Source organism: Salvia splendens, chromosome 3 (genome assembly GCF_004379255.2).
Source record: "Salvia splendens isolate huo1 chromosome 3, SspV2, whole genome shotgun sequence".
NCBI lineage: Eukaryota > Viridiplantae > Streptophyta > Magnoliopsida > Lamiales > Lamiaceae > Salvia > Salvia splendens.
Genome location: NC_056034.1, coordinates 37,009,606 through 37,080,915, shown reverse-complemented (window position 1 = coordinate 37,080,915; position 71,310 = coordinate 37,009,606). Strand labels below are relative to the sequence as shown.

The following is a 71,310-nucleotide window of genomic DNA, read 5'->3' as shown; positions in this document are numbered from 1 at the left end:
TCGACTGTATGCACTGGCAGTGGAAGAATTGTCCGACGGCGTGGAGAGGCCAGTTCACAAGTGGATACAAGGGCAGCCACCCGACGATGGTCCTCGAAGCCGTCGCTGACCATCGGCTATGGATCTGGCATGCTTACTTCGGCGTAGCCGGGTCGAACAACGACATTAACGTCCTCAACTCGTCCACCCTCTTCACCGATCAATGTAATGGCAACGGCCCGGCCATCGAGTTCACTGCCAACAGACGCCAATACCATATGGGGTACTACTTGGCCGATGGCATCTATCCACGGTGGCCTGTTTTTGTGAAGACGGTTAGCTGCCCAATTGGTGAGAAGAGGATTTTATTTGCGCAAAAGCAGGAGTCGGCGAGGAAGGATGTCGAGCGGACATTCGGCGTGCTCCAATCACGGTGGGCAATTGTGAAAGGGCCGGCTCGTTTCTGGTTCAAGGATGTCATCGCCGATGTCATATATGCGTGCATAATCATGCACAACATGATAGTCGAGAATGAAGGCGGAAGCATCACCGATTGGAATGAAGATGATCGTGCATCTAGTTTGGCCGGCGCGTCGACCGAGCCACCCGATAGAGGGTTACCGTTAGGCTTCAACGAGGTTCTATCTAGACAGGCCTCAATGCGCAACCAACAGGATCATGCGCAGCTCATGAACGACATGATCGAAGAAGTGTGGGCTCGCAACCGCCGTTGTTGAGTTCGCGTTTTTTTAATTCGCATTGTAATGTATTAATTTTTATTCAATGAAATGAAGTTTTTGAAATTCGTATTTTAATGTATTAATTTTGTTAAATTCGTATGAGTTTTGTAATAAATATTAAAAAAATGATGATGTGGCGCGCCATAGGGCGCGCCTTAGGGCGCGTCTTAGGGCGCCCCACTGCAGGTGAGGAGGTAGGAGGATAAAACTGCTGACGTGGCGCGCCATAGGGCGCGCCTTAGGGCGCGCCTTAGGGCGCCCCATTGCTAATGCCCTAATAAATTTGTGTAGTTGTCCCAAAATTGTACAAGTACTTTTTCTCTAATAATTTCAATACTTTTGTCTACATTTGTGGTACCGGAAATTAGGTTTGGAGAATGGAATTGACACGTATTATCACGTGTCATTCGTGCTAAAATTAATCGATGGTGACATAATAAATAATGCCGTGACAGTCGTGTTGTTTGGTGACACGTGGCATGACATAAACCAGAAGCGTCACAAAACAACGGTGCACCGCTCCGCACAGAAAAAACTCCTTAAACTTACCAAAACCGTTCGGAGCCCAATAGCCTTCCCGGCGCCAATATTCTTCACATTGTCGTCAAAAAACAGCTGCAGTGAAGAAACAAAATCAAACCTCCAAAATCAAGAGAAAATAAAAAAAAATCAATCGCACAGAACGGCGTCGTACCGTGCGGCGGGGATCGACGTCCGCGGCGTCGACGCCGATCCTCATCGCTTCCATCGACGGCTTCAACACCACGGGATGTTCCATCGACGCTGGTCCCCACAGAGCAGGGTTCATCGTTTCGAAGCATATGATTTTCTCGAAGCAGTCGCTGATTCCGAGCCGATCCAGCGCTTTCATCGCGTGAATTCTGTCGGAATTCGTGAAAATCTGCGGTACGCTTTCGCCTCAGTAAAAAAATACTATTTATATTTTAAAATTATTTCAAGATTTAATCTTACGATTTTGCGCTGTTTGATCGATTGCAGAATGCTATGCAACTTAGCGTCCGGTTTGATCAAATCGTAGGGCAATCTTCCGTGCACGAAACTGTCACGATATGACCAAATAAAGTTATAATTAGAAAAATTTAAAAAAAAATCACACAAATTTTAATCAAGATGAAACAGTTGGTTTCTGTTACCTGTGATAATCGTCCGGGTGAATGTCATACCCTAAATCCTGCCAAAAGAAACAACACAATTTGAAAATTGAAGATAATTCGTAAAATATTAGGAAAAATAATTAATAAAATAATCACCCGGAGGCCAGCTAAGGAGCTTCCGTAAGTTCTGAAGAGCTCTCTGTTCATATCCTGAGCTTCTGATTCAGAAATTCCGAATTTCTCGGCAAGAAAATCTGCAATAAAATCAACCAAAATTCATTTTGTTTAAACTATTCCTTAATTATCGAGATGGATTGCATTTGTGTAAAAGAAATGGTGATTGTAATCGACCTTCAACGTTTCGTTTAAGAGCTTTGCCAATTCCAGTCTTGGATGAATACAGGGTGTCATCCAAATCTGTTCATAAAAAATTAAAATAAAACTAAGAATCTGATCAACCTCATCATTTTTCATAAATTGATATTTTTATGATTTATCAATTATCAATTGCCATTAATCAAAATTGGAGGGAGAGAGAGAGCTAACAAATGTACCAAAAATTAGAGTCTGAAAAGGGGAAGAAATGGCGCAAGAATCCATTTGGGAAATGGAGAATCACGGTTTAGGAGAAGGGATTTCGATGTCGATTTTGTTGAGGATTGGGGCAGAGGACTCTGAGAAATGAAGGGAAGAAGCATATATATAGGGAGAGGATGGATGAAGAATTAGAGCATCCGCAACGGTGGCCGTCCCGGCAAACGTCCGACCGGCGTGCCGGAAGTCCGCACGGGACGTCCGCCATTAGGCAGCAGGAAGGCAGACGCGGACGTGCGTTGCGGACACCTGAGTTCGGCAGCATTCCGAGAACGTTCGCCATTGCGGTACCACGACGGACGTCCCGATTTTTAATTTTAATTTTTAAAAAAAATCTATATATACGGCTCGTTGAAATTCATTTCATTCTCACCACTTGTTTTAACGAGATTCTCTCTCTACTTTCATTTCTTTTGAAGATAAATGGAGCACCACGATAGTGATTCCCCCGCCACGAGCGAGTCACAAACGCCGACTTTTCCCATTAGAGTTGGGGGAAATGCTAGCGGAAGTACACCGATATCCGGGATGATGCCCGGAATGGCGCCTATGATACCCCAACCCCAAATGGTGGGGATGATGCCCGGGTACTACAATATGTGCCCCTTGGTGTGGGATGATGCCCCAAATGCCCCAAAAAATGCCCGGGATGAGTGCCGCGATGACGGGGATGATGCCCCAAATGCCCAGGATGATGATGCCAGGGATGATGCAGGGCATGCCTGCCGCTGCGGGGGGAGCAGGCAGGGGGTCCCCCAATCACCTGGGGACAATGTCTATCGCCCCTACATGGATTTATTGTCTAGTGATTCCCCCCAGAGTACTCCTCTGGAAACTCAGTTCACCGGCATTGAGACTTTCTCTTTTGAGGAGTTGGGGGTATCTCCGGTCAGGGAGTCTCCCACTGAGGGAAGGGGAAGGGCAAGGGCAAGGGCACTACCTCGTCCTCGCGTGCGGGGAACGAAAGTTGGGCCGTGGCCGGGGAGGAAGGGGATGAAGCCGGCGGGAGAAAGAGGACCATCTGGAGCATAGGGGAGTGCGTCGCGCTGGCGAAGGTCTGGATCAGTGTAGTCGAGGATCCCTACGTCGGGGCTAACCAGCATATCGACAGAATGTGGTGGCGCATTAGCCAAAGCTACCTCCAATTCAAACGGCCAGGTGGGAAGCCTCGCGATGGAGAGCAATGCCGGAAACAGTGGGAGCGGTTGAGGAGGCAACTCAGCTGATTTTCCGGCATCTACCAAAACAACCTCCGCACGATAACCAGCGGCATGTCCGCCGATGATGTGAAGCTCCTGTCTCACCAGCAGTTCCCCGATAGTGAATTGGGTTTCGGGGAATTCAAATATTAGGAGGTTTATCTTGTGGTGCAGACTTCCGCCAAGTTTAGTTTGGGTGTGGCTGGACGAAGATCAACCCCTCCGGGGAGTAGAGTTCCCCGACCCCTCAAACATCTTTCCGCCGCCGTCGCCCGGTTGGGCAAAAGACCGCGATGCGGATGGCTAGGGAAAGCGCCAGCGGGTCCCCCGAGGTCTAATCGGCAGCTCCTTCCCAGATCGATCCCGAGCTCCCCTCACTCGCCCGCATACAGCAGCATGAGACCCTGATACATACCATGGGAGAAGTGGTATGCATCGACTGGCCCCTTATACAAGTTGATGCTGAAGGATGTCATCGACAGTATGCGGCGCGATTTAGGGATGCCATCCCTGGCCGTGAGTGACGCCGGGACCGGCCACGGGCACGACGGGACTGGCGGCAGGGACGACGAGGAGTGAGACGAGGGCCGCATTTGTCGAAGCTTGAGGTTGTTTTTTTAACTATGTATTTTTTTAATAATTATGTATGTTTTTTTAAATAAAGTGGTTGCATTTTCTCCGTATTCGTGTCGAAATTTTAATTCCATAAATTATTTAAATTGGTGAATTTGTGAATTTTTATTATTGTGGATGTCCGTCGGGATGTCCTTGGGATGTCCTTATGACGTGGCAGGAGGTGTTTTTGGTAAATCTTTCCCACTATGGATGCTCTTACAACGATGAAATGCGAGTTTGAATTGACATCTGAGTCAGCTGGGGCCCACACGTCGATCATCATCCAATAATATTCAGATATTTATAATATTTGTTGATAACATTGGATTGTGACGCGTTTGTCAATAAAATTAAGTCGCACTGACCGTTCTCCATTTCTTTTATACTCGGTAGTGTGAGTCATGCAGTAAATATTGCTCCCTAAGTTTACGTTTAAGTGTATTGTTTTTTATTGTTTTTATAATGAACTTCTTGTTTTTACATTTTTTTTTAATAGTAATATCTCTTTCATCCTAAAAGAATATGTACTTTGAGTTCAATACAAATTTTAATGTAAAATTAGTAAAGTAAAAAAGAGTTAAAGAGAAAAAGTGATTAATTATTAGAGAATGAGTCTTAACTCATTAAAGAGAAAAAGTTTTTAAAATTAGAAAATTCATATTTTTGTGGAACACACTAGAAATAAAAAGGTGCATAGTTTGTGGGACGGTGGGAGTATAAATATAGGACCCGCACGTCACTGACTTTTTATAACACACTAGCCGTTGATATGATGGGGCCCGCCCGTGCATTAAACGCCACGTGAAACTCCCAACTAGCCCACTTCACACTATTCCCTGTGATGGTTATCTTGTTGCTGTTCCCATTGCAAGAAACAGGGCTAAGCCTCTGCCTTTGGAAATCAGTGCCTTCAGCTTTAGGCAAAGGTCTCTTGGTCTATCTGAATAGCTCAAAACTCTGTTTTCCTCAACATCCACTAGAAGAGTTATGCCTTGAATTGGCCTAGCCCAAATATTTGATGTCCCATTTCTGTAAAAGCATGTGACCTTAACAACTCTTCTTTTTGCAGCCTCTCCAAACCAGCCTACTGTAAGGGGCAGGCATGTCACCTCCGATAAGTCAAGCCCTCGTCTCAAGATCAAATTTTGAAACGAGGGATGCTTCAAAGATAGCCTGATAGCCTTGAAAAACTCATCAAATGTGAATGGAGGGCAGCCATATCCTTTGTAGACTTGGTCGGAGACAATTGAGCCCGTGATCAAGTCTACGATAAGCTCACGTGTTTCACCACCCACACGAACCACTGCCTTAGCTCTACGAGGGAGGAAGGGTGTGCGGTGCCTGTTTGAAGACAGCCATTTTAGGACATGATGCTTCTCTGGCTCATCTACATCAACATAGTGGAAGGTTATGTTAGGAGATGAGGCAGAATGGGATATTTGGATGATGAGCTTAACCGTGTGGATTTCTTGAGGAGTGAGAGGGTCTAAAGGGTGGCATAGAGATGGAGATATGAAGAGAAAGAATGCAGAAACAAGTGAGAGAGGGAGTATCATGGCATCAAGAATTAGATGTGAATTTGTTTGGTTCAAGATTCATTCACTGTTGACATTTATGGTTTTCAAGAATGGGAATTTTCTGCTTGTAACTTGAGTGATTGATCCGAGATTTTAGTCTTGGTTTATCCCATGTTACTAGATGTCAGCTTTTCTTTGCTCCAAAGCAAAACATATCTGTAACAATTAATGAGGATTATTTAGCAAGTGTGTGACTTGCTTTGAGGTCTAAGTATACTTGATTTTTTGCTTTTCATGTGAGATATTGAGAACTACTTATTCATTACGTTTCATCTCTGGCTGCTGTAAACTTTTGAATAATCGTAGCAGCCACCAGCCCCTTTTGATATGAACAATCTACTTTCTTAAATTTGAAAAGTAGCTACACACAGTGGCACTGTGCACAGTAAGGTGAGATGAGAAGATTTTTTTATTATTATTACTTCTGTATATTTGTAAATTTTCGAAACACTCTCTTCAGCCCTTACCAAATGAATGTTAATATAGACTAGATTATAGAAAGTTGAGTGATAAAAAGGGATGAATTGATCTGAAAAAATTTGCAGACGAAATATGAAACAATGGCTGCCGTGGAGGTACTAGGGAAGAAGAAGAAGAAGACTCTTTTATAAAAGAGTGAAGTACAAAATTAGCCCTGTGTATAGTTAATCAAACATTATAGGTACTTATATTTCAAAAAATTGCACAGGACGTCTTTACGTATGTATGTGTATAATATCATCTGAAGTAATTTTTCACTATTTTTAGTCTTTTATGCCCTTCTCATCCTCAATTTATTTCCAAACTGAAATTTCCAAACTGCCAATCCAAGGGCATTAATGTCTTTCCATTATTTCACATATTCCTAGTATAAATTAGTTTTAAAAGAGTATGGGGAAAATAATTTTTATATATTATTAGTGTACTTTAATCTTTATTAGTATTTGTTAATAAAAATAATTAGAGAATAAAATATATTTAATTACTATTAAAACATCCGATGATAATATGTGTATTATAATCTCTAGTATTTATAATTTATTGGTATTATGTTTATAAAAAAATTAATATTTTAATAATTTATTTTAAAATATTCTTAAATTCAAATTTATTTATAGTAATGAAATGTAATGATGAAATATTGGAAAGACTGAAATGTCCTTAGTGGCATTTTAGAAAAAAAAAAGAGAGTGAGAAGGGCATGGAAGACCGTAAATAATGAAAAAATACTTCAAATGATATTATACTCATACGTAGAGGTATCTGGTGCATTTTTTGAAATATGGGTACCTCCAGCTTTCGATTAGCCATACATAAGGGCTAATTTTGTAGTTCACTTGTAATAAAAATATGGACTTTGAAAAATGTGTTGACTCTCACTTATTGCTTTTAAATAAAAATAAAAGTGCTACTACAAAATGTAAGGTGAAGTGTACTCAGTAGTTATCAATAAACAAATACTAATATCCATTAATGTAAATGAATTTACAATTCATTGCAACACCGTTTGAAATTATTATAAAATACATTTGTTTTTCTTTCTTTCTATAAAATCCACGCTGATTCGGTAATTCTTCATGGGGCTTTAGCATATAAGTTCAACTTTTTCTTTTCTTTTGTGTTTAGATTTATATTTTTATAATTTTTTGTTTTTACTTTACTATAATTAAATAACAATAAAAATACAAAGAAAAACACTCTATATATTGAATTTTTAGAAAATTTTATATTAAGTTTTTGTAAGAGTAAAAGTCAATCTTGGTCATAAAGATATGACTAAAATACGAATTTATTCCAAAATATGAAAAATAGATCCATAAAAGCAAGAATTTGGAATCTTATTTGATCCACATCTCAAAAGTAGATAGGCAAATTTGGACAAATACACTACTGAAGTGAGAAGTTTGAGCCAGCATGAATTTTCATTCCCATCTCTTGCTTCGTGTAGAGCGTAGGATTGTGCTCGAAAAAGTTGGATGGCCGGAGCTCGAACGACTCAGTCAGCGTTGGCATGATCGGAAAATCTTCCTGGCATGGCACGTGGTGGAAACCTAAAGTGTACCACAACACAATGTCCTTGTTCGCAATTTCCCTATCTCTGCATGATATTATATGGCCAAATAAAAAGAGTTAAAATTATTAGAAGTCCTAAACAATTTCATTTCAATTGATACTATTATATAGTATGGTAGTATATAATATATGTACGTACCTTTTGGTCCAAGTAGCCAAACTATCATCTCCATGGCTTCGATCAGTGCACAACCCTCCAGCCCATTTCTCAGTCTTGTTGTAAGGTGTAACCCACACATTATACTTACTGAACGCTCCTCGGATTTGGGCATAGTCGTCGTCTGATAAAAGGGTGCCGGTTACTGATCCTGGCACCAGCTTGTAGCCCACATTGTTGCCTATCTTAGTCTTTTTGTTTGGGTTCACCACAGACACCATTGTTGCTCCTGAACCAAGCCTGATTCTTGCATCAGATTCAGTTTTGGCTGCTTCGCTCTCGGCCCTCCAGTAGCTCCTCCTCAGAGATACGTCTCTGCTCACACGAGACGTCTCGAGGTTAGTCTTGATCAAGGAGTTTTCTTCACCATCAACGTCGAGATCAAGATTGAAGATCAAGAAATGGTCATGGTTCACCCCTATTGTGTTCTCTGCTAATATTGTGCCATATACTTCCTCATGTATCTGATCCTTGTGTGTGTAAACTGATCCCTTCACTTCAAGTAGGCCTGTCATCCCAACCTACTCACTCACACAAATGCAAATGCAAATCATCAATCTTGGATACTCTGTAATCAAAGAGGCAAGAATGAGATGACTAACTACTCACAGTGACTCTAATGACACCACTTTGCTTGAACTCCCAATCCACAATGTAGTCGTAGTTCCCGACAGCCGACACCATTCTAACAACGAGGCTGGACTCGGGCCTGACCTCCGTTATCTGCAAGCACGAAAGTCAATTGACAAGTCCAAAAATGAAGAGTGAGATGACAAATGACTTGCCGTTTTGCCAAGTATTCCAAGCTCGGTGTGGCGCCACATGACGTCTCCTGCGTGTTTCTCGAAAATGCAAAAGGCGTTAGGGGTTCGCGCAGGCGTGCCATCCCCTGAGGTGAAGTAGGCATCCATGAAGACCGCATTTTTGGGGCAGTCTTTCAAAGGCACAAGCGGCACTGCAGCGACTCCGAATCCAAGTTCACCCGAATCAAAGAAGGTTCGATAATACCACTCCTCAGTTAAATCCATGTATGGTATGAACACTTCAGACACAAATCCCCTGTACATCACTCTGCGCTGCTCATCCCTTTCATTATCGTAAATCGACGCCATTGATATTACCAGACCGGCTCTCATATCGAACGACACATGCATCTCCCAACCTCCCCATCTACACCATTTCAACAAACAACAATAATCCAAGATTGGTGCATCCTAAAACATGAAAAAAAAATTACCTCAAAACATGTCCATCAAAAGTGAAATGGCAAAGTGGTGCATCCTCCTCTTCATCATCAGCATCCGATGGAGTAGAGCCTGTGTAGTCCGTTCCCTGAGCTTTAGGGACGGGAAGCACAACGCGGTCGCGGAAGCCAATGATCTCCATCCGATCAAGATCAACGGCCACGGTGATGCCCTCAACAGGCCTCATGTACATATTAACCGTCCCATCCAAATAGTAACACATAACTCTCACCATTCTCCTACTCTTCTCCTCTCCAAACCACCCCACACTAAAGCTCATGCACACCAATTCCTCCATCTTCAGCCCTCTCTTCTCAATCGAAGCCACAAAAGGCGCATACGACACCGCGAGGTTGCTCGCAGCCACTTGCTCCTCTATGTTCAAGAGTGGGTAGCCGTTGCCTTGGTAGAGCCGGTCAGAAACCACCGAGCTCCGGGAAAGGTCAACGATGATTTCATGGGTGGCGCTGTTGATACGAGCAAGGACTAATGCGCGGCGGGGTGGGGCGGAATGCCAGCGTAGGATGTGAGACTTGTGCGGCTCGTCGAGGCCTACGTAGTGGAAGCTCACGTTGCCGTTGCAATGGCTCTTCACGATGGATCCAACTTCACTCAGCTCCAAGGGAGTTAGGGAGTTCAAAGGGTGATGGCTATCTTGGATTGAAAATGAAATGCTGATTAAGATCATGAAGAAGAAGAAGAAGAAGATAACATCTTTCAGTGATGGAGCCATTTTTTTGGCTCTGTTTCAGGGTATGGAGGTCCGGTGAAGATTTTCAAGTGAGGAATTTTGTAAAGTTGGAAAGTTTGTAAATAGTGATGCCTAATTGGTAATATAGTACACTGTCTATAGTTGGTGAAAAGAAAGCGACCTTATTATTATTTTGTTTATATTTTGGGAAACATGTGATGCGCCTGGTGAGCGAATATGTCTTACTCTTTCCGTCCCCCATTAATTGTCCATTTTTGTCATTTTCGTTCGTCCCCCACTGGCGAATCTACACCAGGACAAGGGGTAATATTGAAATAATACTATGTACTTCCCACATGTCATCAAATTCAAGTTCGTATCCCAATGGTAGAATGCTCAGCATAAGACTCTTATCTTTTCTTAAAGACACGGGTTCAAGACTCGTGGAGAGCATTTTAAATTTATTTTTTATGCTCCTTAAATACACCTTTTTTACCATTTCAAATTTTCAATATTATGTCCTCTTTAATGGTAACTTTTCTTGCGGTTATAATTTTATGTTCTCTTTAATACCACTATTCTTTATTTTACGAATCTATTACTTCTACATTTCAAAAGCATAATTCTTTCAACGTTTTCTTATAAAACATTTCATTTTCTACTAATATATTTAATTTTTTTTTCTATCTTTTATCTGATTTATCTTATAAAATATTTTAACTTTCTTAATTTATATAATTTCTATTGCATTCAATTTTTCTTGTAAAGTATCTTTTGTTTTTTATTTATTTATTTTTATCATATCTCAATAAATGTCTAAAGTATTTTAATTTTTCTTCTAGTGCATTTGGTATTTCTATCTTTTGTGTTCAAATGAATATATTTAAAATTTTTTTACAACAACTGAAAATTTTCTTAAATAATCAAAAAGATGATTTATCATTAAAAATAAAATATTGTGCAAAAATATATAAATTATCCTTAATATATAAATCTAATAACTTCCATTTTAGAAGATCGAAGTTATTCAAGTAGTAACACTAGAAAGTAGTAATTCATTTTTATATACTCCTATAAAAGTCATTTACTAGAAAGTAATTCATTTTTATATACAAAAGTCATTCAATTCAAGTAGTAACACTAGAAAGTAGTAATTCATTTTTATATACTCCTATAAAAGTCATTTACTAGAAAGTAATTCATTTTTATATACAAAAGTCATTCAAATAGCAGTACTAGAAAGTAATCCATTTGTTTTACAGTATACAATGAAGTTTCTTAACGAAAAATGATATCAAGTTAAAGAGAAGATAAAAGATCGATTTTAAAGCTCGAAGTCGGTATCATTATTTATCGTACCCCGAATTGAAAATCCTAGATCCGTCACTGCGTCCCTCATTAATTTTTCATTTTCACTTTACCATAAATGGTAAGTAGGTCTCACATTCCATTAATTTATTTCACTCACATTTTATTATAAAACCAATAAATAAAAGTTCTCTGCCGGAATCAAAGTGGACAATTAATGGGGGACGAGGGGAATACTATATTTATCATATCGTTCTTTGATATTTTATAATATGGAGTACATGATAAAACAAACTAATAAAGTGGTACGATAAAATTTCCATATTTTTCATCTCTCTTTTTTAAAATAAATTTATCATAAAAGAGAATAAACTTGCCAATTGTACATTGTAATTAGGGGTGGCAAATCGTGCGTGTCGGGTCGTTATCGTGTCGACACGATAACGACACGAACACGATAACAACAAACACGAACACGACCCGTTAAGAAAACCTCAAACACGAACACGAACACGACACGAAACCCTCAGACACGAACACGACACGAACACGACACGAACCCATTAACGACACGAACAAATTCGGGTCAACACGACACGATAACAACACGTACACGAGATGACACGATAACGACTCGATAACAACACGACCTGATAACGGTTAAACCTATTAAAAATGAAAATAATAAGAATTAATAATATTAAAATATTATTTGTTAACGGATAACACGAACACGACACGAACACGACACGAACACGTATTGTTAACGGATAACACGAACCCGACACGAACACGACACGAACACGACACGAAATTTTCGTGTCCTTAACGGGTCGACCCGATAAGGACACGAACCCAATAAGCTCTGACCCAAACCCATTATTTTCGTGCCGGTTCGTGTCGTGTTATCGTGTCGTGTCAAAAATTTAGTTGAATTCTAGTCTGTCTTGCAATTTTAAACAAAATTATGAAATTTGGATTTTTCTCAATTATCTCATTTGGATTTTTCTCAATTATCTCATGGTAGTATATTGTTCATATTTTTCAAATAAAATATCATTTCTTATAAATAAATAATATTGTTTAACTCATCGACACTAACATTAATATAGTACTCATAATTGGCAACATTTTTTATAAATAGGCAAAATTTGTGTTTCTAACGCCCACGCCCGATCTTGACATTATATAATTGATGAAATCAGGGCACATTTTTCAGTCCCTCAATGAATGATACTCTCTCCGTCTCATAGAAATATGTCATATTTCCTTTTTTATCCGTCCTATAAAAATAGTCCATATTCATTTATGACAATTTTTTCTTCTTCTCTTTTACTTTATTATTTATGGGCTCCACTATCCATTACATAATTCTAACTACTTTTTCTCTCTCTTACTTTACCAATTACGCATTAAATTATGTGACAATATCAAATGATCTATTTTTATGGGACGGAGGGAGTATGTGTTTCGAACCCAACAAGCTTATTAGCACCATTAAGAGCATCCACATCGGCGAGCAGGACGACGTCCGTCAGTCCGTGCCAGCGGCACGGAGACGCTGTCTGCCGCTGCGCTCGCGCCGCTGGCACGGCGCTGCTTAATGCATCGAGCACGTCCGTGCCAGCGAGCAGGCGACGTAGCGAGTTCTGATTGGCCAACGTCATATCCGTTGGAAAATAATTTTTTTTTTAAATTGAAAATAATACCAAAAAATAAAAAAAATATTTTCACAATCCCAAAAAAGTGACAGTTTTTTTGCCCATTTTTCTGTATTTTTTTTATTTTTTTTCTCAAAATCATCTATAAATACACATTCATCATCCATTTTTCACATCAAATCATCTCTCATTCATCCCTCATTCATATTTTTCATACAACTTATCTACACCTTCATCTCTCACTCAAAACCTCAAATGGATTTCACCTAGGCATGCACAAACCGGCCCGGCCCGCCGGTTAACCGGCGGTTCGGAACCGCCGGTTCATGAACCGGAACCGGGCCCGGAACCGGCGGGTTGAACCGGCAGAAGGGTCGGCGGGTCGAAAGGGCCGGTTCAGGTTCAGCAATATCTTGAACCGTGAACCGGCGGTTCAAAACCGGCGGTTCGGCGGTTCGAACCGCCGGTTTAAAGGGTCGCACAGTGTAAAGTAGGCTAGGGGTTCGTATCGTAGGGGTTCAGGTAGGGTTTAGGTAAACCGGCGGTTTTCGGTAGGAACCGGCGGTTTTTCGGGAAACCGGCGGTTTTTCGGGAAACCGGCGGTTTTTCGGGAAACCGCCGGTATTTCGGTCAGAAACCGCCGGTTTGGCAGCCGGTTTCCGCCGGTTCCGGTGACTTTTCAGAGGCTAGGTCGTAGGTGCAGTGTTTAGGCCTGCAAAACCGGTCATAAACCGCCGGTTTTCTGACGCAAACCGTGGACGAACCACCGATTTATGCTTGAACCGCCGGTTCCGGCGGTAAACCGGCGGTTCGGCCGATTTCAAATTTGATGATTGGGCCAAAGCTGACGTCCGAGAACAAGAAAATGATTGGGATGATCGTCAAGAGGGATCACAAGATGAATTCACCGGGGATGAAGCTTAGGCCAACCGTCAACCGCCGCCGGACAAGCCAAATAGGTAAGTAAGATAAGAGAACTACGTGGACTTTGATTCCCTAATGCAAATGAGCAATTGGGATACATAGGCACCTCAACTTAAATTTTAAATTTAAGTTGAGCTCAAGTCCTTTTTCTTTTATTTTTTTTTCCCATTAATTCCTACTTTAAAAATATGCAAATACAATTACATTGTATTTGTATATACTCTAGTCGATGAAGTATATTTCTCTATACGGCTAAATTAGGGAAACTTTTGACAATTCTACTATAATTGTTGATTGTTAGACGAAACTCAACATTTAAAGTTGAATTGCTAAAGGTGTCCTTAATTTAGTTATGTAGAAAGATCTTCTTCGCCGGTTAAGAGTATATATATAATACACTTATACGTTTAAGAACTTCAACGTCGTTCTTGTCATTTGTAATTAGTTGTTGACTAGTAGTCTCATTTGTATTTAAATTTTGTTTAAGACTTCAAGACCGGCATATGTTTTCGATTTGTAATTGTTGTAACTTGTAAACATGCAATTTCAATAAGATTGCAACTTTAGTCGTATTTTTTTTCAATTTTATTTCCTCACATTTCATACATAAACAATTGTAACTTGTAAACATGCAATTTCAATAAAATTGCAACTTTAGTCGTATTTTTTTCAATTTTATTTACTCACATTTCATACATAAACAACTTTGAAAGTGTAATGTAATTTGATAAAAAATTGAATAGTTGAAAAATGCAAAAAAAAAAAAAAAGTCGACGAACCGTCGAACCGGCCCGGAACCGGCGGTTTTGAACCGCCGCGTAAACCGCCGGTTTGTTGAACCTGAACCTGAACCGGAACCGCCGGGAGCTAGGCGGGCCGGTTCAGGTTCAAGCATTTCCTGAACCTTGAACCGCCGGTTCATGACCCTGAACCGGCGGTTCGTGACCCTTGTGCACACTTAATTTCACCCATCTCATTGCGGAAGGCGAGCGCGAAGAACAAGAATACTACGAACAACATCGTGCTGCTTACGAAGCGTATGTCGCAGTGAATACCCCTGCCTCTCCTCCTCAACCAACTAGATCAACTCGCAGCTACATTCTTCGTGACTGGGAGGGAGCCCACGAAAGGCTCGTTGTCGACTATTTTTCTGACCCGCCGTGGTTTCCGGAAGATTACTTTAGGCGCCGATTTCGCATGCCAAAGCGCTTGTTTATGCGTATTGTCAACACATTGTCCGCCCGTGTAGAATACTTCCAAACAGGTACAGATGCAGCCGGTCGGCAAAGTCTCTCGGTGTTGTAGAAGTGTACGTGTGCCATCCGACAACTCACTACTGGGCAAACGGCCGACCTCTTCAACTCGCCACAAAGGCGGCCCAACACTTATCCTTGAAGCGGTCGCCGACTACCGCCTATGGATTTGGCATGCATATTTCGGTGTTGCCGGATCCAACAACGACTTGAACGTGCTCTATTCTTCATCCCTCTTCAATGATGTGTTGAATGGTGTAGCACCGGCGATCGACTTCACCGTCAACGGAAATATATACCACATGGGTTACTATCTCGACGATGGTATCTTTCCAAGGTGGTCGACTTTCGTAAAGACGCTCAGCAACCCGTAAGACCCGAGACGGGTTCTTTTTGCGCAGCGTCAAGAGTCCGCGCGGAAAGACATCGAAAGAGCCTTTGGGGTCCTTCAAGCCCGATTCAACATTGTGAAGGCCCCGTCTCGGCTGTGGTACGTGAAAAATATCACCGACATCATGTATACGTGTATTATCTTACACAACATGATTATAGCCGACGAAGGACCGAGGGCGGCTAGCTTTTACGACGAGGATGAAGCCGGAAGCTCAAGCGTGAGGTCTCCTCCACACCGAGATGTGCATACGACGGTGGGTGAGAGGATCGAAACAAGGCACACAATGCGCGATACACGAACCCACGTTGAGCTACAAGAATACCTAATCAAACACATTTGGGTGAAATTCGGCCACGAGTAGTGGGTTTTTTAAATTTTAGGAGTTGAATTATGTAATTTTTATTGATTAGGAGTTTAATTATGTAATTTTTTATTTTTAGGATTTTAATTATGTAATTTTCTTTTTTAGGATTTTAATTATGTAATTTTCATTTTTAGGATTTTAATTATGTAATTTTTTTGTACTTTGTAATATTATTATCTATATTTTTAATAAATTTTAATTTTGTGGAAAAGTTTTTATTTAAATTGAATAATAGAATGGTGGGACCCTTGTGGTCGTCCTTGCGGAAGAGCACGTATGTGGGTGATGTGCTCTTGCCTAAGAGCATGTAGAAAAAGTGGGGCCGAGCCCACATCTGTGCTCGTTGGCAAGAGCACGGATGTAGATGCTCTAAATCATTGATGAATAGCATGTATATTATCACAATAAATATATAAATCACTATTATGGGATGTTGTTAATTCTTCTTTTTAATTCTTCTATTATGGTCTATTATGGCATGTATATCAAATAGTTTTAAATTTTCTTTTTTAATAATAATCAAACACTCCACACATACTTATAATATGTTTGGCAAAAAGATTTGTAAAATGTACTAGTAAATACGGAGTATAAGATTATCAAATAAATTCATGCTTCTAATATAAAAATATATTTGTATAAGTAATTCTTCTAATTTTGTAATTTGCGATTAACTTTCTACCGGAGTACCGATTTCAACTCAATTTCCTCTCTCTTTGAATCCATTATTCATGTGAAGAACGTTTAGCATCAATGATTCATCAGGTGATGATTACTTTTCTACATATAGTTGTACTCAACTCCATATACTAGTTGGTGAAAAAGAAAACGACCTTTGTTCAATTATTTTTTGGGAAACATCAAACACGTGATTTGGAGTACTATATATATATATCATTTATCATTTTTTAATATTTCATCTTACAAGTACGTGATAAAAAAGAGGGAACATCAGTTTTGGTCCACGAACTTTGCCAAAGTATCATTTTAGGTCCGTAAACTTTGAAAATATCATTTTAGGTCCGTGAACTTTGAGTTAGTATCATTTGAGGTACTTTTTACTATTTCCAAGTTTTTTTTGGACGAAAATACCCTCAATACCTTAAAGTGTATATATTTTTAATAAATTTATCATATACTCACAATTTTTTATAAATATCTTTACAATATATTTTTGACAAATTTTCTAAATATAATTTGACCTTAAATATTATCACTTAATTTTGTGACATGCAAGTAAAATTGCTTCTTCAATTTTATATTAATTTTTTAAAAATTGAATAAAGAACTTTTCTTTAATAATAAAAAATTGAATAAAGATCTTTTCTTGCATATCACAAAATTAAATGATAATATTGAAGGTCAAATTATATTTAGAAAATTTGTCAAAAATATATTGTAAAGATATTTTTAAAAGATCTTTATTCAATTTTTTATTATTAAAGAAAGTTCTTTATTTAATTTTAAAAAAAAATTAATATAAAAAATTGAAGAAGCAATTTTACTTGCATGTCACAAAATTAAGTGATAATATTTAAGGTCAAATTATATTTAGAAAATTTGTCAGAAATATATTGTAAAGATATTTATAAAAAATATGAATATATGACAAATTTATTAAAAATATATACACTTTAAGGTATTGAGGGTATTTTCGTCCAAAAAAACTTGAAAATAGTAAAAAGTACCTCAAATGATACTAACTCAAAGTTCACGGACCTAAAATGATACTTTGGCAAAGTTCGTGGACCAAAATGATGTTCACTCTAAAAAAATAACAAAGTATGTACAATAAATATTTCATCTCTCTTTTTTAAATAAATTAAATTAATTGAATATTTTTTATTAAATTATTTTATACTCATTTTAGGGTTGAATCAACTAACTACAAATATTTAACTTTTTTATATCATTACGAATACAATTCACAATTTTAATTTTTTATTAAGACTATATTGATTAGTTATTAATTTAATATAAATTATTAATAATAATAATATATAATATTATATGATTCATAATTTAAATAGTTATACTATAATTATTTATTAATTACTCCTCCTACCTTTAGTATTATAACAATAATATTATCATAATAATTAAATATAATTATAACTATAATTATAATTAAGTACATTTGAATGACAATAAAAATTAAATTAATTATTAATTTATAACATCAAAATAATAATATTAATATTGATTAATAATAATAGTATAAAGAGTGAGGAGAATGAGAGAAGATATTATAATATTTCCTCCGTCCGTGAATAGGAGTCCCGTTTTATCATTTTAGTCCGTCCGCGAATAGGAGTCCCGGTTCACTTTTACCCTAAATGGTAATAGAGTCCCACCTTCTACTAACTCATTCCACTCACATTTCATTTAAAACTAATGTATACAAGTGGGACTCCTCTTCCACTAACTTTTTTCCACCCACTTTTCTTAACATTTCTTAAAACCCGTGCCGCCAAGAAATGGGACTCCTAAGGGCATCTCCAGTGGCTTTCACCCAGCAATAGCTCAGCCACAAACTCCTCCTGCCATATCATCAGCACTAAAAATCCTCCTGTCGCATCATCAGGACAAGCAAGCTCAGCAATAGCCCAGCAATAGCCTAGCCACATCACCCCTAATTATATAAAACAAATAATTGACAATCACACAAAATACGGAATTAAATGTACGACACCGATACGAGAAAATTCAATAATATTATATAAATTAAAAAAATTACAATAAAAAAATACATTAATTTAAAAAAAATTTACATTAAAAAATACATTAATTTAAAAAAAATTACATTATTTAAAAAAAACACGACCTCCGCCGAACAAGTGGTGTGAATGAAAATGACGTGCAAATCGCGTATATATAGTGTTTTGAAAAAAAAAATTAAAAAAATAAATTCGCTCGCCGAACGCTCGCCGGTCCTGAGCCTGCAATGGCGGCGAGCGGACCGGCGAGCGCATCGGCCTGCGCTAGCCGATTTTTTTGCCGAAATGGCTCTCGTCTGTTCCAATGGTTCGGCAAGCGGACCGGCGAGCGCCGGAAATCGGCTAGCCGGCCCGCTAGCCACCATTGGAGATGCTCTAATGGCGGACGAGGGAGTATCACTTTTGGTACTAGTTTTGTGTATGCCCAAAATATCCTCTATGACACAAATGAGATAATATATTTGTTTAGAGGGCATTTTGGGGTGAAAATTGCATTAGGTATCAAAATTGTGATTTATAGGTACAAAAAACGATATAAAATAAAGATCATGCACCATTTATGTGCGAAAGTGAAAGATCAGGTATCATTATGTAGTTCACTCTGTTTTAAAAGATAAAGTGACCATCTTGATTGAGACAAACATAATGCAAAAGGTGATCATCTTAAATAAGAGGAAGGGAGTAGTTAATTTTTTGGGTTTTGGGATTGAATATTAGAAAATCACCATTTTTTAAAATATTGGACCTTCCTAAAAATACTAGTATTTGTAATTTTTTTTATTTTTCTTAAAGAAGACTAATAGTACAGTAATAGTTTTTCATTTATCAATTTTCCATGTGCTATGTGAGTTGAATCCCAAACTAACTCATACCGTCCCCAAAGAGTATGAATTATTTTCACTATTTCCTTTTACATCCGTTTCTGAAAAGTATGAACTTTCTAATTTTAAAAATTCAAACGACATATTACTCCTACACATCGTTTTATTTATAACTTATACCATTATCATTAACAACTTAAAACTTATGTTGAACCCATTGTTCATACTCTTTAGGGACGGAGGGAGTATTAATCGTAACAATTATAGTGCACTTTATGCTCCAAATACTAATTTGCAATTCGCATTTAGAGGGCTGATAATGAGGGTAAGATACTAGTGTATCTAAATGCGAGATGGGCCAAGCTCGGCTAGAAGGCCCAGAACCTTAAAACAGCCATTTTAATGGGATCGAAAACGGAATAAGTATATATATGAGCAAAATAATCAAATCGATCTACCTTACTCATCTAGAATGAAATTCTTAATCAATAAATATAGTAGTAGACCACAAGAATGGTGAGTGAGAATTGACAACACATATAGCATTACTTAATTAACAAGAATATCCATCAAACTCTAATTAACAAAATTGACACGTAATATTTTTACTAGTAGCATAGGTGGACCAACATCATTTAAATACGTAAGACATACTTCTACCACCTATGAGAGATGATCCCTTAAAATACATGAAGAACATAGATATGACATCATATTATGCTAAAAAAGTTAAGGAAATTAGTATTGTGTAGACAAATTATAAATGCCACATTATAAAATAGTATAAACCAACGAGTTATTAAAAAAATTCGACCGGGCTTCGTGGTTGCTTAGTAGGAGTAATATCAATTATTTTAAGAATTTCACACGTTTAAATTTATATAACTACAAAAGAGTTGTGTCGGTATATGTAAATTGATAAAAAAAAACAGCTGCAAAGTACTAAAAGAAATAAATTGAGACTTGTCCACAAGAAGTATAATATTACATATATTATAGAATAAATATTGGACTGAGAAAGAAGTGAAGGGCACATAAAATATAAAAATATAAAATGAAAAAGGCTCCTTCTAGGTAAATAGGGCTCTTCTATTACAAGGGAAATAAATACTATTATATTTGAAATAGACATTTTACCAAAGGAAATGTGGTTCGCATGATTGATTTGCAATTGCAAAGAATTATAGCAACGTTTCTAATAGAAAAAAGGGAAAGTAGTAAAGAACCTAAACATGACTCCTGTCTAAGCAAAAACACACTTGAAGTTTCTCTCTCTAAACTTGGTAGTATTTCTCTCTACAAACTTGTGTAAATTGTTGAATATGTCTTGAGCACTCACCCTCTCCTCTAAATGGGGTGGCTGCAATCCCTCCTCTCTCCCTTCAAGAAGCTGGGGATTCGTCTAAATGCTGCTAAGAAGAAGAGTAAGTATAGTAGATGATCATCATGCACTTACAATATTTCTTAAATTTCTATGCTTTTTTCATGTTCGGATTTTGGTTAGGTAGAGGGATGTACATTTTGTACGAGGATGTGAAATTGTGCCCTTACGAAGATGTCCATGTGCTTTGGTCCATATTGGTGGAGTCACATCGGCCACCGTTGCCACTGCCACTGCCACTGCCGCCGCCTCCCAAATGACGTACGCTTCCCCATTTAGCAAGAAAAGCTATGACACGACGGGAAGAAACCAAAGAGACATACATACATGTAAATACGAAAGAAACTTTCTTTTACATTTCGCTTTTCAGTCCTCCTTTTACGGTTTTTCAGGCTTATCCGTGGTAAAGTTAATACACAATGCTTATACATAATTTTAGTTTACATAGGGGTGTTCGGTTGGCAAGATTAAATCTCATGATTAAATATGTATCATGTTTGGTTCATAAAATTGAACTCTTCAACTTAATCCTAGATGGATAGTCTCATGATAATTAGTCATAGCCTCCCCCCTCCAACTAAAATAATCCCACAACTTAATCCTAGATAGATAGTCTCATGATATTAGTCATGACAACCGAACGCCACCATAGAGTTACATACCCACGAGTTTCCAGAATTATAAGATCTGTATTACTACTATGTAAAATTTTAAATTTTTACAAAAATATATATTCCCTCTGTCCGTCACAACTTAAGAGTCCTATTTCACTTTTACCATAAATAGTAAGTAGGCCTCACATTCCACCAGCTTATTTCACTCACATTTTATTATAAACGTAATGTATATAAGTGGGACTCATATTCCACTAGCTTATTCAATCCACCTTTCTGTACATTTTTTAAAACTCGTGCCCTAACTAATTAGGACTCTTAAGTTGGGATGGAGGGAGTATTACCTTATACAAGCCTAGTTTATTTTAATATATATAGTACTAGTATTTAATAAATATCAATACACAAGGTAAAATTTGTTTTTTGATAGAATGTTAACTGTAAAACAAGCTCTAGGTAGAGTCCACTTAAAGTTCTTGATCGATAATTGAGATTAATTTTTAACAAGATATATAAATATAATGTATTTTATGTAGTTTTACGTAAACAATAATGACTTTTCCATGATATGCTTTTTCTCACGCTAACAATAATATTATATGCATACAGTAATAATTTTTATACTATAATACTATAATTATTCTTAACTAGTTAAATGAAAGTTTGTGTAATAATTAATCAGTGATTGAGAAGTATGTAGTTCTTGGTAAATTAAAATGAGTTGTTGTTGCCACGTCAATTTCCGGCAGTTAATGTGGCAGTTATGATAGGTTCTTCACTACTTCCAAAGTTTAAAGATTGACTAAATGAATTGATAAACCTAAGTTTTTTGAGTAGTCATTATTATATTTAAATGATGAGAAATTTCGGATCGATGTTTGATTATGATGGCATAACCTATGATTTTGGTAACTAGGAGTACTCTATTACAAAAAGTACATGTTATATGTATTTCTATTTTTCCATTATTTTCAAATATAACTCATAATGTTGTACGTACTTACTAATTTTTTTTTTGTCATTTAACACAGATAGAGTATCACCTTTAGTAGGGTTGTCAAATCGGGTACCCGAGGATACCCGATCCGAAAATTTCGGGTACCCGATCCCGATTTTCTGAAAAAACGATACTCGATACCCAATTCGAAACTGAAATCGGATAGCCGAATACCCGACTCGGGTATCTAGCCACGAAAAATCAGGTATCCAGTCCCGAATTTTGAATTTTTTTTAATAGAAAATTAACTACACAATGTACTGCACTACTAATGATCATATTTGGAAATGCATAAAATGCATAAAGAACAAGGTACAGTATTACTCTCTCCGTCCACCATTTAAAGAGTCATTTTGACTCGGCACGAGTTTAAGAAATTATTTGACTTTGTGAAGAAAAGTAAATAGAGAAAGTGAGTGGAATTGGGACCCATTTAAATTATTTGTTTTATATTGGATTGTGAGTGTAAAAAGTTGGTGGGGTGTGGAATCTACATACTAATAATGGAATAAAGTAAATGGTACTATAAATCGTGGACAAACCAAAATGGTAAAATGGTTCTTTAAATCGTGAACGGGGGAGTACTAATCTACACATATACTCCCAAGTATTCCAAATAGGCAAAATGCACCATGGAGTACTGTATATACCTAAACATACACACCCTAACACATACAACATGTACACACCCTAACACATACAACATGTATACACCCTAACACATACAACATGTATATAATGTTGTATATACATATACATACAACACCCTAACACAACAAAAATACATTTAGTTTTTGGGTACCCTAAACCTAATTGAGACTTAGTCAAGAGTTAAAAGACATTTAATTATCTAAATTTTTAAAATCATAATAACTAAAAAATTTATAAAAATTTTTAAAAAAAATTAAATAAATCGGGTAATTCGGGTATATCCGATCGGGCATCGGGTAACCCGATATCCGATAATCCAAAAATCTCAATACCCGATCCCAATCTGAAACTCAAAAAATCGGGTATCGGATATCCAATTACCAAATTTTTTCGGGTTCGGATATTGGGTATCCAATACCCGACATCCATTTTGACAGCTCTAACCTTTAGTAAACATCCAGTTAATTGATTTAGCTTTTCGATGTTAAATTTTCTGTCGCAAGCCAAAACCAATTGAAATTATTGATGCACTTCTATTACTGCGTCCCATCTTAGTTAGTTCATTAACACGAAAATTAAAAAATTTGTGTTTAGTAGGTTAAATAAAGATAAAATAAAATAAAATAAAAAAGAGAATAAAGTAGAATAGATAAGAGAGAATAACGTAAGAATAATTTGAGACAATCCAAATACGACCAAACTAACTTTGGACAAATGGAGTATTAGAGCATCCACAACGGCGGCGAGCGGACCGGCTAGCCAATTCCCGGTGCTGGCCGGTCCGCTCGCCGAACCATTGCAGCCGGCCAGCGCCAAATCGGCGAGCGCACGCCGATTCCCGAGCGCTGGCCGATGCGCTCGCCGATCGGCTGGCCGCCATTGCAGGATCCCGATCGGCGAGCGATCGGCCAGTCGATTTTTTATTTAATTTTCGAAACACTATATATACGCGATTTGCACGTCATTTTCATTCGCACCACTTGTTTCATGCGCATCAGATGAGAGGAAGGCCTACTTTGCGGAACGGCAGGAGTTGGCGCGCAAGGACGTGGATCGCGCATTTGGTGTGCTCCAGTCTCGATGGGCGGCAATTAGGGGTCCAATGCGTTTGTGGCATGTCGACTGCATTGCTGATATAATGTACGCCTGTATTATCATGTACAACATGATTGTCGAAGATGAAGGTGTACAACTGACTAATTGGGCCAACGACGATAATGAAGCCGGTCCAAGCCACGGCGTGGCCGCCCCCAACATACGAAGTGGGGTACCTCACGATGAAGTCGGCAGCCTCCAAGCACATGCCGACATGCGCCAAGTGGAAGCTCATATTCAACTCCAAAAAGATTTAATTGAAGAGTTGTTGGCGCGGAGGACTGCACGACGTTAGTTTTTTTTAATTATGTAATTTTTTTTAATGTACCTTTTTTTATTTAAATAAAATTATTGCATTTTCCCGTATATGTGTCGTAAGTTGAATTTCGTATTTTGTGTGATTGTTATTTTTATAATTTTATTTATTATGGGTAGCCTATGGCTAGGCTATTGCTTGTCCGGTTGCTTGTTCTGATGATGTGGCATGAGGAGTTTTTAGTGCTGATGATGTAGCAGGAGGAGTTTGTGACTAGGCTATGGCTATGCTATTGCCATTGTGGATGCTCTTACAAGTGGATAGTGATATTCAGTATAGCTAAAGGTAATTACTAATATCATATCGCCAGAGACTAATAGTAAAAGTTAAAGTCTAAGTAATACAATGAAGTACTAGTATTTGCCAAACAATGCTAATAGTAAGGTAATTACCAAAACAAGACTTTCACAAGGAAAAGAATGAAGCTCAAACAGAGTATTACACACTGGTTAAAAAAACTGAGTCACAGGTGACAATGGAGAAAGAGCAGACAGAGCTTGTGTGTTTACGGAGTTGAAGATGCGACGAATTCAGGCACACGTGGGAGCCACTGTTCAAAGTAGATGTGGCTATCCGAGTCTGCTCGTGACAAAGCACCAAGAGGAGTGACACTTATCTGCAATAGAAGGCAAAAGTTAATCACTGAACTAGTTAAGATCTCTACACTCTGAGAATCATTCTGGACAAGGACATACATATCCATCTCGAAGTGCAAATAAGTCTAAGTCAGTGCACCCAACTTCCCCACGTGGTGATCCTGTTACCTATTGTAATAAACCAAACCAGGCCGTGTTAAAATCATATAAACACTACAAATGAAACGAATTCAAGCTGCCAAAAGATAATACTACCGTACTTCTCTCTCAAAAAAACGGTGCTCGTCTTTCAAATTCAAAGCCTCTGATTCAGAGTATGATGATGCATCCATATCCATAGTCATTGTTGATAACATTTTCCCTCCTTGAGTGTCACTACTGACTTGTCTCCACCCTGTTTTCAGATGTGTAGTTGCCTGCTTCGTCAGCCGGTAACCCTGCTCAAGGCCCAAGAAAGAATCCTATCATTCTTCTTTCAACTACTATAACCCAACTATCAACATATCTTAGCAATTTAGGGGGGAATCAATCAGTAAACAAAGCAGAAGAAGGCCTGAAACCTAGATCATATGATGTAAATATTTAATCTTAATTCAAGTAAGGATGATGATTTTTCCAAAGCAAATACTACAATATTACCTTATGGTTGACAACATTGGTTGGCACATCTATATTCAGAAAACAGTTGTGATGGTAAGTTTTATTTTTGATTTCAGCTAATATGGAACTGATCATGGGCAAGCAAACCTCAGCTGCTAATGCAAAATCATTGACATTACTAATCCCATGAGCCCTGCATGTTGGCAACAATACACGCTGACTCATTCAACTTCTTCTCAAAGCTAGAAAAAAAGGCTACTTAACAAAAACTAGTATTGGTAAATCTTTTGCATCCAAAAAGTCCATTTATATCAAAAAAATAATGTTATGTCATGGTTACCATTTATATGATATAGAAACAGCAGGTACACCATTGAGAAATGCTTCGCGAGCCCCTGCTACTGTCCCTGAATAAACTCTGCAGTTATCGATGGTATTAGTTACTAGTTCAATGATAAGAAATAAGAATATTGATGAGTCACGCTTAGATCCATCAAAAATTACTACAAGTTGCATATAGGCATCAAAACTGATTACTTTCAATATGTACATTGGAAATGGAAAAGTTGGCATTCCTACAATTTGAAATGGAAACAAATCCCAACAAAGATAAGTTGGAGCAATCCCTAAAGCAAAACACATTTATAGCATCCAGAACTAGAACTCAAATATAGGTGTGGTTTCACTAGTTATAGTTATCAACATGGATTATTCTAGATATTTAGATAGCTATATGTAAACCAAAAAACGTCATTTAAGTTAACATCACTGCCCTTTGAAATGAACTAGAAGAGTTATACAAGTATGGTTACTAACACATGATAACCGCAGTTGCTACCCATGTTAATGCCGCTGATCACCTGAAAAGAGAGATTGAAATGTTGTCATTTTCAGCAATTCTCCCTAGTTGAAAACTCATATCCCAAACATTTGGGGGGACAATTCTTCAGTTCTAATAAAAACGCATGCCACTAGGTAGACATATACTGCAGCAGGCTATATACTAGAGCTAGTAAATTCAAATGCAAGGAAATTGAAAGATTTCATGCATACTCACAAAGAGAAATACAAAGTTTATCTATGTACAGAAATCAGGAGCCAAATTTGAAAAACCTAAAGGAAAATGGAGAGGAAATGCTTCTTTCTAAATCGTGCATCACTATTTCAGCTAAAGCAATATTTTCTTTACCAGATCAGGCATTGAGGGAAAAAGAGCTTTAGAAATACCCAACGACGTACAGTCAGCAGGAGTTCCTGCAACACGTCACCAACAACATAACTTAGGAAAAATTCAACATATGACATTTAGACTAAGTTTAGGATATTGAATCATATTGAGTGACTTGAAAATACTTATCCTATTTTCAAGTTTATTCCGGTGATGTTTACACAAGTTCAGTAATGAAGTGTATCATTCATTGCACAAGTTACAGACATTAGCAGAATCTAGTATGCAACGCTAATACAGATCAAAAGAAACCACGACATCATAACATTATTTCTTCACATGCTTTTCAAAATCAAAAGAAACGTTGAGGCGTGAATGGTAGACTGACCAGAAACTGCAAAAGCAACGGCACCACTGATGTCGTGAGGCTTGGCTGAAATAGGATTTTTCCATGTGATACAGTGACTAACAGCAGACTTTTCGCTGGAAACAAAAATTAATTCGTTGCATACATCTATTATACATAGCATTTCTCTAATGAAATTGTTCTTCAAAATCATCATACAAAAAACTCAAAACTAACCACTCAAATTTGGAGTGACAGAGTACTTAATCAATTACACATATACACAGCAAAATAACCAAAAGAGGATAATTCTAAAATTCGAGCACTCATTTGCGAGCGATTTTTGCTGCCAAAAATCAATTGCAATGACCTCACATACTCATATAAATGACAATCTCAACTAAAATTCAATGTTTAGTAGTAGTATTTTTTTAAAGGGCATCTCGAGCGCATTTGTTCCATATTGTGCATTTAAACTACAAAAAAAAAGCATGATACACTGACACACGCACCTATCAGGTGCGCAGACGAAGACTTGGAACAGATCGGAGGAAACGAGGGTACGAACAAGAGCTTGGAGGCCGGGGGCGTCGATTCCGTCGTCGTTGGTCACCAAAACCGTCGGAAGATCACCACTCATTTGCCGGTTGCTCTCCATCGCTTTTCTGCACTCTTTGTTTTTCCATTACTTTTATGGCGGGCGTTGAATTTTAACCATGGGATTATTGTTGTATAATACTCCATCATTGTCACATCCAAGATTACTCGCTGTCTTTTTTAATTAGTCCCATCAAAGATGATGGATTACTAAAAAATAAAAATACTTTATTTTTACTCTATTTCATCTCTTACTTTATTCTCTAATACAAAATAAAACTACATAAAATTATGTACCGCCCAGAAATGAGTCATCTTCCAATCTTCCAGAGAGGGAGTACCATTCACTCTTTTTATAATAAATAAGGTTTAATTTTTAACTAAGTAATATACTACTTTAATGCTGTAACAGCTTTAGTAAGTGGAGTTATAAATTGCCTTTTTTTTCTAAAACATGACAAGGTATAATCATAAAATATGATTTAAACCTAATCCGTATAATCATAAAATATGATTTAAACCTAATCCATATTGTTAAATACGTTGTGTTTGTTTGAGCTCTAATAATACAAAGCTCATGAACTTTTCTGTTAAGAATTAGTAATATATTTATACATTGTGGTTATGGAGTATGTTGTTTGTTTCTGCTCAAACCTGCTTTTAATTGTTTTTGTTATATATTGAATTTTTATATATCATGTTTTGTTATACGTAGTACGTACGTGCTCTTATGCAATATATTACTGTCAAATTAATTGATATTTTGACTTGTATTGGAAAAATATGTTACTGCATACTAATAAGATACTACAATCACACGAGTACTATATGCCAAGGACATCATTCATTCGTACTCAAATTGAACATTTTGATGGTCAAATACTCATGAGCTTTGTCAATGGGATTCGAGTTTCGTTGACTATCAAACCAACACTAATTAACAAAATTGAAAGGAAAGGAAAGGAAAGGAAAATGATTTTTAGTCCACTTTGTGTTAGACATGGATTTTAAAAAATACTATTAGTATAAAGAAGAGTGGGTTGAAAAAATTTGTACAACGTGGATTCAACTTTTATACATTGATTTTATACTCAACTATGAATAAAATGAGTCACTGGAATGTGCGACCTATTTAACATTTATGATAAAAAGTGGAAACAGACTACAAATAAAAATGGACTAAAAATGGGGGGAGTATAAATGTAACGTAACTTTCTTGCATTTATTTTGCAGTTTTATGAAAGTTATTCATCATAGCCTATTGGTTGGGGATGGGAGATATTGAGTTCCGCGTGAGTGGATCAAACTATATGGAAGATAACTGAACCGGATGGATCAGTTAGCAAATGTCGTTGCCACTTGATCAAGGCGATCTCGCTCTCGCCAGCCACCCAATGTAATTTATATAACTCCCGATTTGCACTACTTTAACAGTAAAGTGGCAAGTTTGGGATCGATCCCACAGAGAAGCGAGTGTATCGAATGTGTGCGTAGTGAATAGGGTTCGACTGCTGCCACGCTTTAAATTTGGGAGTTTTAACTACTGAGTTTACACTAGGCACAGAGTAAACTATCTACTGGATCAAGTCACTGATTACTACTGGATCAAGTAAACGTCATGCTGAGAATAAGAACTCAACTAACTAAGCATGCTACGGAAAACATGAAACACCTTGCCACTCAACATGATTAAACACTTGGTCAAAGATTAAAAGCTAAAATGAACTTCAAAACAGTAAACACGAGAATGAAAACAAATAACTCGATTTTATACTAAGAACTCAGAATAGTACAGCGAACATGCGGAATGTAAAAAGATCAAAACTTTAGCTACAATGCGAGATTTAAACTAAGCTAACTCTTCGGAGAATAAAGCAAGTAAAAACCGAGAGGTCCTCGGCGGGAAACTTGAGATAACACCGACAGATATCGAGAATTCTGTAGCGCTTCCTTCGGTCGCCCTTTCTAACTAAACATTTTTTCTATCTAAACTATCTCTCGAACTGGGAAACTAAACTAAAATGTAAACTAAACTAAAACGTAAACTAAAACGTAAAGGAGCGATCTCTTTTATTATGGTGGCACATCCTCTATTTATAGGCATTTCGCACAATCTCCAGCTGGATAACGATCTTGGCAGAGGATATTCGCTCACGCTGTGATCGAGCAACTCATCGATTGCTACGTGCCTTCCTTCTAGAATGACGTCGCTTTTCAATAACAGATTCATGACTCAGTTCCGTCCTTGCGTCTCATGTATCAGCACGTGTCCTCTTCTAGAACGTCGTCCTTGCTAACAGAATGATGCGCACCATCCAGCTCATTAGCCTCACGTGTCCTTCTTCTGGAAGCCAGTGGTCCCATCCTTAACTGCTTGATTACTCCCCTTGATCAACTCCCCGATTTTTGGCCTTTTTTCACCTGTTGTACTTGCTTGATCAGTTTGGCCTTGTTGCCTTGGTCAAGTGGCATTCCTGCACAATTAACACTTGCTTTTGTGCGATAAACCAATCAAGAAGCGTACTTTTTGCCCCTAAATCGATGCATGAAATAGGCCTTATCAAACTGCTCACACTTAAAACATACTTGTCCCCAAGTATAAAGAAAAAGAAAAGAAAAAGATAAGGCAAATTTCAGGCATGGTTTACTCATTCCAAGAAAGTAAAAGAAGACGAAAAGGGAAAACAGACTTAAAACAAAAACACATATTCACATAGATGCATTAGACCGAATAAACTTCCAACAATCATACCCGAGGTCGAGGTCAATCCATTTGCCAGCAGCTTATGTTTATTCTCTTTTGCGTATACTTGATCAAGGTGTCAGTTTGTCAAGATTGCTCAATTTAAAACAACTGTTGGATTCACTCAGTCACTCATTTCTCACCAGAGATGTTAGGACTGTTCACTCGGTATTGCCACAAGTTTAATACCTTGAATCGGATTGCACAAGATAGTTCCTTAAGGTCTTTGTTTTGGGCGTAATGGGGCATAAGAGAGTAATGTATTAGGGTAGGGTCCTAGGGGTTCTAAGTTAAAAATATAAACTGTAAAAGGAAAAACACATGAGTCAAGAGACCAAAGATTTTGAACAAACTTTTGATGGATCAGACAGAATTATTAATTCTTCCTTTAGATATTTCTTTGGGTCAAGTCGCGACCTTTTGGCTTATTCTCTAACTTTCGCCTTACTGGGTCAGGTTACAACTTTTTCCTACCCTTCTTTTTCTCAAACTTTTCTCAACTCTTTTTCCCGACATATATTTTCCAACATTTTTTTTCGACTTGATGTCTGACTTGATCAACCTGATTGACTAACTTGCTCAACCCGGCTACCATTTTATTTTAATTTTCTATCATCTCCATTTCCTTTGAAGTTGATTCACCTCTCTGACCCCTTTTCCTCACGTGTTTGTAAAAATATAATGATGTGGGTTTTGGTTTCAAAAGAACGGGTAAGAGTGTATATGGATCAACTTGGTTAACTAGGGGGTGCCTTACTTGATGAGGCGGGTTCATGAAACGAAAGAAGAAAAGGCTCAAATGGTTAAGTCCTAATGCCTTTAGTCCTTACTACTTGTGCAATTTTCATCTAAATATTAAAAAGTAGCCTCTCGTAAAATTGTTCTTTGTCAAAATAGTAGAAAGTGTTCTACTTTGACTTATAACTCACATATAGAGAGGCTTCACAGATGATTTTAAAATTGAGCATTTCCATCATACTTGCGTCGTTCAAACTGGTCAAGTTTTAACAATCAAGTTTCTTCATGTAAGCATACTGAGTCATTTTTCTAACTCTTCTCAAAGCAATCAAGTCTTCCACTTATTCAATTTCATGCATATTGCCCTAATTATTACTAACAGACATTTGTATTTTTTTTTTCAAAAAACTTGACAAGTATGATTTTACTGGAACTAACCCTCCCCCTCCCACTGCATATGAACTCGTCCTCGAGGGACTGGATGCAGTGGAAAAAGGGTTAGGCACAGTCAAACAAACCAAGGAAAACTTCTCACACTTAGACCAGACATTGGGCTAAGTGGGAGATAGTGCCAATCAATCAAAACATGCCAATGAACACAGAAAAACATAACCAAAACACAAGGGCAGACAGAAACGGAAATATGCATAACCTTCTCACACTTAGACCCAACAAAGGTCTAAGTGTAAGAGTAAACAAAAATATCAAATTTTTACAGACCAAAATAAAAAAAATAAATTGTATCAAATTGAAACGAGTTGAGTTAAGGGGGGGTATACTATTGCTTCCTGTAGGGTTGACCGGGGGATCCTGAGGGTGGCCTGGAGGATGATGGGCGCCGAGTTGGAAGAGAGCTTGTAGAGGGAGGTGGTGGTTGCCTGGTAGGGGTCTGATTGTGGGTGGTTCCCAGCAACCTGGCCAGCATGACCAGTTGAGAGTTCGAATTTTCCACCAGCTGCGTCAACATTTACTCCACTCGGAGCTTCCATGCGTCGTCAGCACGTGCAGCCTCCTCACGCTCCATCCTTGGGGTGGGCACCCAATGTGTACCTTCCTCTTCTTCTTCAGCAGGGGTTGCTGAGGTTTGCTCAGGCCCCGTTCTCCTTTTGGGTTGGCTTCTCTGTTGCTCCCGCCGACCGGCTGCATAAAATTGGAACATCATTCCTTGCGTCTTCTCGAGTACCTGAATTCTAACAAAGAAGTCGAGATCAAACAATTCGGGACTGGGGCAAAGGATGGGACGTCCGGTACACTTCACAATCCAGTTTCTCCTCAAATAGGCCCCGAGGAGGTGGCAAACGTTCAAATAGCGGACATCGCGGGTAGCAATTTGATTTATGAAGAAGGCCAACCAGAACCCAAGATAGACTTTCCTCTGCTCTCTCATACTCCACATAAAGTAGAGCTCGGACAGGGTGATGATTGACAGCGTATTGGCTTGTCCGAGGAGATTACAGGCTGGTAGACCTGGGCTAGGCGGAGGGCAGGATCAGCAATATGATGACCTCTGGATTCAGAGGCTGTAAAGGTAGGGGCGCGTCCATTGCATAGGGCCTTCCAGACGGCCCGCTGATCGAAATCAAGTTTCTTTTGAGGGAGGCCGATATCGCGCCCAAGCCACCCTAAAGGAGACACTTCTGGCCTCCGGGTCTGAACTTTTGGTGAACCGGAAAGATGTGAAAAACTCCTTGGCCAGGTCCTCCAGTACGGGGGTCTTATCAACCTCTAGCAACCATTCAAATCCAATGCTGGCAATATATTCGGTAAACCTCTCCTTCATCATGATCTTTTCTAGGGATGGCTGGTGTAGCGTCCTCCCCGCCTTCAACCTCTTCTGGGGTGTCACCCTTTGGTAGACCTCTTCCTGCCACTTGGGGTCATCGAATTCCAGCATCTGCCGGCAGAGGTCCGTGGTCAGTACCACAGTTTGTTTGAAATAGTCGGTGGTGGGGGGCTTTGCAGGCCTTCCTTGTTGCCTGCGGGATGTTGGGGCCCATCGAAACTCTCCAGCCTCAGATTCGCTGCCCTCATCTCCTTCTTGTGGAGGGGCAGGTTGGTCTACATCAGCTATAACAATGCCCCGGGTTGCAGGGCGTATCCTCTTAGGAGGAGGAAGAACACATTCCTTCCCCTTCCTCTTCCTTTCTCTCTCGGCTCTCACGGGGCTGTCCTCAACAGTTGCTCTCTCCTCAACGACCTCTCCGGCCCCTTGATTCTTTGACTCCTCCTCGTCTACCAGCCGTCGCACCACGCGGGGCCTTTGCTCCACATTTTCCCCTCTTCTCTGGTCTTCAGAGTTTCTGTTTCCTCTAGGAACCGGTTCATTGTCATTTGGCGCGTCTGACGGTGTCGCGGCCCCTCCTCCTTCTCCGGTTCATCCTCCTCAGAATGAAGGACGGTCACCTTAGCCTTCCTATCGACGGATAACGGGTGTAAGTCTTCCATCTCTTCGTCGTTGATTTCGCCGACTTCAGTCAATGCGGTTCATGGACTGAAGTAGAGCCGCCACCGTGTGCTGGCGACGGAATAGCAAACGGCTGCTCATAAGCCTCCCATCATCCTTCCTCGTCAGAGGTGTCTTGCTGTATTGCACCGACTGGATAGGAGAGTTGGTTTTGGGAAGGGACGGTGGGGAATTTCGAGGTGTAGGTTCAGGTTCGTGAGAGGGGGCTTGGGTAGATGGGCTAGGGTTTTCTGTATGGGCTGGGGAAGAGATTTCTCGGTCACCATTGTCAGTGCCGGAACTGGAGGAGGAAGATGAAGTTGGAAGTTGTTCAATCAACATTTTCACTGGTGATGGCGGTGGGTTTTGGTGAGTAAGATGATGATTTGGGACAAGGGCTTTGAACTTGGGAGAATTAGGATGAGAGCAAATGTAATGTACTGTAGACGGCTTGGATAAAAGTGATATACGGATCTTAAGGCTGCCTTTTATACTGATATCCCGGCTGTTGAGATCCTGACTGTTGTGATCCCTGCGACTCTTCACGTACAGGCGTGCCTTTTCAGAGTGCCAGCTGGCTTAGCTTCTCCGATACGCCTCTTCTCTTCAGTATTGTTTTGTCCAATGCAGCAGTTAGCTCTTCCTGACACCTTTCCAGGACTGTACACGTCCTATTATCACCTGCCCTGATCAATTCAATCACTGTACCACTAATTAAATTCAAATTTCACTGATCAAGTGGACAATTAAATCCAGATAAAAACTCAAATAGTTCCACTTGATCAGTTTCCTTCCATTTCTGACTTTTTGATTACCTAAGAAATAAAAACTTAACAACCGCTAAAATATTTAACTGATCAAGCGACAGTTTCTTAATCTATTTCACTGATCAAGTGACATCCTAGGGGAACCCGATCAAGCGACAGTTTCTTAATCTATGTAATTAGTGTAAAATATTTACACTAATTACTAAGGACTTGACCGGGTTTCCCTAGGATGTCACTTGATCAGTTAAATAGATTAAGAAACTGTTGCTTGATCAAGCAGACTACCCGTGAGTACCCGACCACTCCTTTTACCTGCTTACTGGCGAGAGTTAGGCATGAGTAGTAGAATGTCGTCTACCACAAATGCCTTCATTCCTTCTCTATACGGCTTCACCCCGTGTCCAATCACCATGAAGGTAGGTGAGTCTGGATCGCTTCCCTGGAGTTCAACTGCTCCATTAGCTCTGATGGCGACAATGGTATAAGGGCCAATCCATCTTGACCTTAGTTTCCCGGGCATCAATTTAAGTCTGGACTGGAAGAGAAGCACTCTTTGGCCAACCTTGAGTTCCTTCTTACGAAGGTTCTTATCATGCCACATCTTGGTTTTCTCTTTGTACCACATGGCAGAGTCATAGGCATCAAGGCAGAGCTCTTCAAGCTCATGTAGCTGCAACTTCCTCTCCTCAACGCCAGCCTTTACATTCAAATTCATCGCTTTTACTGCCCAAAAGGCTTGGTGCTCCACTCCCACCGGCAGATGGCACATTTACCCAAATACCAGCCGGTATGGGACATTATGATAGACATTTTAAAAGCGGTCCTGGAGGTCCAGAGTGCGTCCTCCAGACGATGGCTCCAGTCTTTCCTCGTATGATTGACCGTCTTCTCTAAAATTTCCTTGATTTCTCGGTTTGACACTTCGGCTTGGCCATTGGACTGCGGGTGGTAGGGTGTGGACAAGTGGTGGTGGACTTCATACTTCCGCATTAAGGCTTCTATGGTTCTATTTACGAAATGAGTTCCCTGGTCAGAGATTATGGCTGGTGGAACCTCATATCGGGTAAAGATGTTCGACTTTAAAAACTTCGCCACTTCTCTGGACTCACACGTCTTCGTTACCTTTGCCTCAATCCATTTGGACACATAGTCCACTGCCACTAGGATGTAGAGATTGCCTTCAGAAGATGGGAAGGGTCCCATGAAATCCATCCCCCATACATCAAATATTTCACAGACAATAATGGGGACCTAAGGCATCTCATCTCTTGTAGATATCCCGCCTGTAAGCTGACATCGAGGGCATTTTTTTCAAAACTCGTAAGCGTCTCTATGGATGGAGGGCCAGTAGAACCCGTTGTCAAGTATTTTCCTCGCTGTTTTCTTTGGTCCGAAGTGACCGCCACAAGCTAGTGAGTGGCAGTGGACCAGTACGTCATCTTGCTCCCATTCAGGTATACAGCGTCGGATTACTTGATCCGCCCCCGTCTTCCATAGGTAAGGATCATCCCAATAAAAGTATCGGGAGTCGCTTTTGAGTTTCAGCTTCTGGGCTCTCGTAATCGTTTCACTTCCGGTCAACTAGCCCGTTACCAAATAATTAGCCATGTCAGCAAACTATGGCTCGTTCTTCGTGTGTTGTCCCTTTCCTTGATTGGCTTGATCAACCCTCTCTACGCGATTGATCCACTGACATTCAGATGTCGACTTTATCAGATAGAGATGCTCTTCAGGGAAAGCGTCAGAGATGGCTTCCCCGTCGTCTTCTTGCAAGATTCTGCTCAAGTGATCCGCCACTCTGTTCTCACATCCATTTTTATCGACAGCCTCCCAGTCGAATTCTTGCAAGAGGAGGACCCATCTAATCAATCGCGGCTTCGATTCCTTCTTTGCCAGTAGGTATTTCATGGCCGCATGATCAGTATAGACAATCACTTTCGAGCCTAGCAGATAAGGCTTGAATTTTTCGAAGGCGTAGACCACCGATAACATCTCCTTCTCAGTCGTGTCGTAATTCTTCTGTGCTTGATTTTGAGTTTTGGAATCATGGAAGATTACGTAACTCTTTCCTTGGATTTTCTGACCTAATACTGCCCCCACAGCATAGTCGCTAGCATCGCACATCACCTCAAAGGGGTGAGTCCAGTCGGGGGCACGTATAATTGGAGAGTTATCAGCCTGTCCTTCAGCAGTTGGAACGCGGTCTTGCAATCATCGGAGAATTCAAACTCCAACTCATTCTTGAGTATCCTCGTCAGGGGCTGGGCTATCTTTGCGAAATCCTTAATAAATCTTCTATAAAACCCAGCGTGGACTAAAAAGGCTCTGATCTCCTTCTGGTTGGTGGGATACGGGAGTTTGGCAATAACCGCTACCTTTGCCTGGTCGACTTCTATTCCTCTGCTCGACACCACATGCCCTATGACGATTCCTTCAGTAACCATAAAATGGCATTTCTCAAAATTCAAAACCAAATCCTTTTGGCGGCATCTTTCCAGCACTCTGTTCAGGCTGTGCAACCCTTGATCGAATGTATCTCCGTAGATAGTAAAATCGTCCACAAAGATCTCAATGCAGTCTTCTAACAGATCAGAGAAGATGCTCATCATGCATCTCTGGAAAGTGTCTGGGGCGTTACAGAGGTCAAATGGCATCCTCCTGTAAGCATATGTGTCAAAAGGACATGTGAACGTCATCTTTTCTTGGTCATCCGGATTCACTGCTATCTGGAAGTAACCACTATAACCATCCAGGAAGCTGAAGTACTGCTTCCTTGCCAACTTCTCCAGCATCTGGTCAATAAAGGGCAGAGGGAAGTGATCATTCTTCGTGGTTGCGTTCAGCTTCCTATAGTCAATGCACATTCTCCACCCAGTAACTGGCCATGTCGGAATCGATTCGTTTTTCTCATTCTTTACTACTTGGATTCCCCCTTTCTTCGGCACCATGTGCAATGGGCTGACCCAGTTACTGTTTGGAATGGAGTAGATAATTTCTATCGAGACCAACTTGACAATTTCCTTCAGCACCTCTTCCCTCATGTTGGGGTTGAGCTTTCGTTGTTGGTCGCGGTGTGATTTGGCTCCCTCCTTCAATCGGATATGATGCATACACAAGTCTGGGTTGATGCCCACCAGGTCTGTCAGTTTCCAGCCGATAGCCTTCTGATTCTTTCTTAATACTTCCAACAATCTATCTTCCTGCCCCTAGGTCAAATGACTGTTGATTATTACAGGCTTCGTTTCTTCCTCTCCCAGGTAGGCGTACTTAAGATGTGCTGGAAGTGGCTTCAATTCCTTCGCGGGCTTTGGCTCTTCAGTAGGCAGAGGGTTTTCTGCCGCTTCTCTCTCCAGTAGCTTTCCTTGATCAAACCGCTTCTCTAGGCTAGACACTTGGGCCTTCCCACTTGACCCAGCTGGTCGTGGGCGCTCACAGAAATCCATCATCGCCTTCGCGATGGCTTGGTCGTCCATTTCTCCGACATTCATGGACTCATACCACTCTGCAACCTCTCTCTCGATTTCTTCATCAACAGCGGAATCAGTGAACTGCCTCTTCAAGAACTCTTCCTCCAAGTACTCCTGTACTAAGGGCTCAGTCACATCTGCCGAGTACACGTTCTCGCTGTCGGTTGGCCTCTTCATGGCTTCATCGATATTGAACGTGAATTGCTCTCCATTGAAGTCCAAGCTGATCCTCCTATTACGGACGTCTATTATGGTGATGGTCGTAGACAGGAACGGTCTTCCCAGTAGGACTCCACTCGATTCCCTTGCTGCTGGCTCCGTCATTTTGATTATGAAAAAATCAGCTGGGTACAGAAAGTTATTCACCTTCACAATCACGTCTTCCAGAATTCCCTCCGGGTGAATACACGATCTGTCGGCCAATTGGATCATAATGTCAGTGTCGACGAGCTTGGCCGCTCCCAACTTCCTATAGATGGAGTAGGGTAGAACGTTGATAGACGCCCCCAAGTCGCACATCGTGTGCTCCACTTGAATTTCCCCAATCGAAATTGGGAGCGTGAACATTCCCGAATCAGTCTTCTTGGAGGGGAGGTCGCTTCTCTGGATCACGGCAGGGACGTTCTCCTCTGTAATAAGTCTCCCTTCTTCGTTGATTTTTCCCGCCAGGTAGTCCTTGACGAATTTACTAATCGGGGGCATCTTTAAGGCCGTCAAGAGCGGCACCTTCACTTCCACTTCCTTGAACATATTAGCCATGTCAATCGTGGCGTCTCTTTTCCTTGTCACCATTCCTAGGTACGGATATGGCTTTACTTTCTCTGCTTCTTCTCCCTGACTTCCTTCTGAGGATTCACCTCCCACTTTCGCTATGCCTTTGTCTGTCCCTTTTGCTTGATTCACCCCACTGGATTCTTCTTCCTCTTCACGGCTTGGTCCAGACATTGATGCTGGAGACATCACAGGTGGGCTAGGGCTTTGGTAGACTTTCCCTGATCTTAGGGACACTTTGCTGATGTTTTCACGACCAGGTGGCTGCACAGTAGCAAGGATTTTTCCCTCATTGCCCCTTAGCTCTCCCAGCGACATCGCAACTTGAGAAAGTTGCTTTGTAAGCATATCCAACGCCGCCCTTTGCTCTTTCTGAGCCTCTTGAATTTCCCGCATCGCATCATTTGGCTGGTGCGGGGCCATCATATCTCTTGGTCCGTCGTTAGGGTACCGATTATAATGTTGATTCGGCGGCCCCCCAGCGTGGTCGGGCTGTGAGTAGTCGGACTGTCCGTACTGCTCTTGCTGGTATTGTGGCTGGGTGTGTTGTTGGTTGCCTCTCTGGTGTGACGGGACATAACTCACCATCAGGTTGCCCGGTTGTCTTCCCTAATTGCTTGTCTGGGGGCCTTGTTGTCTGTCCCCCAGTTTCCTTCATTATGTCTACTTAACCAGTTGGACTGTCCTCCACTGGACCAGTTCCCTTGAGGTCCACCTGATCAATTGCCTTGACCTCCCTGTATTCTGTTTCCTCTGTTGCTGGATCTTTCTGGGTTCCGAGCGGGCCTGTTTGGCTGCCCTTCAGAGGGTTGTATCTGTTGTGTCGACGGTTGAGGTGGATGGCTTTGATTCTGATCAGTCCACCTAAAGTTGGGGTGGTCTCTCCACGGGGAGTCTCTTTGCTTTCCCTGGATCCAGTTGCCATTTGTATTCCAGTGACCGATGACATTCACTTGGGGTTGCGGCTCCGCCTCAGGGGGAAACTCGCAATAGTAATAGTGATGTTCTTCTGGCGGCGCATATTGCTTTTCCTTCGGTGCGGGTGGCGGAGGCGCTCTAGACTTCTCGACTGCCTCCAGCAGCTTCTTCTCCATTTGCTCGAAACGAGCCTCCAACTTCTCATCGCTACGCGCTTCTGTTGTGTGCACTACACCTCTCCTGTACTGGCCACGGGATGTCTCGTACAACCGCTTGGCTTCGATCAACCTCTCCAGGATGTTTTTGGCTTCGCTGAATGGGGTCTTTGAGAAATCCCCCTGAGCTGCTAGGTTAAGATCGTTCTTGCTATCCACTATGAGTCCGCCATAGAAAATTGAGTAGATCTCCTACTCTCCCAGCTTGTGGTTGGGGCATGCTTGAAGCAACCCTTGGAATCTATCCCAATATTAACCGAGGGGCTCATCATACTCCTGTCTGGCCTCGGTAATCTCCCGCTTAAGGGCACTCGTCTTCGACGCTGGGAAGAAGCGATCTAAAAATATCATCTGCAACTCAGCCCAGGTTCTGATGGATCCTTCTAGCAGCCTTGACAGCCAGACTCCCACATCGCCATTCAATACGAAGGGGATAGCATTCAGCCTATAATCTTCAGAGGTTGATCCAGCCGGCACGGGTTGGATAGCGCAATATCTGCAGAATTCCTCCAGGAAGGCGTAAGGACACTCCTTCGAGAGGCCATAGAATTGGGACAAAACGGCCAGTACTCTTGATTTGATCGCGATGGTCCGCATCCCAAGAGTAATGGCGATGGCATGGGTGGGCTCATTTTCGTCATGCACATGCAGAGAGCCAATTCCTGAGTCGTTATCGATGAGGGCCATCTTTTCTTCTGCTTGCTCAAGTGGTGGTGGCTGGGGTGGTGCGTTATGTTCTCCTTCTTCTTCGCTGGTCAGTTGATCAGCGGCCGCTGCTGCTGCTAATGCGGCTCGGTATCGCGTGGTAACAACACCGGCTTCCTGGACTCTCCAATAAGCGTTAGTATCTCTGTATACGAAAGGATGATTCCAGTGTCCACCGCGTTGGTACCTTCTCATGAATAGAAAGAAAAACAAATGAGAAAAGAAAGAAAAACAAAACTATTTACACCTATGCGCTACACACAAACATAAAATAACGCCATGCTTCCCCAGCAACGACACCATTATGGTTGGGGATGGGAGATATTGAGTTCCACGTGGGTGGATCAAGCTATATGGAAGATAACTGAACCAGATGGATTAGTTAGCAAATGTCGATGCCACTTGATCAAGGCGATCTCGCTCTCGCCAGCCAACCAATGTAATTTATATAACTCCCGATTTGCACTACTTTAACAATAAAGTGGCAAGTTCAGGGTTGATCCCACAGAGAAGCGAGTGTATCGAGTGTGTGCGTAGTGAATAGGGTTCGGCTGCTGCCACGCTTTAAATTTGGGAGTTTTAACTACTGAGTTTACACTAAGCACAGAGTAAACAATCTACTGGATCAAGTCACTGATTACTATTGGATCAAGTAAACGTCAGGCTGAGAATAAGAACTCAACTAACTAAGCATGCTACGGAAAACATGAAACACCTTGCCACTCAACATGATTACACACTTGGTCAAAGATTAAAAGCTAAAATGAACTTCAAAATAGTAAACACGAGAACGAAAATAAAACAACTCGATTTTATACTAAGAACTCAGAATAGTACAACGAACATGCGGAATGTAAAAAGATCAAAACTTTAGCTACAATGCGAGATTTAAACTAAGCTAACTCTTCGGAGAATAAAGCAAGTAAGAACCGAGAGGTCCTCGGCGGGAAACTTGAGATAACGCCGACAGATATCGAGAATTATGTAGAGCTCCTTCGGTCGCCCTTTCTAACTAAACATTTCTCTATCTAAACTATCTCTCGAACTGGGAAACTAAACTAAAACGTAAAATAAAACGTAAAGGAGCGATCTCCTTTATTATGGTGGCACATCCTCTATTTATAGGCACTTCGCACAATCTCCAGCTGGATAACGATCTTGGTAGAGGATATTCGCTCACGCTGTGATCGAGCAACTCATCGATTGCTACGTGCCTTCCTTCTAGAATGACATCGCTTTTCAATAACAGATTCATGACTCAGCTCCGTCCTTGCGTCTCATGTATCAGCATGTGCCCTCTTCTAGAACGTCGTCCTTGCTAACAGAATGATGCGCACCATCTAGCTCATTAGCCTCACGTGTCCTTCTTCTGGAAGCCAGTGGTCCTCTCCTTAACTGCTTGATTACTCCCCTTAATCAACTCCCAGATTTTTGGCCTTTTTCGCCTATTGTACTTGCTTGATCAGTTTGGGCTTGCTGCCTTGGTCAAGCGGCATTCCTGCACAATTAACATTTGCTTTTGTGCGATAAACCAATCAAGTAGCTTACTTTTTGCCCCTAAACCGATGCATGAAATAGTCCTTATCAAACTGCTCACACTTAAAACATACTTGTCCCCAAGTATAAAGAAAAAGAAAAGAAAAAGATAAGGCAAATTTCAGGCATGGTTTACTCATTCCAAGAAAGTAAAAGAAGACGAAAAGGGAAAACATACTTAAAACAAAAACACATATTCACATAGATGTATTAGACCGAATAAACTTCCAACAATCATACCCGAGGTCGAAGTCAATCCATTTGCCAGCAGCTTATGTTTCTTATCTTTTGCGTATACTTGATCAAGGTGCCAGTTTGTCAAGATTGCTCAATTTAAAACAACTGTTGGATTCACTCAGTCACTCATTTCTCACCAGAGATGTTAGGATTGTTCACTCGGTATTGCCACAAGTTTAATACCTTGAATCGGACTGCACAAGATAGTTCCTTAAGGTCTTTGTTTTGGGCGTAATGGGGCATAAGGGAGTAATGTATTATGGTAGGGTCCTAGGGGTTCTAAGTTAAAAATATAAACTATAAAAGGAAAAACACATGAGTCAAGAGACCAAAGATTTTGAATAAACTTTTGATGGTTCAGGCGGAATTATTAATTTTGCCTTTAGATATTTCACTGGGTCAAGTCTTTTTGGCTTATTCTCTAACTTTCGACTTACTGGGTCAGGTTACAACTTTTTCCTGCCCTTTTTTTCTCAAACTTTTCTCAACTCTTTTTCCCGACATATATTTTCCAACATTTTTTTTCGACTTGATGTCTGACTTGATTAACCTGATTGACTAACTTGCTCAACCCGGCTACCCTTTTATTTCAATTTTGTATCATCCCCATTTCCTTTGAAATTGATTCACCTCTCTGACCCCTTTTACTCACGTGTTTGTAAAAATATAAGGATGTGGGTTTTGGTTTCAAAAGAACGGGTAAGAGAGTATATGGCTCAACTTGGTTAACTAGGGGTGTCTTACTTGATGAGGCGGGTTCATGAAACGAAAGAAGAAAAGGCACAAATGGTTAAGTCCTAATGCCTTTAGTCCTTACTACTTGTGCAATGTTAGGGAGATTTACTGATTCGTGAACAACTGGATATTCAGAAAGGCGTGAATAACACTTTCAGATCAAATCAATTTGGTGGTTCTACCAATATTTGATCAGATACAATTCAGGTTTAGAAGTTTCGTATGTTCAATCTGCTATATACTTTGAACCGAAAAAGATCAATAAGAAGAGGCCTGAAACAAAACACCGCGTCTCTTCACGAAGCATTGCGTCTCTTCATTTCTTAACCGGTTTTAACAGTTTTTTAAGGAGTTTTAAAAATTGCAAATCAGTCCTTCGACTATTAGAAATTATATTTCCGGATGAATTTTCTACACAGCTCGACCCCAGCCAGGGGCTGCCGCCCCTTGGACCCCGCAACTCGGGGGCGCTTCCCCCGAACCCCTGTCTAATCATAATGAATTCAAACAAGCGTGCACTCTGCACTTCCAAACTTATATGATGTCTCATTATGATAATATTGATCAATCAAATTAATCCAATTACACTAAAATAACCAACAAGCAACTCGCGCAGCCGGATCGCTATCAGGGCTTCGTCACCAAGCAGGCGCCTCAGTCTAAGGGACGTCATCTTTAGTTAGTTTAATTTAATTAAGTATTATTTTTGTTTTGTTTTATTTATTGAACTTATTGGAGTAGAGCGTATTATAAGCTCCGTCGAGTTTTCTTTGTTGGTTCTTTTCCGATGTTTAGGATTAGGTCGAACCAACCCTAGTGTCCTAGTTATTATAAATAGGTTGTTTCATTAATTCCGCAATTCAATTAATGAAGAATTATTTTCCCAATTACTTGCATAATACAACTCAAACCCAACTTTCGTTGTCGACGAAGAAGATGTTCGCGCCAGCCGTGTGTTAGCCGCCGACTCTTCTCTTAGGGCTTTCGTACGTGATTCGTCAAGGAATCTTTGTTAGGAGAGGGAGTCTCTTAACACCGCCCAAGAACAAAAGGACCACAACGGACCGCTGAGATTAAATCAGTGTACCACTGTTAGAGTTTGTATACTAGAAATCACCTTTCGAGTGATTGAAGACTGTAAAACTCTATATGTTATTTTCCAAAGGAATGAAACAAATTATTTTTGTCATAATATTGTTATGTTTTACATTTAATGGATGTTTATTGCATATTTAAATGTATAAACAACGTAACAAAGTCTATGTCTTTGTTTTAGAAGACCGGTTGTGGGCGTTGTCCACTTTAAGGTAACACGGTTAGTTCTGAACAAAAAAAATAAGAATTTCACAACATAGATAGGCCTAGACTACCTATCGTGAAAGGTTGCAATGTCAGTCCGCGTATTTCTAAGCCTTACTGAAATAAGAAGACATTGGTGTGGTATAGCACTGAATTGGATCTAACAGCAAGACGAGTCTTTATGCTATCTACTGAAAGACAAGGTCTTGATAATTAATCTCTTAATCAATGTACGTTAGCATTGAGTATACGGTATTGATTATGCACTACTTTGACTTACCAAAAGGTGCGAGTTTTTCGCAACCCAAGAATCCTGGTATATTGGGTAATGGTGATTAATATCTAGTGGTGCTAGGATTGCTATTATATTGAATCGTGCGCAAGGTGAGTCTCGTCTGATAACGTCCACAAGAGGAGTTCAAAACAAGGTTTTATTATTCAGAACCTAGCTAGTTGGAGTTTGATTACTCTATAAATAATAAATAAGCGTTTCTTGCTAAGTCCACTCTTGGAGTTAATAATATATTAATTAATTAAGTCCATAGCAAACATTAATTAATTAATGGATGTTTTATCTTAAGTACGGGAAATAAATGACAAACAAATGGAAACCCAGAATACTTGTAATTTCGGATTTGGATGGGCCGTGCAATATTACTTTTGTAGTGGCTGCTCGTAATATTCTAAAATAAGCTTATATTAAATTGTGGGTTCAATTTAATTAGTAAAAAGCTAATTGGAGGAGGCCATATCCAAATTCTTCCATAGATCCCTGACTGGGCCCAATATGTGACTTAATATAAATAGGAGAATAAATGAGACAGAAAAGATAAGAATTATTTTCATCATAGAATTTTCGTCCCCCTCCCTGTCTGGAAGAGGGACGATTTTCAGCTCTCCTCCGTGAGGGAATTTCGTCTTCTTTATTTAAGTCCGAGTATTCTGGTGAGATTAGCCAACACTGATATCTGATTATAGTCCGGGAACCCGTCAGAAGATCCGTGGTTTAGTACTCAAGATCTTCACATAGAGAAGACGCGAGCCATCTTCGATTCTTCAGTGAATCAACGAGGTAAATTGGCTAACTCCGTAGCAAGCATGTTTTAGGGATTATTTGTGCTAAAGCATGTTTAAATTCAAGTTATGAGCATGATACATGTGAAAATTACGCGAATAGAATTGGTCTAAATAATCTGCTAAATAGATCAGAATTTTAATTGATCCATTAGAACGCACGCTTCCACTGCCAACCCCTACATTTGGTATCAGAGCTAGTCTTTGGCTCTGATTATTTAGATTTAAATTTCGCGAAATTCATGTATGCATGATTATTTGATTGCGAAGCATGTTCTTGGTGTTCTTGTTTATATTTTATGCATGATGAACTAAAGAACTATCGAATCAAAGAACTAGACTTTTTCGATCGTACGAGACGTGTGATCCATCGGCGCTCACGCTAGACGGATTGCACCACGCACGATTGTGATAGGATCGTCGAATTGAGTGGGAGCCAAGAAGTTCACGATCACGGGACGACGCGCAGACGAGCGTGGGCTCGTGCGCGCCGCCGACCGAGACCGCGAACCCTAGGCGGTTCTCGCCCGGAAACCTAGACAAGGCGGCAGCTAGCGCGGCATGGCTGTTCGTCCGAGAACCGCTGAGACACCACGAGCCGCCCGTCCGAACCAGCCTGGCCGAGAGCGTCGCGCCTTTGTGCGCATCGCTGGCTCAGGTAGTGGGAGCATCGGGTCTCGGGATGCCAAGACGAGGCGACGCGACGCCTGGCCGAGAGCGGTCGTGCCACTAGGCGAACCGCTGGCCGAAGAGCCGACGCAGCCCGACGCGCACAGTTGCGCGTCTTATAGGCCGAGGCACCGAGACGGGCGGCGAGCAATCGCTCCACCCGACGAGCCAGGCGGCCGACAGTAGGCGCGCTACTGCGCGACCTGCTGATCGAGAGCCCCGACACCCGACGAGCCGGGCGGCCGAGAGCTAGCGCACCACTTGTGCGCGGCTGACCGAGACGATGTGTCCGTCGTGATCCGGCTATGTATTCGTCGGGTATTCATCGTTCGTGCAAACCTCGTGCGATGAGATATAGATGATGCATTATTTTAATGATTATTTAATTCATTAATTAAAGGTTATCATTAAAATATTATTAATTAATGGAAATAAAATATTTTGGGAAGATTTCCCTAGATTTTAGGAATATTTGAATTATTGAATATATCTATGGAAATAAATAATATTATTTTGATTCCTAGATGATATGGACAAGAATAATTTAATAGTTTCCTAATATTTATATATCTAGAATCCTAAAATGATAGATATATAGGAATACATTAAATAATACTATAATAAAAATTTCTCTTCCTAATCTTGAACATGGAAATAATTTGAATTTAATTTTTCATGTCTAATTAAGATTTAAATAATTCGTTTATTTTAGAAGTATCTTATAGAAGATATGAATAAGAATTAAATTCTAGAACAATTAATTTCCTAAAGTAAGATACCAAAAGATAACGAAAGATTTAATTATCCAGTCAATTAAATGCCAACAGAATTTAATTAAGCCTTTATCCGCCTTAAGGCTAAGGATAATTAAAGAAAAACCATAACCCAAATATCTAAGCTATAATTACGAACTTAATGTTTGTATATGGTCTCCATCGACTAGTCTGCAATTTGTGTTGCTAATTTCTAATATTATCGCCACCCATTATGTGGGGACAATAATCCTACGAAATAGTAAGTTCATGAGAGCGGACTTCTCAAATATAAATAGTATGAACTGGAATGTGGTTTCCAATATTATCGCCACCCATTATGTGGGGACAATAATCCTAAGAAAGTACGAGATTTGGGAGTTCACACAATATTTATGAGATAGATTGATTTTATTAGCAGTACATGAACATTGTTATGGGAGTGTGTTGTAGAAATAAGATACTGTAATGCTAAATCTGGTGGTCTTGCATAGGCAACATTAGGCGGCCATGCCATTATGTGATCTCTGGACTATTCGTTGGTGTTGTGACCAGTATAATTGTAAAATTTTAATGCGTATTGACCTCTTATGGAAGGTACAAAATTTTAATTTTACAGTTGTAAGATTTTGAAAAGTTTTATGGTTAATCTACTCAAACTTCTTACATAAGTTTATGACAAATAGTAAATATTTTGTTTTGTAGTGCAAACTAAATCGTCAAGAGGTCATTCAATCCTCTTTCTGTAATTCTTAAAGAAAACAAACTCGAGGGCCAAAATTACATAGAATGGAAAAAAAACTTGGACATCGTTCTCACAGCGGAAGAGTACAGCTTTGTGCTCACAACCCCACGACCTCCAGTGCCGGCAGCTAACAGCGCGGCAGGAGTTAGAGATGCACATAGACGGTGGCATAAGGTGAATGAGATGGTTAAGTGCTACATGTTGGCTTCTATGTCTTCAGTACTCAAGCATCAGCATTCTGCCATGGTGACTACCACCGAGATTATGCAAAATCTCACAAATCTTTTTGGTACTCAGAATCGAACGGCTAAGTCTCAAGCCTTTCGGAGTATCATGACGAAAACAATGAAGGAAGACACGTCTGTGCGGGACCATGTCCTCGAGATGATGGGCCACCTCAATCAAATTGAGGTTTTGGGAGGGACGATCGATCCCGAGTCCCAAGTAACAATTATCCTTCAGAGTCTTCCCCCTAGCTTCCAGCAGTTCAAGCTCAACTTCGAGATGAACAAAAGGAATTACACCTTGGCAGAGTTGTTGACTGAACTTCAGTCGGCGGAGGACCTTATGATTCAGGCTAAGGCAGCCATGTTGAGTTTGGCGCCCCGATCCTCTGGCTCTAAGCCTGGCGTAGGAAAGGAGAGGGCACCGAACTCTGTTACGGCTAAGATTGCTAAGGGAAAGAAGAAGAAGAAGAAGAAGAAGAAGAAGAAGAAGAAGACGAACAAGCCTTCGGGGAAGTGTTTCAAGTGCGGAGAGAAGGGGCATTGGAAGCCAGATTGTCTTAAAAAGGGCAAGGCTACAGGTAGGCACCAAGCTCTAGTGGTCGAGTCATGTTTGACTTCGACATCTACTCATACTTGGGTCATAGACACTGGAGCCACTGATCATATTTGTTTTAATCCTGACTTATTGCAGGTGACAAGATGGTTATATGATCGTGAGATCGAAGTCCAGCTGGGCGAGGCTACTAAAGTGGCGGTCGTTGCAGTGGGAGACATTTATTTGTATTTTAGTAGTGATAGATTTTTGATTTTGAAGAATGTTTTGTTGATACCTTCGTTTAGAAGAAATTTAATTTTAGTTTCTAAATTGGTTTTTGATGGATATTCGATTTCTTTTAATGACAATTGTGTTATTAAGAAAGATGGTTCTTATATCTGTCGTGGTATCATAGAAAACAATCTGTACACAATCACATCTAAACATTTTAATAATCGCAAATCAGAACTAAATGCAACATCGAAAATTTCAAAGAAAAGAAAAGAACCTTCAAGTTCAATGAATGAAACATACTTATGGGACCTTAGACTTGGTCATGCCAATGAAAGGAGGATCCATTCTCTTGTGCAACAAGACCTTATTAAAGGTCTAGAGAAGGAACCTTTTCATAAGTGTGAATCATGCTTAGAAGGCAAGATGACCAAGAGGTCTTTTAAGACTAAGGGCAATAGGGCCAATGAAGTACTTGAGTTCGTTCATACCGTTGTATGTGGACCAATGTCAACAGAGGCAAGAGGCGGTTTTCGATACATCATCAGTTTTATTGATGACTTCTCGAAAATTGGATATGTCTATTTGATGCGCCACAAGTCTGAATCTTTTGACAAGTTCAAAGAGTTTAAGGCATATGTGGAGACGTATCATGGAAAGAGTATCAAAAGCCTGCGATCTGATCGCGGAGGCGAATACCTCAGTGTCGAGTTTTTGGACTATTTATCAGTGGCGGGAATTGAAACCCAACTAACAGCACCGGGCACACCCCAGCAGAACGGCGTGGCTGAAAGAAGGAATATGACCTTGTTGAACATGGTCCGATCGATGATGAGTTTTGCACGGCTACCTATTTCATTTTGGGGACATGTCTTTCTTTCTGCAAGTCGTATTTTAGACAACTTACCGTCAAAATCCGTACCTACTACTCCTTATGAGTTGTGGACTGGGCGCAAGCCTAATCTAGCACATCTCAAGATTTGGGGTTTCCCGACTCATGTATTGGAATAGGATCCAATTAAGCTGGGATCAAGGACGGAGGTATGTGTGTTTATAGGGTACCCTAGAGGATCGAAAGCTTATGAATTCTATAGTCTCCGAGACAAGAAAGTCTTTGTGAGTACTGACGCGACATTCTTAGAGGAAGATTATATAATGAATCATAAACCCAGCAGTGAAGTGGCTCTTGACGAGCTAACTTCTGTCACAAGTTCCATTAACTAAGAACTCATACCTAGTGTATAAACAATTCCCGAAATTTCAACTTCTACTCCAAGTATTGTAGTGTCGCGCCACAGTGGGAGGGTTTCCCATGAGCCCGATATATACATTGGTTTGGGGGAATCTATGGATCACACCTCGGACAGAAATGTATTAGATCCCTAGAACTTTGCAGAGGCACGGGCATATGTCGATCATTGCGAATAGGTGAAAGTAATGGATACGGAACTACAATCTATGATAGACAAAGACGTTTACGATTTGTCCGTCCTACCCGAAGGCTGTACTACCATTGGGAGCAAGTGGATCCGATGGACGAGTTAAAGTCTTTAAGGCAAGACTAGTGGCCAATGGGTATACCCAAAGGGAAGGTGTCGATTACGACGAGACCTTCTCTCTGGTGGCCATGCTCAAATCGATCTGGATACTATTGTCTATAGCAGCTTACATGGATTGGGATGTGTGGCAGATGGACGTTAAGACTGCATTCTTGAATGAGAGTCTTGAGGAGACCATCTACATGGAACAACCAGAAGGATATGCCATCAAGGGCAAGGAACACATGGTTTGGAAGCTTAAGAAGGCCATTTATGGCCTCAAGCAAGCATCTATATCATGGAACCAGTATTTCGATCAGACTGTGAATAAGTTTGGATTCAAAAAGTGTCCAAATGAAAGCTGCGTTTATAAGAAGGTTGAAAAGGGGAATGTTGTGTTCTTAGTTTTATATGTAGATGACATTCTTCTAATTGGAAACAATAAAAAGATGTTGTCATCAGTACGAACTTGGTTGTCGAACCAGTTCGAGATGAAGGATATGGGAGACGCGGGACACATCCTCGGGATCAAGGTTCTTAGGAATCGTGAAAAGAGGATGTTGTGCTTATCTCAAGAACCCTACATCAATACTGTACTTAGTCGTTTTAGCATGCAAGATGTCAAGAAAGATTTCTTACCTTTTAGACATGACATCCATCTATCTCAAGAGATGTGCCCCAAAACGCCATCTGAGATAGAAGAGATGAGAAGGATTCCATATGCTTCGACAGTTGGAAGTCTCATGTATGTTATGCTTTGTACAAGGCTTGATATTTGCTTTACTGTTGGCATGGTGGCAAGATATCAGTCGAATCCGAGCCAAGGACATTGGATTGACGTAAAGAACATACTCAAGTACCTTAAACGGACTAATGACTATGATCTAGTTTACAATGCAGCCGAGCTCTGTCCTTTGGGATATACTGACTCAGATTTTCAATCTGATCAAGACTCGAGAAAATCTACTTCTGGATATGTGTTCACTTTAGGAGGTGGAGCCGTAATTTGGAAGAGTGTGAAGCAGAAAGACATCGCGGACTCGACCATGGAAGTCGAGTATGTGGCCGCTTCGGAGGCTGCAAAAGAGGTTGTATGGTTCAATAACTTCCTTATGGATTTAGGTGTGGTTACGAATCTACCCAAGAGCATCACCATCTATTGTGACAATTCTGGTTCTGTGGCAAACTTGAAAGAACCAAGAGCTCACAAAGCGAGCAAACACATAGAGAGGAAGTATCATATCATTAGAGATATAGTGCAGAGAGAAGACATACAAGTGGTCAAGATTGTGTCAAAGAACAACCTGGCAGATCCTTTTACAAAGGCATTGGCAGTGAAACCGTTCGAACGCCATGTTGAAGGGATGGGAGTTCGACTCATTCAAGACCTCAACTCGCTTTCAGTATAAGTGGGAGAATTAGACGTGTGCACCTATATTTTGTATACTCGAAAGCTGTTTCGAGTATAAGTGGGAGATTGTTAGAGTTTGTATACTAGAAATCACCTTTCGAGTGATTGAATACTGTAAAACTCTATATGTTATTTTCCAAAGGAATGAAACAGATTATTTTTGTTAAAATGTTCTTATGTTTTACATTTAATGGATGTTTATGGCATATTTAAATGTATAAGCAACGTAACAAAGTCTAAGTCTTTGTTTTAGTAGACCGGTTGTGGGCGTCGTCCACTTTAAGGTAACTCGGTCAGTTCTGAACAAAGAAAAATAAGAATTTCACAACCTATATAGGCCTAGACTACCTATCGTGAAAGGTTGCAATGCAAGTCCGCATATTTCTAAGCCTTACTGAAATAAGATGACATTGGTGTGGTATAGCAGTGAATTGGATCTAACAGGAAGACGAGTCTTTATGCTATCTACTGAAAGACGATGTCTTGATAATTAAATTCTTAATCAATGTACGTTAGCATTGAGCATACGGTATTGATCATGCACTACTTTGACTTACCAAAAGGTGCGGGTTTTTCACAACCCAACAATCCTGGTATATTGGGTAGTGGTGATTAATATCTAGCGGTGCTCGGATTGCTATTATATTGAATCGTGCGAGAGGTGAGTCTCGTTTGATAACGTCCACAAGAGGAGCTCGAAACAAGGTTTTATTATTCGGAACCTAGCTAGTTGGAGTTTGATTACTCTATAAATAATAAATAAACGTTTCTTGCTAAGTCCACTCTTGGAGTTAATAATATATTAATTAATTAATTAAGTCCATAGCAGACATTAATTAATTAATTAATGGATGTTGCTATCTTAAGCACGGGAAATAAATGACAAACAAATGGAAACCCGGAATACTTGTAATTTCGGATTTGGATGGGCAATGCAATATTACTTCTGTAGTGGCTATTCGTAATATTCCAATATAAGCTTATATTAAATTGTGGGTTCAATTTAATTAGTAAAAAGCTAATTGGGGGAGGTCATATCCAAATTCTTCCATAGATCTCTGACTGGGCCCAATATGTGACTTAATATAAATAGGAGAATAAAGGAGACAGAAAATGTAAGAATTATTTTCATCATAGAATTTTCGTCCCCCTCGCTATCTGGAAGAGGGACGATTTTCAGCTCTCCTCCGTGAGGGAATTCCGTCTTCTTTATTTAAATCCTAGTATTCTGGTGAGATCAGCCAACACTGATATCAGATTACAGTCCGGGAACCAATCAGAAGATCCGTGGTTTAGTACTCAAGATCTTCACGTGGAGAAGACGCTAGCCATCTTCGATTCTTCAGTGAATCAACGAGGTAAATTGGCTAACTTCGTAGCAAGCATGTTTTAGGAATTATTTGTGCTAAAGCATGTTTAAATTCAAATTATGAGCATGATACATGTGAAAATTACGCGAATAGAATTTGTCTAAATAATCTGCTAAATAGATCAGAATTTTATGTGATCCATTAGAACGCACGCTTCCGCTGCCAACCCCTACAACCACTAGATCGAGAAGGACAATTTAGAGAGAACTCAACGGTCGCTGAGATCATCTAAGTAGTCTCTGAGAATGTGGATTTCGAATTGAAACATTCAATTTCAAATTCATTGTTTGGTACCATATAAATATTGGTATTTGGAATTGAATTCCAATTTTAAATCATTTGAGTTCTACATATAGTGCACGCACGCACATAATACACACAATACGGACATTGCACACACGCAATGCATATACCGCATACAACAAACATAATACACAAATTGCACCCACACAATAACACAATACACACCAAAATTTGACACACACATTGCATACACATACACAAACATATTATTGCACACAGAACATATATATACATTTGCATAAACAACCCCGAAATATATTAAAAAATAATATAGTGATACATATTGCATATAAATAAAAATTATAAAAAAATATTATACTCCCTCCGTCCCGAGCTACTCGCTCATTTCCTTTTCGGCACGGAGATTAAGGAATGAGTGTATAGGAAAGTAAAAAATGACGGCTGTAGGTGAAAATTTTTACTAAAAATGGAAAGAGTGCAAGTAACGTGGGACGCCCAAAAAGGAAATACGTGCGAGTAGTGCGGGACGGAGGGAGTATTAAAATTAAATGCCAATTTTTTTGTTGATTTTTTTGACATATCAAACTTGAAGTAAGAATAAAATTTTATTTCAATTATTTAATTTTTCTTAATAAAAGATTTGGGATTGAATTAGATACTTCATATACATTTCTATGAAATTTCAAGTTCTAAACGAATTAAAATTTCAATTTCATGATACCAAATCCTTATATAGAATTAAAATACAAGAAGCTGAAATAGACACGAAAATTCGTCTCATTCGCCTTCACCTAAAAGAGAGGATTTTTAATTGATTTAATTGACTTGTTTTGACATGATGAAAATGGAGTGCGCGGTTGCATAAAAGTTTAGGCAATTAGGCTGGCTGTGGAATTAGTTTTATCAGAATCATATATATGGACCCTGAACTTTGTGTCTGTGGGCCGGGCCGTGTGGCTATCGTATATATAGTTGTTGGGCTTATAGTTTGCTGGGCTTTCTTGAACTATATTTAAGTCATATGGAAAACTCTTGAAGCCCATTACCCTCCTTCTCAACCAACAGTGAGCTACAGTTACAAAAATAGAACAACACGTTGCGCTCCGTATTTAAAAAAAATCAAGGAATGAATCAATTTAAAGTGCACCAAATAATAGTAATTCATATTTTTTTTAGCATCCGGCTTTAAATTTCTGGTTACATCACTTATATAATAGTACTATATTATTTAAGACATTACATTATATGTAGACTGAATTATTTTACAGAATAAATTGTGACAAATACTACACCACACGAAATAAAAAAAATTTGCTTACGCAATAGGTAATTAAACCAAATACCTCTTGTTAAAGAGTGTCTAGTGATGTTTCATCGATTTAACTAGCCCTTATTGGATGGGGGAGATTACTTGTTTGGTAGTCTAGATAAGGCCAAGATATATGAGTTATATTGGTTGTTTCGTAGATAAAATAAGGTCATGTTAGGCCATCAAAGCTCATATCTCAATCTGTTGAGACCCGAAGCGAATTAGTTAAAAAATGTAGATTATTTAACCGCCCAAAAAAGTGAGATAGCGTATCGTTATCTTAAAGCTGATCTTAATTAATTATCTTATGTTAATTTAACACGAAACGTGTAAATGTAAATAACATTTTGAAGGTATCTACAAAATCATGTGCTATTAAATTTCATTCTGCATAAATAAAATAGGATGGAGTATTTATATATTGATGAAATGAATGTCTCCTTTGCCGTCGACGTTGTGTGTGAGGCAGGCATGTCAGCATGTGCATAAATATTCCATTTTTGTGTATATAATAACTTTATATACTCCATATGGCTACTCTCACGCACACACATGTCGCTCGTTGAAGGACCACCTCTTTCTTATATTAATTTTTTTTAACCTGGGATTTGCTCAAGCTTTGTTTAATTACTAAGCCAAGCATATTTTTAGCTTTAAATTTTGTTTTAATAATAAGCTTCGTATCAGAGACATTGTCGTCATATGTATGGTTTCCATCGATTTTGCAGGTAGGTTTTTGCCTTTAATTCCATTATTTTTATTTTAATATATCATGTATGTCTTTCAGGATAGTTGAGTCATTTATTTTTTTCAATCGTTTCAAAAAAATGATACTAATAAATAGTTAAATTGGAGAGATATAATGTAAGAGAAATAATAATATAAATATTATTCTCTCTTTTGTTTTACTCTTTTTTCACTTTAACTATTTAATAATCTTATTTTTCTAAAACGTGTGCAAAAAGAAACGTCTCAACTACCTCGGGACGGAGAGAGTATAAGATAGACTAATATTTACTTTAAAACAAATCATTTACAAATTTAATATTCCATCTCATTTGAAATGAGCACTTCAATACAATAAATCTTAAATCTATAGTTTATTTTTTTTATTGCTTCAACCATCTCATTCGAAATAATCACTTACAGACAAGATTTTAGAGTATAGCAAAATCATAATTATGACATACCACAAAAGCACAAATGAATTTACTTAAGTTTGAAGTCTGGCTAGCTCTTTGGACTAATTGGTCTATTGATCTGATTTCCTTCTCCAACATGAGTGCCTTCCTAATTTTCTTCACCATTATTGGAAGTAATGTATGTGGCTCTTTCCATTTATAAATATCATGACTAGTATATATTTCAATCTACAAGACAATTAATTGTATGTGTAAAGAAAATGATTAATTGTTTTCCTTATATGAATTGATACGCGTAAATGGAAGAAGTTTGGTACACCTAAGACTAGTGATGCCACAAAGGTATATGAAATAGTGTGACAAGGACCAAGAGGAAAACATTAATTAGCAATATTTTGTGGCTATAGATTAATGCTAACTAACAATTTGCACATATTCTAAAAGAAAATTGAATTGTTGCCTTTTCACTTGCGTTTTTATTTGAATTTGGAGCACATATCAATAGAAGCAATGACTTTGAGATATAAGCATCATAACTTTGAATGATCCACTTGCTATATTTGAGCAAGTTGATTGTGTTATGTGGTTCTCAAAACTTCTTTTCATTTTTATTGCATTAAATATCCCTCCAACCCCTTCATTTTTTTTCTTTTCTTTTTTAAAAATCTTTCCCCTCTCCTAGTCCCGCCAGACCTATGTGAAATTATCATTTTTATACATGTATCTTAAACATATTTTATCACCCTGTCATACGTCATTTTTCACGAAAAAAAAATGTAAATTATATGGGTAGTTAAGTGACCGTAACCATTAAATTTTTTCATGCATGCTTACCATTTTAAATTTTCTTTTTTCTAATATCTTGATGCTAATTGATTAAGCATGTCAGAAACATATATACTTGGTACAAGGAGAACGTAAAAAAAGTAAGAAGAAAACAATATGAGAGCAATTTTATTAATTTACATTAAAAATGAATAAAATTAAGAGAATTTTTTGTTAACTTAAATTAAAATTAATTATAATTTAATTTTTTTGTATATATTTGTGTAGTTGAATGCTAAGTGCACGTTTGGTAGGGTAGATAACTTATCTAGGAATGACATTTTATGAACAAAAATGCCACACTTTATAGTAGTATTATCCTATTTGTGTAGTTAGTAACCTCCATAGCGACACACTCTATAAAAAAGAGATATTGACACCTAATATTACGAAACTTTCTAAAAAGTTTTTTTCCCACGAACTTTGTATTTGACATATCTAACAGCATTAAAATGGAATAGATACTCATATCTCGCTTCTAACGATTTTGCAATCATGTCATTGTCATTTTTCAATGGTAAAGGAGTAATAAATGAAATGTAGCCGAATTTTGTTGTTGGTGGAAAAAATTAATTATCTACTATATTATAGTTCATAATATTATATGTCAAGCTCAAAATTTAAAAGAAAAAATAATTTTTTTAAAAAATTCGTGATATTAGCGGCAAAATCCCATAAAAAATACTCCTAGTGCTATGATACATACTCCTAATACTCTTCCCACCATTAGGCCATCCACAGTGGGGCGGACGATAGCGCGCCCGATGCATCGGGCGTGCTATCGTCCGCCACTGTGGCTCCGCGGACGACGGACGCTGCGTCGTCCGCGCCCTACGCTTAGCCCGCGGACGATAGGGCATCGTCCGCCCACTGTGGGCGCCGCGGACGATGCAACAAATTTTTGTTTTGTTTTTTTTTTAATTCAAAATTTGTCTATTTAAACCTCGATTGTCATTCTATTTTTCATACGAACATTTCTCGCATCTCTCATTTCTCTCATCTCTCACGTTTCTCCATCTCTCACAACATGATAGTCGAACATGAAGGTGAGAGCATCACCGATTGGACCGATGACGAAAGTGCATCTAGCTCCTCCAGCACGGCGACCGAGCCCCCCGCTCGAGGATTACCGACGGACTTCAATGAGGTTCTATCTAGACAGGCCTCAATGCGCAACCAACACGACCATGCGCAGCTCATGAACGACATGGTTGAAGAAGTGTGGGCCCGTAACCGCCGTCGCTGAGTTTGCGTATTTTTTTTATAATCCGTATTGTAATGTATTAATTTTATAAATGAAATGAAGGTTTTTCCCAATTTTTGTAGTTATTTAAGTATTCAAATAGAAGAAAATGCTTAGGGCGTCCCACTGCAGGTGGAAGGGCAGGAGGATAAAATGCTGACATGGCGGTGCATAGGGCGGGCTTTAGGGCGCCCCTTACGGCGCCCCACTGTGGATGCTCTTAGTAGTATTGATAATTATCTTTTGAGAATAAATGATAAATACTCCTTCTATCCCAGTTTAAGAGTCTTGTTTTGCCATTTCCTTCCATCTTAGTTTAAGAGTTTCATTTATAATTTACCATATTTGGACATAAAATTTAACCTCATTGTTGATGAAATTTACACTCAAATGTCATTACTTTCATAAAAAAATAAAACAAAATCATAAACATACAAAAAGTCAAAATGGTTCCACTTTCCACTACCTCACTTCAATTATTACACACACCAACAACCACTACCTTTCTTCAATTATTACACACTCCAACAATTTCTTAAAACTCGTGACCTAATTAAATTGCACTCCTAAATTGAGACGAGAGAGTAATTAGTTGTAAAAGATGACGATGGTGTATTGTACGTAAAAGTACAACGCTTTTATCATATTTTTTCCCACAACAAATAGATTTTTGTGTAATTAGTGGTTCGAATTGCAAATCCCACCAAAATTATTATACACTATACTATTTGAAAGAATTTCTTGTAGGGTAGTTGAACCCATTAAATAACCACAATTCCTGACCTGGACCAGATTCTTATTGCTAAAAAATCAGCATTCAAAATAAAATTTCATTTTATCTGATTATCGTCTATAAGACTAATTGATAATTGCGTGCACAAAATTACTTGTAGAAATATTTTTTTCCACTGTTCAAAGTATCACTTTCATAAATAGTTTGACTAGATAATTTATAATGAGGTACTTATATTTTTACTAATTAATTAGTTGATCGCCTAAGTTTTATTTAGGCAAAATATTAATTAAAATGCATCTTGTTTCTATTTCGATTATGTATCTTTGACTTTGATCATTGAATACTCGAATCACAAAATATTATGAAGACGGAGACCTATCATAAAACAATTTGATACGATTAATTTCTTGTATATGCACACATATCATACTCAAATTCGAGTTATTTTTAAAAAATATGATTAGAACTTGGGTCTCCGATCAAATTTCAAAAACTTTAAATTCAAACCTATTTTTTACTAATAAATCTTTGTAATACTTACTCACATGCGTTTTGGTTTCAACGCCGATCCGATTTATAATTCACTCTAAATTTTAACATATATACATAAGATTTGGGTTTAGTCATAATTTTAATTTCATATATAAGACGTGTCATATCTAATAAAAAAATACTTTATTCGTCCATTCAAATCTACATTCTTGAGTGGCACGAAATTTTAGAATGAATTGTTAGGTGAAGTAAGTAAAGAGAAAAATGTATGTTAATACTTTAATGAGGAGAGTCAGATTAATTTATAAATATAGAAAGTGAATATCTTAAATGGGACAAACTAAAATGGAAAAATAGGTATCTTAAATGAGATTGAGGAAGGAGAAAAGGAGGGAATACATTATAATTCCATACAATTAGCAGCAGTGTAGCTGTGACGCAGAAGCCAGAACCAGATCCCATTTATGCGATCCTACAATGAAATCTAGTAAATTCCTAAAATTTCCTCCAAGTATTAAAATTCCAACCATCGTAATCTTTTTATTGCCCGAAATCCACTTTCTTTTCTATTAAATTGTTTTGCAGTACCACCAATTTGTCTACTAATATCTGATACTAGTGCCATGACAATTGAGACTTCGAGCAACTACAATGGTTAGGCGCGGCCATAGCTCGGGGCGGACGACGAATTTGGGGCGATGGGCGGCGGACGACGGATAGGCGACGGGGGCGAGGACGCGGCTGCTTCCCTGTGCGCCGCCGCTATAGCCGCGCCTCCCATAGCGGCCGGCGATCGGTGCGGCGGTTGACATTTTGTCGATTTTTTATTTTTATTTTTTAGTTGTATTTTAGTTTAATTATTCGTCGTATAATTTTGCCCGTTTGCAATACAACAAATATTCGGCCCCAATTACCTCGTTTTCTAATTATTTACACTGCGATGATTTTAATTATACCTGATTAAAACTAAAAAATTTTAAAAGGAAAATTGATTATAAAATTTGGGGCTACGAGAAGTGTCCACCGTAGTGGGCGGAAACAAAATTTTGAGGCTATGGACAAAAACTGGGGCGGGACTATTGGGGTGTCCGCGTGATCGTGGACACCCTTAACATAAATAATACTACTCCCTCCAAAAGTGGGTGAAACTACGACAAATTCTAAAATAAATCCTAAAACAGAGTCACAGCAAAATAAAATAATAATCTTATAAAAATGAACAATTTTTATAAGTGATGGTTGATCATTTTATTTTATTATGAGTGTATTTTAGGATTTGTCGTAGGTGATCGGAAACCTTAGAGTCAATCACTGTGTGTTGTGCGTGTTTTCTTTTGTATTTTTACAGCTCGTGATGAGATAGAAAGTTGATGCATTTTAAAGAGAGGGAAAGCTAGAAAAGGGAGAGGCGTTTTGTCTGGATTTGAGATTTGTGGGGATGAGTTGTTGTGGAATTAATAAAACACTCTTTTTTTCCTTTTTTTTATAAGGGTATTTGATGGGTTTTCCTAGGCCTCCTCTTCCACATAATTCATGCTTATAGTATTTATTCCCTTTTTTCTTGGAAGTTTCGATTTTTCCCTTCAGTTGAATTTATTGATTTTAGGTATTCATTTTTGAAATTAGTAGTAGTACCTTATTCATTTCTTAGAAAGAAAAATCAGATTGTAGGTGCAGGAAATGAATGGTGTTGTTGGACTTGATGCAGATGATTCTGAATTTGTGGAAATTGATCCAACTGGAAGATATGGGAGGGTATGATATGGCTTTCCTTCTCATTCAGTCTTTCTATCTTCTCATTTTTATTTGGTTTCTTATTTTCTGATTGCAGTATAATGAGATTCTTGGAAAAGGGTCTTCTAAGACAGTGTATGTTTGCTTTATCCTATATTGAGTTGTTGAAGAATTTCATCTTAATCCTTACAAAATGCCCTAATTTCATTTTTGATATGTTTTTCTTTCCCCAATTTTAATGTTTTCTGGCAGTTATAGAGCTTTTGATGAGTATGAAGGGATTGAAGTAGCCTGGAATCAGGTGAAACTTTATGACTTTCTGCAAAGTCCAGATGATCTTGAGAGATTGTACTGTGAAATTCATCTTCTCAAAACTCTAAAACACACCAATATTATGAAATTCTACACCTCTTGGGTGGATACTACAAATAGGAACATCAATTTTGTGACAGAAATGTTCACTTCTGGCACCCTCAGACAGTAAGTCTGTCTGTTTGTTTGTTCACAAATAATTGCATTAATTTGCTTCAACTCTCATGAAGCTTTATTGAAATTTGGATTAGGTATAGGCTGAAACACAAGAGGACAAATATTAGAGCAATCAAATACTGGTGTAGGCAGATTTTGCAAGGGCTTCTCTATCTCCACAGCCATGATCCTCCTGTTATTCACAGAGACCTCAAGTGTGATAACATTTTCATTAATGGGAACCAAGGCGAGGTCAAGATTGGTGATCTTGGCCTCGCTGCAATTCTCAGGAAATCCCATGCTGCGCATTGTGTTGGTGAGTTCCAATTGATTGAAAATCTCGCCCTTGCTTAGGATTTTGTTTGATGGTTTCGCTTGATTTTTGTCAGGAACTCCCGAGTTCATGGCTCCGGAGGTTTATGAAGAGGAATACAACGAATTAGTCGATATTTATTCATTTGGAATGTGCATTTTGGAAATGGTGACATTTGAATACCCTTATAGTGAATGCACTCATCCTGCTCAAATTTATAAGAAAGTGATCTCGGTAAGGATTTAGCTTTAGTTTTATTGTTGCTAACTTGAAACCTAGATAATGTATGTTGTTTTAACACAGCTGTTTCGTTACAGGGAAAGAAACCGGATTCCCTGTACAAAGTTCAGGATCCTGAGGTTCGTAGGTTTGTTGAGAAATGCTTGGCGACAGTAACTGATAGGATGTCTGCTTGGGATCTTCTCAACGATCCGTTCCTTCAAATTGATGGTTGTGGTTACGATTTGAGGGCATTGCAGTATCAACGAGACTATGGTGAACTAGGCCCTCTTTTAAGACAGCCTCTCTTGATCAGTGCTCATCATAGCACAGCGAGTTCTTTATTTAATGGCTACTCAAATTATATCTGTTACGATCAAGAGCATGACTTGGATTCTAACTCGGTTGACTATGAAGCAACTGAGATCAACTTATTCACGGGTCAAGACGATGATCATTTGGAAAATCTTGACATTACCATCAATGGGAGAAAGAGTGAGGATGATGACATATTTCTTCGACTCAGAATTGCTGATAAAGAAGGTTGGTTTAGTTTCAAAACACTCTGAATTTGATTCCATTATTGATGATGAGAATGATTCTGGATTGGTTGTTTGCTTCAGGTCGAGTGCGAAACATTTACTTCCCTTTTGACATTGAAACCGACACAGCACTGAGTGTTGCGACTGAAATGGTTGCTGAGTTGGACATAACGGACCAAGATGTGACTAAGATAGCGGAAATGATCGATGGTGAGATTGCTTCCTTGGTTCCTGAATGGAAACCAGGATTTGACATAGACGAGAGCCCTATCAAGAGTGGTAGTGTCTGCCAAAACTGTGCTTTGGGTGATGCAGACTACTTGGGCAAGACTGTGCACAGATGTGGATCAATCCATGGCCGCTTTGAAGAGATCATATACCAAGTTGAAGGGTCGGAGCAACGTGTGACTGATGGTGCTCACTACACAAACATATGGGCGCAGCAAGAGAACCAAGAAGTGACTTCTTCATCATCTAATGGCAATCAATTTGATCACTCCTCCAAGGAGAAGGAGACTGTCACAAGAAGTGTCGATAAAAAGGCCTCCAACGAGCTAGTATCACCTACAACGAGCAATTCACCTCTACACGATAACTATGAGAATGAGATGAGGCAGGAGCTGAGATGGTTCAAGGCCAGGTACAAAAAGCAGCTGAGAGAGCTCACTCATAAACAGCTGGGGGTTGTGAGAGATAGATCACGATCATTCTCAAGCATTGCTAACGGAGAAACAGATGAATTTGACATCGATTGTTCACCATCCAACGGGAAGCAGTTCACTCTATTTCCTCTCACAGAGTCTGATAGAAGCACTAGTGATCCAAAGGTCTACAGCTACGAGTCCGCGTATAATTCTTGTAGTCCCGTGCATTTGGTCACAGCCAAGAGCTTCTACGCCAATGGTTTGCTCCCACATTCACTCCACAGGGCTACCTCTCTGCCAGTCGATGCCACCGAGCTCTAGAACATGTGGCTGTTTCGACAAGGCTCTTGAGAGGTACACATAGCTTGAGGTGAAAGTCAGTTGGATTTGAATTGAGTGAGTGGATGTACATTACTAACTGATTCATATAACAGATATAGCAAAGATTGGTCCTCACATTGTTTTAAACGGGTCTCTTTTTTGAATTTTTTTTACTTTAAATAAGTTTTTCATACTATATCTCAATTTCACATCACCTTTTTCTTTCACTGACAGTATAAAATTCACTTTCAATGAACCCCAACCTAGATGACTCTTTAAAAGGAGAAAACAAGAAGGCAAGAAAAGGAGCCGAAGAAGATAAAGACTCCTCCATATGCTCCCATTAATAATGTGATGGGAGTTCAACTTTTCTTTTCCACAACTAACATTTTTATGTTTGCAAGTTCCACTAATATGTGACTCATCAATCACTTTCATGCTCAAAAAGTAACACCAGCCATATAAATCATAACTCCTAAAGAGCAGATTCCTTTGCATACTTTCTCACATCAACCTTCCCATGTTGAATTCCACACCAAATAAAACCCTAGTACAACAAAAAAAAGCTGTCACACTAGAGAGAGTTGCAAATTGCAATGATATATTGTGTGAAGATTTGATTTGGACTGTAACTGCAAATAATTTTATCCACTAGCCATATTAGACAACTTGATACTATACATTATGACTAAGATTTCTGCTATTATATTTTATTCTTGGTGTTAATATTAGTATTAATAGTTATAAATTCTAAAAACAGAGTAAAACAGAAAAATGTCATCAACAGTTGGATGCTTCATACATTCAATTATTTGTGGTGTAATTATAGAGGAGATCATGAATTGTGAGTATGATCAAATTTTATGCCAGCTCTAAATATAAGTTGTGATTAGAGGAGCCAAGTGGCCATTTTTTTTCAATAGTTTCCTGATATTATTTTAGACTTTGTAAAAGGTTAATTATTCAATAACTAAAATACTACTTCCTCCGTCCACCAATACAAGGGAAGTTTTGACCCGACATGGGTTATAAGAAATATAGTAGAAAATAAAGAGTATTTTAACCATTAAATATTTTCTTTACTTATTATGCCAGCTTTAAATATTTTCTTTTTTGTGTTTAGATGTGTTACTGTGAAAATAAATCCTTTAGGCCATCCACTACGCTGTCTCTATACCGTCTCTTAAACCGTCCCTTAACTACTATTTGAGCACTATTTGAGGGCCCCACTGTCCTTTTTTCATCCATCCCTTAACTAAGGGACGGAACCTGCAACGGTCCGTCCCTTAACCGTCTCTATACCGTCCCTTAATTACTATTCATTCAATTTCATTTATAATTTTTTTTTCAACCCAATTCAATTTAAACAAACACACTTTATTAAAATTAAAACAACATTACAACTTAAAAAAAAAAAAAACGAAGACATAATTAAAATTCCCAAAAAATAAAAATGACATAATTTAATCTGCTCCGCCAAAGTTTTCCCAAATGTGCTCAATTAGATCCTCTTGGAGTTGGGTGTTGGAGCTAGAGTCGCGTGTCCTTGCCCGAATAGCCAACCGTTCTTGTATAGACGGATGCGCTCCACTTCGCGGCGGACTACTTGCGGTTGAGCTTCCGGGGGATTCGGGGTCGAACCAATTTCCCGCATCGGGTCCTTCGTCTCGGACAATCATGTTGTGCAAGATTATGCACGTATACATGATGTCGACCATGCTCTCCATGAACCACGAACGAGCCGGGGCTTTGATGATGTTGAAGCGCGCTTGGAGAACCCCGAACGCCCTCTCCACATCCTTGCGCGCAGCCTCCTGCTTCTGCGCAAAAAGAGCCTGCTTTGGGTTCGCAGGCCTGCCGCACGTCTTCGCGAAGGTCGGCCACTTCGGGTAGATGCCCTCGGCGAGATAGTACCCCATTTTATACCGCCGGTTGTTGGCGACGAAGTTGATGGCCGGCGCTTTACCATCCAAAACTTCGGTAAAGAGGTCGGACTGTTGGAGCACGTTTACGTCGTTGTTCGAGCCATGAACCCCGAAGTACGCGTGCCAGATCCAAAGCCGGTAGTCGGCAACGGCCTCGAGTACAACGGTTGGGTGGGTGCCTTTGTGGCCGCTCGTGTAGGACCCCCTCCAAGCCACCGGGTAATTCTTCCATTGCCAGTGCATGCAATCGACACTGCCAAGCATCCCGGGGAATCCGTGCACTTGTTCGTGCAGGTTGAGGAGGAACTGACAATCCTCCGTGGTTGGCCTCCGGAGAAATTCGTCACTGAAGGCTGCCCGGACGCCTCTGCAGAAGTTGAGCAAGCACATGCGCCCAGTGGTGTCTCCGATGTGCAGGTATTCGTCGAATATGTCGGCCGTTTGTCCAGTCGCAAGCTGCCGGATGGCTGCAGTACATTTCTGCAGCGTCGTGTGGCTGGGACGGCCGACCGCGTCGAACCCTTCTCGGAAGAACTCTTCCCTGGCCACCAAAGTATTCGCTATGTGGAGAAATAGCGGTTTCCGCATGCGGAAACGGCGACGGAAGTAGGTATCTCCCCAAATCGAGTTATCGCAGAAATAGTCGCGTACTAACCGTGCGGCGGCTTCTTCCCGGTTCCGATTGATGTACTTCCGGGAGCGTCGTGGGGGTGGCGCGGCTTCCTCCGCCTCCCGTCGTCGATCTTCTTCGAGTGATTGTTCCATTAATTGACGCATTTGCTCAAAAGGATCCATTTATTTTAGGTGATTGAAGATGTAAATTGGAGTGATAGAGAGGATTTGAGAGGAATAGATGTGTGTTTGTGTTTGAAATGAGTATGAAATAAGATTATTTATAGAGTAAAAAAATAAAAAAACAAAAATATAAATCAAACGGTAATATTACCGTTTGTATAAAAAAAATTTAAAATTCGATTTAAAAAAAAAACGAATTATTGCGTCATCAGTGACGTCGTCCACTCGCGGGGCAGCGAGTGGGCGACACGCACGCAAGGGACGAGCGCCACGTGTCCCAGGCGCGTGGTGGGACAGCGCGTCCCGCGTCTCGCGGGTACGGGCTACGGGACGAGACGGGCTCGGGCTGGGGACGGGATGGGCGCTGCAACGCGTCCCGCGGCGAACCCGTCCCTCCGGGACGAGACGCGAGACCGGGGCGGGACGCGTTGTGGATGGTCTTATTCCTTTTAAGGCCCATTTAAAAAAGTTCTCCCCAAACACAATTTCGATAAACCACTCCACTATTGTTACTTAAAAGTCACTAAGATATTAAAAACTGAATTACGTGAAGAACGAGAATCTAACTTATGAAATCGCAAGAATGTAATTAACGTGAGAATGTAAGATACCTTTTTCATAATCAGACAAGTTTTATCTTCTTTCATAGAAGTACATACTTTTTATACAATCACGTGATTCTTTTCGATTTTTTTTAAAATATATTCGGTCATCTTCTTCCGAATTAACACTACCTAAATTATAGTAAAAGATTAGAAAATTGAGATCTTAAAGAGCCATGTATATATCTCATCACATTGAATAAAGGTTACATTCGTAATAAAATAACTTTAACATTTTACTCTGTAATTTCAAAAGGTTAATTTGAATCTAACAGAAAATATCATTATACAAAAAAACAATCTAGCTACTTATAGGCATGATTGAGTAAATTTAAAAGATAAAATAGTTAAATAAATTCAAAATTGATCAATTAATACATTAATAAAAATAAACAATAAGTTAATTTAGATTAAGTGTCTATACTCTATATGAGTTGTAATCTCCTCCTCGAAATCCAGTTTCTATATTTGCATAATTATCACTTTATTAATCATTATTCTTGAAACTATTTTCATTAACTGCTCCACCTATCCATCATTAATTTATGTTATCTTCACAAACCATCAAACTCAACGAAAATATGTTTGGTTCATTACAGAAACAATCAAATTTTTATACGCTTAAAGAAAATAAAAAATTAAACATTCCAACCATCAAACTTTTCACAGTTTATTTTTAAAGATCGATTTAATTGTGAAAATCCTATGCTACTGCCAAAATCATCTGAACCAAGTGGTTTTAATTGACATGGCATTGGTGTCAAAAATAAAAAGATATTCAAATTTTAGGTCTAAATATAATATTCACTTCCTTTCCACAAACACATCAACATTCACCCAATTTTCAAAATCTGAGACATTATAAATTATAGAAAAAGAACCCACAAAAACGCATGTCTCCCAAAAAAGAAAAATAAGTTCTGTAGAAATCTGACTTCATTCAATCAAGCTCTGCAACTGCAGCAACAGTCCACAAATCTGTACTCGTTGGATTCCCATTTTCACCCATAAATTTTGTTTTTCCTCCAATAATAATTACTACTACTTTATAATTATATTTTAAGCACATTGAAAAAATTCCAACATTTACTAAAGTATTGAATCATGTACCTAAAAAATGTAAATAGATTCAATAAATAAAAATGGATTAATTATTTTGGAGTTAGTAAAATGTCAAAAATGGAATATTATTAACAAACTGATGAAGTACTGTATGTTTTATCGTAAAAACATTTCTTCTCGTTGGGTTTCGGTTGCTTTGCCAGAAAATCACGCCACAAGATTGGAATTTGATCCCAGGCGTATATGTACGGCTTCCTGCCGAGGTTGAGAGATTCAATTTTTTTAATTGAAATGTAATCTGGTGCCCCAAATTTATGTGAGCGTTTGGTTTTGATTCAGATCTGCAAATTGTAGACTGCAGAATCAACAATCCATGTCGAAAACATTGTTTCTCGGGTGAGTTCGTGCTCAATTGCGTGTGGATTTGAAGGATTTTGTTTTTCTTATGCATGAACATGGGAGATAGTATGAGATCAGGGGGTGGTGTGTTGAAGAAGAAGAGTTCGTCAGGCTGTTTAATAATTAGGAAGAAGATAGAAAATGGGAATTCTGGAGGGCGGTGGGAGGGTTTGAGTTGTCATAGTAATGAGAGAAAGAGGCAGAGGTTCGGTGCAGGCGGCTTTGGCGCCAGTGATGAGGATGAGTCATTGGGGTTTATGAGACAAGTGAATCGTAAGAGCTTGCACAATGGCTCCATGGGTTACAGGAGGAGTGAGTTTGAGAACAGGGAGTGTGAGAGGAGCAATGTGGGGATTGATCTTGGTCGTGAGAGGAGAAGTGAGTTAGGTTCGAACGAGTTTGATGAATTTGATGAGAGAAGGATGAGAGATGAGTATTTGGAGGATAGACATAAGATGGTTGGGTGTAAAGGTGGTGAGAATTCAAAGGATTTTTTTATTGGATCATCGCGTGGGAATCTGGTGGCGGATAGACAGCATAGTGTTCTTTTTGATGGATCTAGTAGTGGGAGGAGCAAGGGGGGTGAATATGCTGGTTGGAGGAATAAGGGATTTGATTTGGAGGAGGCTGAGGAAGAAATGCCGGGTTCGTTGTCAAGGTTGAAGTACCCAGATGGGGCTGATGAGCCAATCAGGCTGCAGGGGAAGAATGGGGTGTTGAAGGTGATGGTGAATAAGAAAAAGAAAATGGAGTTACATTCTGGTCAACGTAAGTATGATTCAAGGGCATTTGAAGAAAGAATACGCCCTAGATCAGAAGATGTACCCAGGAATGACCAATTGTTTAGAATCCCCACTTATCCAGTTTCAAAGCCACCAGAAAACCAAGGTTTGTGGATGGAGAAGGAGAAAATGAATATAAAGTTGGAAAGAGTAAAACCAAAACCGAGTAAGGGCATCAAGATTAAAGAGTCAGAAATCATTGGCACAAGTAAAGAGACTACGGTCAGAGAGATGGAAACAGATGTTGCTGATACCGCACTTAACCTGGCACCACCAGGTCTTCAAGTTTCTAGCTTGAAGAAAGCGGTGAAAAAGGAGGAAGAAAGAGCAGCCATAGATAATTTCACCCCTATTAAAGGGAAAGAAGGGAAAATGAAGCGTGGTGGATGTACTGAAAAGCAACTTTTGCGGGAGAAGATCAGGGAAATGCTGATTGATGCCGGGTGGACTATTGATTATAGACCTAGGCGGAACAGAGATTACTTAGATGCTGTGTACATTAATCCTAGTGGAACAGCCTACTGGTCAATTATTAAGGCTTATGATGCACTTAAGAAACAGCTGGAAGAAGATAAATCAAAAAACCAATTGGTCATTGATTCTCCTTCGTTTGCTCCTCTTTCTGAAGATCTGATAAATAAACTGACTAGGCAGACAAAAAAGAAGATTGAGGAAGCAATGAAAAGGAATAGAAAAGAAGATGGTCTGTCTAAGAGTGCCAAGAGATCTCCTGGTAGGGATGATGGAGAGAGCTCAGACAGTGATCAGAATGAGGAAACACTCAGTTCCTCTAGAAAACATAATCAGAAGTCGCAGAGACATACATTTCCTGATACGGATCAAGCGAGCAATGGTGAACTAATGCTCGCTTGTGAATTAAGTAATGATTCCCCGAAAAGTAAATCCAGGAAAATAAAAGTTGACATAAATACTTCTGCTTCCAATTGTAATGTCTTACAGGGAAGAACAAGTAAAGTGATTGGAAGATGCACCTTTCTCGTTCGCCCCTCTGTTAAGGGGGAGAACTCGGAGTCTGATGGATATGTTCCATATAGAGGAAAAAGAACTGTACTGGCCTGGCTGATTGATTCAGGGACAGCACAGTTGAGTGAAAAGGTGCAGTATATGAACCGCAGAAGGAATCGGGTGATGCTAGAAGGCTGGGTCACGAGAGATGGCATCCACTGTGGCTGCTGCAGTAAAATCCTTACAGTTTCAAAATTTGAGCTGCATGCTGGCAGCAAGTTGCGCCAGCCTTTCCAAAACATATATTTGGAGTCTGGACCCTCCCTTCTGCAATGCCAAGTAGATGCCTGGAATAAGCAGGGGGGTTCTGCGTGTCGAGATTTCCATACTGTAGGCGTTGATGGGGACGATCCAGATGATGATGCCTGTGGCATTTGTGGTGATGGAGGTGCTTTGATCTGTTGCGATAGCTGTCCATCAACTTTCCATCAGACCTGTTTAGAAATACAGGTACTTATCAGATAGTCTCAAGCAAGATTTGTATTTGTTTATGCATTGCATCATTCACAGGACAGTGATTGTTTCCCCATTTTCATTTTGGATATGATTTTGGTTACTTTATTGTTCTGGCTTTTATAATCAATATTTAATAGAGTAGGATGTATATATCATTTGAGCATGTTTTATACCAGCTTAAGTGTTTTGTGGATGAAAAAAAGATCAATTCCGAGAAATAGCACCTTGTAGTCAATGTTCACAAGTATTGGCACAAGACATAATCGTGTTTATCATATTCAAAATTTCTTAATAACTGGCACTGGATTATATTTCTTGGTAGTTGAGCACCTTTGTTTTCTAATTTCTATTCAATCCAGATGCTTCCTTCAGGTGATTGGCACTGTACAAATTGTATATGCAAGTTTTGTGGGGACATCGATGCAGATGAACTTACCAGATGCAGCTTCTGTGTGGAAAAATGTAATTGTTTTATTAGCTTGAAATTCTGCATAGCTCTTTCCTCTCCTTCTGAGCTCCCTGACAAAAACAAATGCACATTTCCATTGATATTCAAAGTAATTTTATGATTAAAAAAAAACTCTCTTTTGTATTGTTTTCACAGATCACAAATCATGCAGTAAAGGAGTGCTTGCTTCATCCATGAGTTTGAATGGTGCATCATTTTGTGGGCTGCAGTGTCAAGAGGTTAGCTTTGGTACCATAATAGCTAGCTGTGGCAATACATTGTGAATTGTGATGTTCTCTTTAATCACCACAACAGCCTGAGGGCTAAATGAAAAATTAAAAGCTATTCAGTATATGTGGAAATTGCTATATAATGAATATCAAATGCTGTTCATTTGTGATGACAAATGAGGTTTCAGAAGTCGATCATGCTCTCTTCATGAACACAAGTCCAACAAAGAATATACTTAATATGCATTCAAAAGAAAGGCTTGGTTTGTTTTAAATTTTTTGTTTATCCCATCTTTTAGAATTATGGATAATAATTAAGGACATTTATGCACACTGGAAGTAACAAAATCGTCGTTTCAGCTCTCTGTTGAAAACTGGTAGATCCAAAAGTAGTTATAAGGAGTGCCTAGTGATATTGGACTAGGAGAATATATGCTGGGT

General features: G+C 39.2%; 6 protein-coding genes and 1 long non-coding RNA gene across 8 annotated transcripts in view; 3 read left to right on the top strand and 4 right to left on the bottom strand.

The window, feature by feature from the left end:
- LOC121793453 overlaps nucleotides 1-2,541 on the bottom strand; it is a 3,862-nt gene extending 1,321 nt beyond the window's left edge. Inside the window, exons 1-7 of the mRNA XM_042191457.1 lie at nucleotides 2,389-2,541; nucleotides 2,186-2,251; nucleotides 1,991-2,088; nucleotides 1,874-1,911; nucleotides 1,692-1,779; nucleotides 1,414-1,620; nucleotides 1,269-1,334 (exon numbers count right to left, since the gene is read on the bottom strand). Coding sequence (XP_042047391.1) covers nucleotides 1,269-1,334; nucleotides 1,414-1,620; nucleotides 1,692-1,779; nucleotides 1,874-1,911; nucleotides 1,991-2,088; nucleotides 2,186-2,251; nucleotides 2,389-2,434 — 609 coding nt within the window. The 5' untranslated portion in view covers nucleotides 2,435-2,541. The remainder of the gene's footprint in view (nucleotides 1-1,268; nucleotides 1,335-1,413; nucleotides 1,621-1,691; nucleotides 1,780-1,873; nucleotides 1,912-1,990; nucleotides 2,089-2,185; nucleotides 2,252-2,388) is intronic.
- A 5,030-nt stretch (nucleotides 2,542-7,571) lies between these two features.
- LOC121797409 (primary amine oxidase-like) lies at nucleotides 7,572-10,069 on the bottom strand. The gene is made up of 5 exons (XM_042196163.1): nucleotides 9,266-10,069; nucleotides 8,814-9,198; nucleotides 8,638-8,751; nucleotides 8,011-8,549; nucleotides 7,572-7,896 (listed from the first exon to the last, which is right to left on the bottom strand). Exons 1-5 carry the CDS (start codon nucleotides 10,003-10,005, stop codon nucleotides 7,686-7,688), a joined length of 1,989 nt encoding a protein of 662 aa, XP_042052097.1. The 5' UTR covers nucleotides 10,006-10,069; the 3' UTR covers nucleotides 7,572-7,685.
- Nucleotides 10,070-20,636: 10,567 nt separating this feature from the next.
- On the top strand, nucleotides 20,637-24,105 carry LOC121794018. Its single transcript, XR_006049216.1, has 4 exons — nucleotides 20,637-20,829; nucleotides 20,910-21,115; nucleotides 22,432-22,602; nucleotides 24,047-24,105. It is a non-coding gene; the product is annotated as an uncharacterized LOC121794018 (long non-coding RNA).
- A 634-nt stretch (nucleotides 24,106-24,739) lies between these two features.
- On the bottom strand, nucleotides 24,740-27,882 carry LOC121797408 (5'-nucleotidase SurE-like). The gene is made up of 9 exons (XM_042196162.1): nucleotides 27,682-27,882; nucleotides 27,212-27,306; nucleotides 26,845-26,909; nucleotides 26,472-26,515; nucleotides 25,996-26,073; nucleotides 25,695-25,848; nucleotides 25,316-25,492; nucleotides 25,155-25,223; nucleotides 24,740-25,075 (listed from the first exon to the last, which is right to left on the bottom strand). Exons 1-9 carry the CDS (start codon nucleotides 27,825-27,827, stop codon nucleotides 24,965-24,967), a joined length of 939 nt encoding a protein of 312 aa, XP_042052096.1. The 5' UTR covers nucleotides 27,828-27,882; the 3' UTR covers nucleotides 24,740-24,964.
- Nucleotides 27,883-37,663: 9,781 nt separating this feature from the next.
- LOC121796959 lies at nucleotides 37,664-39,283 on the bottom strand. Its single transcript, XM_042195712.1, has one exon. It carries the CDS (start codon nucleotides 39,281-39,283, stop codon nucleotides 37,664-37,666), a length of 1,620 nt encoding a protein of 539 aa, XP_042051646.1.
- A 20,797-nt stretch (nucleotides 39,284-60,080) lies between these two features.
- On the top strand, nucleotides 60,081-63,291 carry LOC121795867 (probable serine/threonine-protein kinase WNK9). The gene is made up of 8 exons (XM_042194517.1): nucleotides 60,081-60,509; nucleotides 60,612-60,658; nucleotides 60,735-60,772; nucleotides 60,890-61,117; nucleotides 61,201-61,421; nucleotides 61,495-61,652; nucleotides 61,736-62,180; nucleotides 62,261-63,291. Exons 1-8 carry the CDS (start codon nucleotides 60,437-60,439, stop codon nucleotides 63,142-63,144), a joined length of 2,094 nt encoding a protein of 697 aa, XP_042050451.1. The 5' UTR covers nucleotides 60,081-60,436; the 3' UTR covers nucleotides 63,145-63,291.
- A 4,384-nt stretch (nucleotides 63,292-67,675) lies between these two features.
- LOC121795866 overlaps nucleotides 67,676-71,310 on the top strand; it is a 7,031-nt gene continuing 3,396 nt past the window's right edge. Inside the window, exons 1-4 of one of the 2 annotated variants that reach the window (XM_042194516.1) lie at nucleotides 67,705-67,791; nucleotides 67,868-70,185; nucleotides 70,551-70,653; nucleotides 70,796-70,878. In XM_042194516.1, coding sequence (XP_042050450.1) covers nucleotides 67,978-70,185; nucleotides 70,551-70,653; nucleotides 70,796-70,878 — 2,394 coding nt within the window. In that variant the 5' untranslated portion in view covers nucleotides 67,705-67,791; nucleotides 67,868-67,977. Of the gene's footprint in view, nucleotides 70,186-70,550; nucleotides 70,654-70,795; nucleotides 70,879-71,310 lie in introns of both variants that reach the window. The other variant, XM_042194515.1, reaches the window with a different exon arrangement.

Bases quoted from the DNA above. Each gene is read 5' to 3' on its own strand.
- LOC121797409 (XM_042196163.1), bottom strand. From the start codon at position 10,005: ATGGCTCCATCACTGAAAGATGTTATCTTCTTCTTCTTCTTCTTCATG. The intron at 9,199-9,265 runs GTAATTTTTTTT...GAAATGGTGTAG, and splicing joins TTTGATGGACATGTTTTGAG to ATGGGGAGGTTGGGAGATGC. The intron at 8,752-8,813 runs GCAAGTCATTTG...TCGTGCTTGCAG, and splicing joins TTGGAATACTTGGCAAAACG to ATAACGGAGGTCAGGCCCGA.
- LOC121796959 (XM_042195712.1), bottom strand. From the start codon at position 39,283: ATGGTGAGTTATGTCCCGTCACACCAGAGAGGCAACCAACAACACACC.
- LOC121795867 (XM_042194517.1), top strand. From the start codon at position 60,437: ATGCTTATAGTATTTATTCCCTTTTTTCTTGGAAGTTTCGATTTTTCC. The intron at 60,773-60,889 runs GTATGTTTGCTT...GTTTTCTGGCAG, and splicing joins AAAGGGTCTTCTAAGACAGT to TTATAGAGCTTTTGATGAGT. The intron at 61,118-61,200 runs GTAAGTCTGTCT...AATTTGGATTAG, and splicing joins ACTTCTGGCACCCTCAGACA to GTATAGGCTGAAACACAAGA.
- LOC121797408 (XM_042196162.1), bottom strand. From the start codon at position 27,827: ATGGAGAGCAACCGGCAAATGAGTGGTGATCTTCCGACGGTTTTGGTG. The intron at 27,307-27,681 runs GTGCGTGTGTCA...TTTTGTTTCCAG, and splicing joins TTCGTCTGCGCACCTGATAG to CGAAAAGTCTGCTGTTAGTC. The intron at 26,910-27,211 runs GTCAGTCTACCA...GACGTGTTGCAG, and splicing joins CGTTGCTTTTGCAGTTTCTG to GAACTCCTGCTGACTGTACG.